Source organism: Lolium rigidum, chromosome 7 (assembly GCF_022539505.1).
Source record: "Lolium rigidum isolate FL_2022 chromosome 7, APGP_CSIRO_Lrig_0.1, whole genome shotgun sequence".
Classification (NCBI taxonomy): Eukaryota; Viridiplantae; Streptophyta; class Magnoliopsida; order Poales; family Poaceae; genus Lolium; species Lolium rigidum.
The window spans coordinates 16,741,797-16,813,885 of record NC_061514.1 but is presented as its reverse complement, the minus strand read 5'-3'; positions in this window follow the sequence as shown (position 1 = coordinate 16,813,885).

The following is a 72,089-nucleotide window of genomic DNA, read 5'->3' as shown; positions in this document are numbered from 1 at the left end:
GGTCGTAGAATTCATGACCATCGATTTTGGTCATACTCCTCTACGACCAATCAAAACAAAAGGTCGTTGTGATCCGTTAGTGACGCTCAACTGTCGACCAACTGTTATTGGTCACAACAAGGTCATTAATGGTGGACAATGACCATCTATTGACCAATATGGAGGGTCGCAAGTTAGCATATTTCTTGTAGTGTGTCCCCCTCGGCAGCCCCTCTCCTGGCCTTTATATAGGGGGCCAGGTCTCAAGAGGTCTAACCGAGTACGACTAGATTTACAGTAGTTCTAAATCTAAATAATCCTTGTTCGGCTCCTTCCTTGTCTTACCCGCCAAGGCATCTTCTGGTGCGCCATCCAAGTGGCCCGCCTTGCCTTCAAGTGCCTTCATGGGCCTCCAACTAGATTATACAGGGTAGGGCAATGTCGGTTACCCGAAGGGTAATGCCCACGTCAGTAGCCCCCGAGTGTCTAGCCAAAAATAATTCGGGTAGAGACTAAAGCATGCCTCCTTTTAATGTCTTCTCTTCGATTGTTCTTGTCCATCTTGAATCAGCATCATCTTCTTCTGTCGGGTGCGCGTCCAGCGCTCCCGATGGGAGTAGCCCCCGAGTCTAGGTACGGATGCTTGCAATCCGTGCGTAGACTCAAATTGTACCACTCGAACGTTTTGCTCTGCCGAAGTTTTTCTGCGAGTCTTCATAGATCATACGATATATTTTCCGCATGCAAGGGATAATGAGTAATGTGCCTAGCTTTTGCTGGTTAACTACCGATGGCAAAACAACGTTACCCTACACAGAATCAAGTCCCCGCGCATGATCCTTGAGTGCAAAAAAAAATTCTGTCGGGTGCGCGTCCAGCGCTCCCGATGGGAGTAGCCCCCGAGTCTGGGCATGGGTGCTTGCAACCGGGTGCAGAAGCAATCATCTTTTTCTTCAATCCTTTTTCTTCGAGTCTTCAGTTTGTCGGGTGCGCGTCCAGCGCTCCCGATGGGAGTAGCCCCCGAGTCTAAGTGCGGATGCTCGCAATCCATGCATAGACTCAAGTTCACCATCCGATACCTTTTTTATTCCTTCGAATGCTTCGAGCATTCCTCACGACGTCATTGATGATGTTTACTGACATCTTGATTTTGACCGATAAGACGCGACCCGCTGGGCCCATTCTTTCTCTGTCTAGCCCTATTTTTAAGCAATATTCGCCCTTCTCGTATAGTTACCAAGACGCCTCCTCGATTTCCGCAATCATCAATGGAAAAAGGTTCCCTTAATGAACTGGCAGCAACGACACGTGCCCACGCAGTGCTCAAGTTCTTCCTCTCTTAAAATCTCCAAAGGACGAAAATCTTTAATCTTCTCCCATATTTGCCGTAGCATCTTCTTGTCCTTCTTCTTCCTCTTTCCTTCGCAACCGCTGCGCCGCCACCACCGCTTTTCTGATCTTCCCCAGATCTCGCAATGGTGAAGAAGAAGAACCTTGCTGCCGCCGCCAGTTCCATGAGAGGTGGCGCCGCCGCCAAAGCCTCCTCGAATCCTCCGAAGAGGAGCGCTCCAGATGCTCCTCCCCCAGCTCCGGCGCCGCCAGCACCGCCAAGCTCGATAGCCAAACCTGGAGATTGGCTAACGTCCTCCATCACGAAGCGTGATGAGAAGAAGGCCCGAAGCCTCGGGTTAATCTCCTCCGACGAGGGGAATGTGATTCTTCCAGGTGCGATTTCTCGGCCCAATCCCCGTGCTGGTTTTACCGTGGTGTTCCTGTCATTCTTGTATCGGGGTGATACGTCTCCGACGTATCGATAATTTCTTATATTCCATGCTACTTTTATGATGATACACACATGTTTTATACACACTTTATGTCATTATTATGCATTTTCCGGAACTAACCTATTGACGAGATGCCGCAGTGCCAGTTCCTGTTTTCTGCTGTTTTTGGTTTCAGAAATCCTAGTAAGGAAATATTCTCGGAATTGGACGAAATCAACGCCCAACATCTTAGAATTCCACGAAGCTTCCAGAACACCCGAGAGCCACCAGAGGAGAGCCCCGGGGGGCCCACACATGAGGCTGGCGCGGCCCAGGCCCTGGCCACGCCGCCCTATTGTGTGGCGGCTCCGTACCCCCTCCGACTCCGCCTCTCCGCCTATTTAAGCCTCCTCGACCTAAAACTTCGATACGAAAAAGCCACGGTACGAGAAACCTTCCAGAGCCGCCACCATCGCGAAGCCAAGATCTGGGGGACAGGAGTCTCTGTTCCGGCACGCCGCCGGGACGGGGAAGTGCCCCCGAAAGGCATCTCCATCGACACCACCGCCATCTTCATCACCGTCTGTTGTCTCCCATGAGGAGGGAGTAGTTCTCCATCGAGGCTAAGGGCTGTACCGGTAGCTATGTGGTTAATCTCTCTCCTATGTACTTCAATACAATGATCTCATGAGCTGCCTTACATGATTGAGATTCATATGAGTTTTGTATCACTATTCATCTATGTGCTACTCTAGTGATGTTATTAAAGTACTCTATTCCTCCTCCATGATGTAATGGTGACGAGTGTGTGCATCATGTAGTACTTGGCGTAGTTTATGATTATGATCTCTTGTAGATTATGAAGTTAACTATTACTATGATGGTATTGATGTGATCTATTCCTCCTTTCATAGTATGAAGGTGACAGTGTGCATGCTATGTTAGTACTTGGTATAATTGCAATGATCTATCATACACTCTAAGGTTATTTAAATATGAATATCGAATATTGTGGAGCTTGTTAACTTCGGCATTGAGGTGCTCTTGTAGCCCTACACAATTAGTGGTGTTCATCATCCAACAAGAGAGTGTAGAGTGGTTTTATTATGTGATCAATGTTGAGAGTGTCCACTAGTGAAAGTACGATCCCTAGGCCTTGTTTCCAAATACTGCAATCATCGCTTATTTACTGTTCTGCTGCATCTTTACTTACTACACGCCAGCAAGCACTTTTCTGGCGCCGTTACTACTGCTCATATTCATTCATACCACCTGTATTTCACTATCTCTTCGCCGAACTAGTGCACATATACATCTGACAAGTGTATTGGGTGTGTTGGGGGCACAAGAGACTTCTTGTATTATGGTTGCAGGGTTGCTTCAGAGGGATATCTTTGACCTCTTCCTCCCTGAGTTCGATAAACCTTGGGTGATCCACTTAAGGGAAACTTGCTGCTGTTCTACAAACCTCTGCTCTTGGAGGCCTAGCACTGCCTACAAGAATAGAAGCGAGCGTAGACATCAAGCTATTTTCTGGCGCCGTTGCCGGGGAGGAAAGGTAAAAGGTACTCACACTCCGGATCTCGGCTACTAAGCTATTTTCCGGCGCCGTTGTAAGTGCTCGAAGCTATTTCCTTTAGATCCTGCAATTGCATCTTTTTGTTTCTTGTTTTACACTAGTTAGGCTTAATGGAAAACAACAAAAAAATTAGAGATCTTTATGAAATTTATCTTGAGTTAGGACATGAGGTGTTTGAAGAGAGAATTAAAAAACCCATGGAACTTTGTTTGCAAAATAGCAATGTTATTAGTATGAATGCTTGGAACACCATTGTTGCTAATGCTATGGAAAATTCTAAGCTTGGGGAAGCTGGTTTTGATGAGCATGATCTTTTTAGTCCCCCAAGCATTGACGAGAAAATTTACTTTGATGATACTTTGCCTCCTATTTATGATGATTATAATGATAGTTAGGGGTGGGCATAAAAAACTGAGCACCGAACACCAAACCGAACTAACCAAAACCGAAACCGAATACACCGAAACCGAAATGACCGAAAACAATTTCGGTGCTTAAATATGAAAATCCGAATTTATGTTCAAAATTTCGGTTTGATCATCTACTAACCGAAATAACCTTAAAAACCGAGATATCGTTAAATGATAGCATGAGCGTCTGTCAATCATTTCAACTAATTTCTCTGCCCAACAAGCAAACTACAAGAAAGCCGAAGTCTCAGACTCCGCGTACGACATCACATGTCTCCTTGCAGGCCCATGCACATCCCTAAAAAAATTAAATGAAACCTCATGCACGTAGTATGTATATACAAGTTCCTCCAAAAAATAGTACGTGTACTCAAGCATCTGTCTAGTTTCATTTTGCTTCATCTAGCTATGTACGAGTAATTTACTACTACATGGCCGTATGGTTCCTGGAGTTAGTAGCACTAGTAGTGTATACGGGCTCAACAGTCCTTGTCGTATATGGCCCTAGCTTTCTAGTCATGGAAACTTGGCAACTGCCAAGCTACTGCATGCCATCATACGTACTTAATTTTTTTATTTCTTGTCACAATTAGGTTAAATCGGTTAAAGACCGAACACCGAACCGAATTATCGAGTAACCGAATTACACATTAATTAGGAAACCGATATAATTTCGGTTCTCATTTCTTATTACCCGAATTATCAATAAAACCGAAAAACCGAACCGAATTTTCGGTTAAAACCGAATGCCCAGGCCTAATGATAGTAGTCTTTTGGTGCCACCTACTATGGAGGATAAATTTGATTATGATTACAATATGCCTCCTATATTTTATGATAGCTACTTTGTTGAATTTGCTCCCACTACAATTAATAAAATTGATTATGCTTATGTGGAGAGTAATAATTTTATGCATGAGACTCATGATAAGAATGCTTTATGCGATAGTTATATTGTTGAGTTTGCTCATGATGCTACTGAAAGTTATTATGAGAGAGGAAAATATGGTTGTAGAAATTTTCATGTTACTAAAACACCTCTCTATATGCTGAAAATCTTGAAGTTGCACTTGTCTAGTTTTCCTATGCTTATTGCATTATGCCTACATAACTTGTTTATTTACAAGATTCCTTTTCATAGGAAGTGGGTTAGGCTTAAATGTGTTTCGAATTTGCTTCTTGATGCTCTCATTTGCTTCAACTCTTATTTCCTGGGAGTGCATCATTGAAACTGCTGAGCCCATCTTAATGGCTATAAAGAAAGCACTTCTTGGAAGATAACACATGTGTTTATTTTGCTACAGTACTTTTGTTTTATATTTGTGTCTTGGAAGTTGTTACTACTGTAGCAACCTCTCCTTATCTTTATTTTATTGCATTGTTGTGCCAAGTAAAGTCTTTGATAGTAGAGTTGATACTAGATTTGGATTACTGCGCAGAAACAGTTTTCTTGCTGTCACGAAATTGAGTTGCTACGTCTGTAGGTAACTCAGAAAATTCTGCCAGTTTACGTGAGTGATCCTCAGATATGTACGCTACTTTCATTCAATTTGAGCATTTTCATCTGAGCAAGTCTGGTGCCTCTAAAAAAATTCGTCTTTACGGACTGTTCTGTTTTGACAGATTCTGCCTTTTATTTCGCATTGCCTCTTTTGCTGTGTTGGATGGATTTCTTTGTTACATTAACCTCCAGTAGCTTTGAGCAATGTCCAGAAGTGTTAAGAATGATTGTGTCACCTCTGAACATGTGAATTTTTAATTATGCACTAACCCTCTAATGAGTTTGTTTTGAGTTTGGTGTGGAGGAAGTTTTCAAGGGTCAAGAGAGGAGGATGATATATGATTAAGAAGAGTGAAAAGTCTAAGCTTGGGGATGCCCCGGTGGTTCATCCCTGCATATTTCAAGAAGACTCAAGCATCTAAGCTTGGGGATGCCCAAGGCATCCCCTTCTTCATCGATTATCAGGTCACTTCTCTTGAAACAATATTTTTATTCGGTCACATCTTATGTACTTTACTTGGAGCGTCTGTTTGTTTTTATTTTTGTTTTGTTTGAATAAATTCATGCTTGTGTGGGAGAGAGACACGCTCCGCTGGTTCATATGAACACATGTGTTCTTAGCTTTATTCTTAGTGTTCATGGCGAAGGTTGAAACTGCTTCGTTAATTGTTATATGGTTGGAAACAGAAAATGCTACATGTGGTAATTGGTATAATGTCTTGAATAATTTGATACTTGGCAATTGTTGTGCTCATGTTTAAGTTCTTGCATCATGTACTTTGCACCTATTAGTGAAGAAATACATAGAGCTTGTTAAAATTTGGTTTGCATGATTGGTCTCTCTAAGGTCTTGATATTTTCTGGTAAAGGTGTTTGAACAACAAGGAAGACAGTGTAGAGTCTTATAATGCTTGCAATATGTCTTTTATGTGAGTTTTGCTGTACCGGTTCATACTTGTGTTTGCTTTAAATAACCTTGCTAGCCTAAACCTTGTATCGAGAGGGAATACTTCTCATGCATCCAAAATCCTTGAGCCAAACACTATGCCACTTGTGTCCACCATACCTACCTACTACATGGTATTTCTCCGCCATTCCAAAGTAAATTTCTTGAGTGCTACCTTTAAAATTTCCATTCTTTATCTTTGCAATATATAGCTCATGGGACAAATAGCTTAAAAACTATCGTGGTATTGAATATGTACTTATGCATCTTATCTCTTATAAGTTGCTTGTTGAGCGATAACCATGTTCCTGGGGACGCCATCAACTACTTCACTTTGTTGAATATCATGTGAGTTGCTATGCATGTTCGTCTTGTCTGAAGTAAGGGTGATTTATCATGATCAAATGGTTTGAGTATGCATATTGTTAGAGAAGAACATTGGGCCGCTAACTAAAGCCATGATCCATGGTGGAAGTTTCAGTTTTGGACAACAAACCTCAATCTCTTATGAGAATATTATCTGTTGTTGAATGCTTATGCATTAAAGAGGGGTCCATTATCTGTTGCCTATGTTGTCCCGGTATGGATGTCTAAGTTGAGAATAATCAAAAGCGAGAAATCCAATGCGAGCTTTCTCCTTAGACCTTTGTACATGCGGCATAGAGGTACCCTTTTGTGATACTTGGTTAAAACATATGCTATGCAATGATAATCCATGTAAATCCAAGCTAATTAGGACAAGGTGCGGGCACTATTGGTAATCTATGCATGAGGCTTGCAACTTGTAGGATATATTATACATAACACATATGCTTTATTACTACCGTTGACAAAATTGTTTCTTGTTTTCAAAATAAAAGCTCTAGCACAAATATAGAAATCCATGCTTCCCTCTGCGAAGGGCCATTCTTCTACTTTTATGTTGAGTCAGTTTACCTATTTCTTTCCATCTTAGAAGCAAACACTTGTGTTAACTGTGCATTGATTCTTACATACTTGCATATTTGCATTCATCATATTACTTTATGTTGACAATTATCCATGAGATATGCATGTTGAAAGTTGAAAGCAACCGCTGAAACTTAATCTTCCTTTGTGTTGCTTCAATGCCTTTATTTAGAATCTATTGCTTTATGAGTTAACTCTTATGCAAGACTTATTGATGCTTGTCTTGAAAGTACTATTCATGAAAAGTCTTTGCTATATGATTCAGTTGTTTACTCATTGTCTTTACCATTGCTTTGAATCACTTCATTCATCTCATATGCTTACAATAGTATGATCGAGATTATGATAGCATGTCACTTAAGAAATTATCTTTGTTATCGTCTCCCTACTCGGGACGAGTAGGAACTAAGCTTGGGGATGCTGATACGTCTCCGACGTATCGATAATTTCTTATGTTCCATGCTACTTTTATGATGATACACACATGTTTTATACGCACTTTATGTCATTATTATGCATTTTCCGGAACTAACCTATTGACGAGATGCCGCAGTGCCAGTTCCTGTTTTCTGCTGTTTTTGGTTTCAGAAATCCTAGTAAGTAAATATTCTCGGAATTGGACGAAATCAACGCCCAACATCTTAGAATTCCACGAAGCTTCCAGAACACCCGAGAGCCACCAGAGGAGAGCCCTGGGGGGCCCACACATGAGGCTGGCGCGACGCAGGCCCTGGCCGCGCCGCCCTATTGTGTGGCGGCTCCGTACCCCCTCCGACTCCGCCTCTTCGCCTATTTAAGCCTCCTCAACCTAAAACTTCGATACGAAAAAGCCACGGTACGAGAAACCTTCCAGAGCCGCCGCCATCGCGAAGCCAAGATGCGGGGGCAGGAGTCTCGTTCCGGCATGCCGCCGGGACGGGGAAGTGCCCCGGAAGGCATCTCCATCGACACCACCGCCATCTTCATCACCGCTGCTGTCTCCCATGAGGAGGGGGTAGTTCTCCATCGAGGCTAAGGGCTGTACCGGTAGCTATGTGGTTAATCTCTCTCCTATGTACTTCAATACAATGATCTCATGAGCTGCCTTACATGATTGAGATTCATATGAGTTTTGTATCACTATTCATCTATGTGCTACTCTAGTGATGTTATTAAAGTACTCTATTCCTCCTCCATGATGTAATGGTGACGAGTGTGTGCATCATGTAGTACTTGGCGTAGTTTATGATTATGATCTCTTGTAGATTATGAAGTTAACTATTACTATGATGGTATTGATGTGATCTATTCCTCCTTTCATAGTATGAAGGTGACGAGTGTGCATGCTATGTTAGTACTTGGTATAATTGCAATGATCTATCATACACTCTAAGGTTATTTAAATATGAATATCGAATATTGTGGAGCTTGTTAACTCCGGCATTGAGGTGCTCTTGTAGCCCTACACAATTAGTGGTGTTCATCATCCAACAAGAGAGTGTAGAGTGGTTTTATTATGTGATCAATGTTGAGAGTGTCCACTAGTGAAAGTACGATCCCTAGGCCTTGTTTCCAAATACTGCAATCATCGCTTATTTACTGTTCTGCTGCATCTTTACTTACTACACGCCAGCAAGCACTTTTCTGGCGCCGTTACTACTGCTCATATTCATTCATACCACCTGTATTTCACTATCTCTTCGCTGAACTAGTGCACCTATACATCTGACAAGTGTATTGGGTGTGTTGGGGACACAGGAGACTTCTTGTATTATGGTTGCAGGGTTGCTTGAGAGGGATATCTTTGACCACTTCCTCCCTGAGTTCGATAAACCTTGGGTGATCCACTTAAGGGAAACTTGCTGCTGTTCTACAAACCTCTGCTCTTGGAGGCCCAACACTGTCTACAAGAATAGAGGCGAGCGTAGACATCACGGGGTCTCTCGCTTCCTGCCCACGAATTCCTTCATTGTCTTCTGCGGACTTACGAAATCCAATTGTGGCAACTCACCCCTAACTCAATCATTCACGTTGCTGTGTTCATCACCCTCTGCGAGGCGTTCTTGGGCATTGACATAGGCATCCCCAATGGGTCTGCCGAAGATAGTACCCGGGGTTTACTGAAAGCCCATGACTCGAAGAATATGAAGTCCGGAAGCCCAAGATAGAGTTAAGGAAAGTTAGAGTTGTATTAGGAAACATAGATTTGTAATCTTGCGGGACGGGTTAGAAACCCTCCCGGACTCTGTAACTTGTGTATCACGAATCCCTCGGCTCCGCCTCCTATATAAGGGGGAGTCGAGGGACAAAGAAAGGATCGAATCATTGTCTCACGCAACCCTAGTTTTCATATTCATCGAGTACTTTTCGGCTGAAACCTTCGAGATCTACTTGCCCTCTACTTCCAGCAAAACCCTAGTCTACAACTTGTAGGCATTGATAAGTTAATCCCTTGTCAATTGGCGACGTCTGTGGGAACTAGAGGTGTCAAGGAGCTGATCTCGATGGCACGTTCAAGATCGTCGACTTCATCAACTGCAAGCAAAGCGATGGACAGAGGTAAACAGATCGAAACTGGTCTAGTCGATTTTGTTCCTCACCCGCCCTCCCGTTTTGATGCATATGCGTATCTGGAGGAGCCCATGGAGATGACATTCGGAAGGTTCCACTTTCGCGTCGAAAAGGAAGGAGCGTATCGTCTCGAAATTCCGATCTCGTCGGGATTATCAGCGGTCGATCCCGATTTTTCGAGCTCGACATCATCAGTCGAGTCAGGCGACGAAGAAATCTCCTCGCCACGCTTCATCAGCACCAGGGCAAGTGAAAAACTCGCCAAGATCATCAGCGACATGTCTTTCGAGTCGTCTGCGGACTCCAATATAAGCAGCGATTCTGACAGTGTCGACAGTCTCGACTATATCGACAAATCCATCACTATGGGAAAGGTCTTCGCCAGTCTACGCGACGGTGTCACCAATCTTGACAAAATAGAAAAAATAAAGTATCATCAGATCTACGCGATCGGAGGACCAAGCCGACCTCAAGAATAGACATCAGAGAACTTCGACGAGGCGGGAAATCTGTTCGTTCATCCTGCGGATCTCACGCGAGGCCTAGGGACAAAATACATCGGCACGATGACGCGAGAGATGGTGCGATTTCCGCAGGCAGTATGGGATCGAGTGGAAAGAGCTATCAATGGCACAAAACCGATGACCGTAACAGCGACACCATAGGAGCTACAAGCATATCAATATAGGCTCGCGCGTACTAGGCGAGAACTCGAAAAACAGAAGATCGCGCTAGACAGGAGGCAAGAAGCAGCATCAGCGTCAAGCAGGCGAAGAGCGGAACAGAGTCGACAATCAGGAACTTCGGGAAGCAGTCACAGAGGGGCTCGCAACAGGGCAAGGTCTCGATTAAACAACATACCCGAAGCTGAGAGGGAGAATCTGGTCCAAAACCTCGACATGTCCTTTATGTCGATAGACACGAGGGGGAACATTATTCCTAAGACACCAGAAGCGGGGTACATGGCGACGCAAGCTTTTATCCTCGCGTCCAAACCACCTGCCGGAGATCCAAGAGAGGCCCTGTACAATATGGCCATGGCAGGAGTTGGAGCCATGGGAGCGGCGTTCGTAAATTCACCTCCCGAAGGATCAGCAAGGAAAAAATAGTCCACGACCTGCTGTCGCGACACCAGTTCCCGAGAGAACAAGCGGAGCAAGAGACACAAAAATTCAAGCAAGAGTAGACATGGCATGACAAAATAGAAGGGAACATCGACATTCTCCAGACATAGCTGAAGAGGATATGTGTGGGCTACCATGTTTTACGAGGAGGGTCTGAAAAACTCGGGTGCCTTCAGGGTTTAAGTTACCCGATAATTTCAAGAAATTCGATGGCTGCAAGACCCCGAGGATTGGCTGGTTGATTATCTCGAGACGGTGAAGCTGATAGGCGGAACAAGGGCAACGGCCATGCAGAGCATTTAAGTGCACCTAAGTGGAGCTGCAAGGTCTTGGATAAAGAAGCTTCCTCCGGGATCCATCGACAGTTGGGATGATTTCGAGGACATATTCGTCAAGAACTTCAGATCCACCTGCAAAAAGCCTGCATCACTAGAGGAGCTAAGGTCGTGTCGACAAAAGCATGATGAATCTATGAGAAAGTACATCCAGAGGTGGAACATCATTAAAAACTCGGCAGAGAACATATCTGACGAGAGGGCAATAGATGCGTTTGTGGCAGGAATCCGGCGAGGCGATTTCGTCGAGGACTTGGGAAGAACCAACCCAAAGACAGTATCAGCGCTGATGGAGATAGCAAACAAGTGGGCAGATGGAGAAGATGTTGTTCACAATAAGCGACATAGGTCACCATAGGAGGACCGTGGTCAAAATTTTCAAAATAGACGACGTTCTTTTCGGCAGTTCTCGAGTTATGATGCTCCTGGCCAAATATCGGCTGGTTTTCGAGCAAGCAGTGGAGGAAGCAATAGAGATAACTACCAAAGAAGCAACGAGCAGCAAGGCGACAATAGAGATGACTCCCGAAACAACATGCAAAATAGTGGACCAAGGTTCCAGAGACCGTATGTGTCTTCCGAGGATAGGATGAACGGCCCGTGTCAGATGCACTTCTATGTCGACAATAACGGGAAAAGGCAGTCAGGACATTTGCAGAAGGATTGTCGAAACTTTCAAGCAATGTTGAGGTTCGCCGGGCAAGCCAATGCTCAGGCAGCGAGTCGAAATCCTCAAGGACCTAGGAGTGAGATCCACCTCCATATGTCGACCCCAATTCCAATGGTGCGGTGTCGATGATTCAGAAGGCTAGGCCATCTAACAGGGCTCAGAAAGTAATTTCGCGACAGGTGTTCATGGCAGAGAAGATGCCTCCACCAACGATTGAATACCTAAATTGGTCAGGACAGGACATTGGCTTTACAATTGCGGATCACCCGCAACAAGTTCCTCGACCAGGGCAGTCAGCACTTATCTTACCAGCAGTAATCGCAGGATTTGACGTATCTCGAGTGTTCATAGATGGAGGCAGCAGTTTAAACCTTATGTACGCGGATACACTAAGTAAGATGAACATATCCCTGGCAAACCTTAAACCTACAAACACACGTTTCCATGGTATCACGCCAGAGAAGCCGAGTTATCCCCTGGGGAAGATCAATCTCGACGTTCAGTTTGGCACTCGAGAAAATTACAGAATAGAAAGGCTGGAGTTTGAAGTTGTTGATTTCCCGTCGCAATACCACGCTTTGTTGGGACGACCAGCATATGCCAGGTTTATGGCGGTACCACATTACACGTACCTGCTATGGAGGCTACCTGGGCCTAAGGGACCAATTACAGTCAAAGGCAGCTTTGCGTTACCTGATAAGTGCGACAAGGATTTCCATAGGCTGTCAGAAACTTTCGGGATGCAGGCAGAATACATGGCGTCAAGGATCACAACTGATTATGATGTGTTACCAGATGTAGGAAGGCCTCTCAGGGAGCCAACCTTCAACACTACGAAAGATTCCAAGGAAGTGCAGATTTACCCGACGGATCCGAAGAAGATGACGTCCATCGCAACAGACATGGACCTCGCATAGGAAAACGCGCTCGTCGAGTTCCTCCGTGAGCACTGGAAAATCTTCGCATGGTGTCCAGCTGACATGCCAGGAGTACCCAGGGAACTTGCCGACCACCACTTAAATTTGGATCCAATAGCGAGACCAATCAAACAACCTTTGCGGCGTTTTTCGGAACCAAACCGTAAAGCTATGCTGTCGGAAATTGATAGACTCAGAGAAGCTGGTTTCATTAAGGAATTACATACAGAAGCCACGTGGGTAGCTAACCCAGTGTTGGTGCCGAAGAAAAACACGAAAGTCCTTCGCATGTGCGTCGACTTCACGTGTCTCAATAAACATTGTCCAAAGGATCACTTTCCCCTCCCAAGGATCGATCAAATTGTCGACTCCACGGCAGGTTGCGAACATCTTTCCTTCCTGGACGCATATTATGGTTATAACCAGATCAGATTAAAAGAAGAAGATGAAGTCAAGACAGCGTTCATAACGCCTTATGGCGTGTTTTGCTATAAAACAATGCCTTTTGGTCTAAAAAACGTGGGAGCAACATATCAGCGGATGATGCAGAAATGCCTGTCAACACAGATTGGGAAAAACGTACAAGTATACATCGACGATGTCGTCATAACAACAAAGAAAGGGTCCACGCTGATCGAGGACCTAAAGGAAACTTTCGACAACCTAGACAAGTTCTGCCTCAAGCTGAACCCGACAAAGTGCTCTTTCGGCGTCCCTGCGGGAGAACTTCTCGGGTTCCTAGTTTCAGCAAGAGGGATTGAAGCTAATCCAGAAAAAAATACAAGCTATAGTAACAATGAGGAAGCCAACAAAGTTAAAAGAAATACATCAACTAACTGGGCGAGTCGCAGCTTTGAGCAGATTCGTCGCTAGATTAGGAGAAAAGGTGTTGCCGTTCTACGCCTTGATCAAGCAGGGAGAGAAGTTCCAATGGAACGAAGAGTCGGATAGAGCTTTCGAGGATCTCAAGCGCACAATTTCGACACCACCAATCTTGGTGGCTCCTAAGGAGAAAGAACCTTTGTTGTTATACATTGCGGCCACACCTCAGGTGGTAAGCACAGCACTTGTTGTTGAAAGAGAGGAAGAAGGAAAACTCCATGGAGTACAGAGGCCAGTATACTTCATCAGCGAAGTTTTGTCACCTTCAAAACAGCGGTCCTCAGTACCAAAAGCTAGCATATGGATTGTTTACAACCGCAAGAAAATTGCGGCACTATTTTTCGGCACACCCGATAATAGTGGTCAATGAGGCGCCCTTGTCCAATATACTAAACAACCCAGAAGCTACGGGTCGTGTCTCCCTTTGGGGAATAGAGCTTTCCCCTCGGGACATCACGTATGAAAAAAGAAAAGCAATAAAGTCGCAAATTCTACCAGACTTCATCGCAGAGTGGATGGAGTTACAAAATATAGGACCACCGGATTTATCGAGAACTTGGACTATGAACTTCGACGGGTCCAAGAGATTGGTAGGAGCTGGAGCTGGCGTGATACTAATATCACCTGAGGGCGACAAGCCGAAGTATGTCTTGAGGATGACGTTCCCAAACGCATCTAACAACGAGGCAGAATACGAAGCCCTCATACACGGGATGAAGATGGCGAAGGCTTGTGGCGCAACCCGACTGAAAATCTTCGGTGACTCGCAATTGGTGGCTCAGCAAGTCATGAATCAATGTGATGTAGTCAATGATAGTATGATATCATACAAGGAAGTATACAACGAGCTAGAGAGGCAGTTTGATGGATGCGAAGTAAATCACATCAGCAGGCTGAGCAATGATGAAGCCGATGTTCTCGCAAACACCGGGTCGCAATGTCTCGCAATTCCACCAGGAGTATTTTGGGAGGAGATAGCTGAGAGATCTACGACGTCAAAGAAACCAAAAAAGAAGGAGAAAGAAAAGAAACCCTCGGGGGCTGCAAAAGAGGCACCAGAAGAAGAAGAGGACCAGGACTTGGTTATGATGGTACAAATACCATGGATGCAGGTGTACATATCATACATCTTAAGGAAAGAGATACCTGACGATCCAGTTGAAGCAAGGCGAGTTATCAGACGATCTAAAGCCTTTACTGTGGTCAAAGGGGAGTTATACAAACGAAGTATTTCTGGAGTGCTACAAAGGTGCGTCACACCCGAAGAAGGAAGGATGATCTTAAAGGACGTACACGAAGGAATCTGTGGTCATCATGCAAGCAGTCGAGCTATAGCAGCCAAGGTTTTCAGAGCAGGGTTTTATTGGCTAACAGCAATCGAGGATGCGGAAGAAATCGTCCGTACTTGTGACACGTGCCAAAGATTTGCTGCAAAACCTCACTCTCCGGCAGCAGAGCTGATGCCAATACCGCTGTCTTGGCCCTTTGCTCAGTGGGGTCTCGACATGGTGGGAAAACTACATAAAGCTTCGCCAGGAGGATACGAGTATATGCTCGTCGCTGTCGACAAATTTACAAAATGGATAGAAGCAAACCCGATAAATTCGCCAGACGGAGCGTCTGCCATCAAGTTCGTGAAAAGTATCATCTTCAGATTTGGAGTGCCTCATAGCATCGTCACGGATAATGGTAGTAACTTCACATCCAAGGAATTCAAAGCATATTGTGCAGAGGTAGGTATCAAACTACACTTTGCGTCGGTGGCGCACCCGCAGACCAACGGCCAAGTCGAGAAAGCCAATGGTATTATCTGCAATGGTATTAAGAAGCGTCTATTGGCACCACTGGAAAAAGCTCGACACACTTGGCCAGAGGAGTTGCCCGGTGTGTTATGGAGTATACGAACAACACCAAATACAACGACACAAGAAACTCCGTTCTTCCTAGTCCATGGAGCCGAAGCAGTACTGCCAATCGAGATAGAGCACGATTCTCCACGAGTCACGGAATATGATGAAGAAACTTCGATAAAAGCATTGGAGGACGATGTCGACGCACTTGATGAAGCTCGAGATGAAGTGTTATCACGGGTTACCAAGTATCAACAAGACCTGAAGAACTACCACAGTCGACGATTGCGACCAAGATCCTTCCAGGTGGGAGACTTAGTTCTTCGGCTCACGCAAAAAAGTCATGAGAAACTCGAGTCGTCATGGCTTGGCCCTTACATCGTCACAGAAGTAATCGAAGGAGGATCATACAGGATAAAGGACAAGAAGACAGGGGTTGCTGAGCAAAACCCCTGGAACGTGTCGCAACTCAGGCGGTTCTACGCCTAGAGTCGAAATATAGATCCTCCTTTGAAAAAATAGAATGTACTGAAACGCCCGCGAGCTTTCAGACGCACTCTTTTCCTTTTCAGGGCACCGAGTGGGGCTGGAAAGGTTTTTAATGAGGCGGGCTCGCGGTGCTGCAATATAGTAAAGATATTGATGACATACATCTTCTTTTTCGACACGCTCAGGGGCTTGAACCCGTCAATTACAATATAGTTCTTCAAAATTACAAAAAAGATAGTTTTCCTTGGTATAACATACCTCGCAAAATCAATAAAGATAAAAAATAGTGATCAAAAAAGCTCGGGGGCTAGTACCCGCAAATACAATATAGAAAAATCTTCGCCTTGGTTTAACCTCGCGAGTACAATACAGAAAATCGTCACCGAAACATTCGGGGGCTAGGAAAAAATATATATGTCTTTGTTCTACAATATAGTTACAGTTCTTTTCGACAAAGAAAGCTATCTACTGAAGAAATATAATTAGTCATGCTTCAATGTATTGTCAAGCGTGATTTTGCCTTTGATGTCTACGCCCCCTCCTTTTCCTGTAGACAGTGTTGGGCCTCCAAGAGCAGAGGTTTGTAGAACAGCAGCAAGTTTCCCTTAAGTGGATCACCCAAGGTTTATCGAACTCAGGGAGGAAGAGGTCAAAGATATCCCTCTCAAGCAACCCTGCAACCACAAAGCAAGAAGTCTCTTGTGTCCCCAACACACCTAATAGGTGCACTAGTTCGGCGAAGAGATAGTGAAATACAAGTGGTATGAATGTATATGAGCAGTAGCAACGGCACCAGAAAAGTGCTTTGCTGTCCAGGACTGGCGTGTAGTAAGTAAAGATGCAGCAGAACAGTAAATAAGCGATGATTGCAGTATTTGGAAACAAGGCCTAGGGATCATACTTTCACTAGTGGGCACTCTCAACATTGATCACATAACAGAATAAATAGATAGATGCTAAACTCTACACCCTCTTGTTGGATGATGAACACCACTAACTGTGTAGGATTACACGAACCCTCAATGCCGGAGTTAACAAGCTCCACAATATTCGATGTTCATGTTTAAATAACCTTAGAGTGCACAACGAGATCAACATAACCAAACCAAGTACTAACATAGCATGCACACTCGTCACCTTCACACTACGAAAGGAGGCATAGATCACATCAATACCATCATAGCAATAGTTAACTTCATAATCTACAAGAGATCACAATCATAGCCTACGCCAAGTACTACACGATGCACACACCGTCACCATTACACCGTGCGGGAGGAATAAACTACTTTAATAACATCACTAGAGTAGCACTACAGATAAATTGTGATACAAAACACATTGCAATCATAAAGAGATATAAATAAGCACTTCACTATGCCATTCATAACAGTGAATAAGTATTCTGTGAAATATAGCCTAAGAGACCCACACGGTGCACACACTCGTCACCTTTACACACGTGGGACAAGGAGTCTCCGGAGATCACATAAGTAAAATCCACTTGACTAGCATAATGACATCTAGATTACAAGCATCATCATATGAATCTCAATCATGTAAGGCAGCTCATGAGATTATTGTATTGAAGTACATAGGGAGAGAGATGAACCACATAGCTACCGGTATAGCCCCGAGCCTCGATGGAGAACTACTCCCTCCTCATGGGAGACAAAGCAGCGTTGATGAAGATGGCGGTGGTGTTGATGGAGGAGCCTTCCGGGGGCACTTCCCCGTCCCGGCGGCGTGCCGGAACAGAGACTCCTGTCCCCCAGATCTTGGCTTCGCGATGGCGGCGGCTCTGGATGGTTTCTCATACAGTGGCTTTTCTGTATCGAAGTTTTAGGTCAGGGACCTTTAAATAGGCGAAGAGGCAGAGTCGGAAGGGCGACGAGGCGGTGACACACTAGGGGGGCGCGGCCAAGGCCTGGGCCACGCCACCCTGGCGTCTGGTGGCCCAGTGGCCCCCCTCTGGCCTCTCTCGGGTGTTCTGGAAGCTTCGTCCAATCCTAAGATGATGGGCGTTGATTTCGTCTGATTCCGAGAATATTTCCTTACTAGGATTTCTGAAACCAAAAACAGCAGAAAACAACAACTGGCCCTTCGGCATCTCGTCAATAGGTTAGTTCCGGAAAATGCATAATAATGACATAAAGTATGCATAAAACATGTAGATATCATCAATAATGTGGCATGGAACATAAGAAATTATCGACACGTCGGAGACGTATCGGCATCCCCAAGCTTAGTTTACGCTCGTCCCGAGCGAGTAAACGATAACAAAGATAATTTACGAAGTGACATGCCATCATAACCTTGATCATACTATTGTAAGAATATGTAATGAATGCAGCGATCAAAACAATGGTAATGACATGAGTAAACAAATGAATCATATAGCAAAGACTTTTCATGAATAGTACTTTCAAGACAAGCATCAATAAGTCTTGCATAAGAGTTAACTCATAAAGCAATAATTCAAAGTAAAGGTATTGAAGCAATACAAAGGAAGATTAAGTTTCAGCGGTTGCTTTCAACTTGTAACATGTATATCTCATGGATAGTTGTCAATGCAAAGTAATATAACAAGTGTAATATGCAAGTATGTAGGAATCAATGCACAGTTCACACAAGTGTTTGCTTCTTGAGATGGAGAGAAATAGGTGAACTGACTCAACATAAAAGTAAAAGAAAGGCCCTTCGTAGAGGGAAGCATTGATTGCTATATTTGTGCTAGAGCTTTGGTTTTGAAAACAAGAAACAATTTTGTCAACGGTAGTAATAAAGCATATGCGTTATGTAAATTATATCTTACAAGTTGCAAGCCTCATGCATAGTATACTAATAGTGCCCGCACCTTGTCCTAATTAGCTTGGATTTACATGGATTATCATAGCATAGCACATGTTTCAACCAAGTGTCACAAAGGGGTACCTCTATGCCGCCTGTACAAAGGTCTAAGGAGAAAGTTCGCATTGGATTTCACGCTTTTGATTATTCTCAACTTAGACATCCATACCGGGACAACATAGACAACAGATAATGGACTCCTCTTTAATGCATAAGCATTCAACAACAGATAATATTCTCATAAGAGATTGAGGTTTGTTGTCCAAACTGAAACTTCCACCATGGATCATGGCTTTAGTTAGCGGCCCAATGTTCTTCTCTAACAATATGCATACTCAAACCATTTGATCATGATAAATCACCCTTACTTCGGACAAGACGAACATGCATAGCAACTCACATGATATTCAACAAAGAAATAGTTGATGGCGTCCCCAGGAACATGGTCATCGCTCAACAAGCAACTTATAAGAGATAAGACGCATAAGTACATATTCAATACCACAATAGTTTTTAGGCTATTTGTCCCATGAGCTATATATTGCAAAGGTAGAGAATAGAAATTTAAAGGTAGCACTCAAGCAATTTACTTTGGAATGGCGGAGAAATACCATGTAGTAGGTAGGTATGGTGGACACAAATGGCATAGTGGTTGGCTCAAGGATTTTGGATGCATGAGAAGTATTCCCTCTCGATACAAGGCTTAGGCTAGCAAGGTTTATTTGAAACAAACACAAGGATGAAGCGGTGCAGCAAAACTCACATAAAAGACATATTATAAATATTATAAGACTCTACACCGTCTTCCTTGTTGTTCAAACTCTTTACTAGAAATTATCTAGACCTTAGAGAGATCAATTATGCAAACCAAATTTTAGCACGCTCTATGTATTTCTTCATTAATAAGTGCAAAGTATACGATGCAAGAGCTTAAACATGAGCACAACAATTGCCAAGTATCACATTATCCAAGACATTTTACCAATTACTACATGTATCATTTCCCGTTTCCAACCATATAACAATTAACGAAGCAGTTTCAACCTTCGCCATGAAAATTAAAAGCTAAGAACACATGTGTTCATATGAACCAGCGGAGCGTGTCTCTCTCCCACACAAGCATTTATTCAAACCAAACAAAAATGAAAACAAAAGCACACAGACGCTCCAAGTAAAGTACATAAGATGTGACCGAATAAAAATATAGTTTCAAGAGAAGGAACCTGATAATTTGTCGATGAAGAAGGGGATGCCTTGGGCATCCCCAAGCTTAGATGCTTGAGTCTTCTTGAAATATGCAGGGATGAACCACCGGGGCATCCCCAAGCTTAGAGCTTTCACTCTTCTTGATCGTAGTATATCATCCTCCTCTCTTGACCCTTGAAAACTTCCTCCACACCAAACTCGAAACAAACTCATTAGAGGGTTAGTGCATAATTAAAAATTCACATGTCCAGAGGTGACACAATCATTCTTAACACTTCTGGACATTGCACAAAGCTACTGAAAGTTAATGGAACAAAGAAATCCATCTAACATAGCAAAATAGGCAATGTGAAATAAAAGGCAGAATCTGTCAAAACAGAACAGTACGTAAAGACATATTTTTAAGAGGCACCAGACTTGCTGAAATGAGAAAACTCAAAACTAATGAAAGTTGCGTACATATCTGAGGATCACGCACGTAAATTGGCATAATTTTCTGAGTTACATACAGATAATTTTACCCAGATTCGTGACAGCAAGAAAATCTGTTTCTGCGCAGTAATCCAAATCTAGTATCATCCTTCGATTAGAGACTTTACTTGGCACAACAATGCAATAAAACTAAGATAAGGAGAGGTTGCTACAGTAGTAACAACTTCCAAGACACAAATATAAAACAAAGTACTGTAGTAAAATAAACACATGGGTTATCTCCCAAGAAGTTCTTTCTTTATAGCCATTAAGATGGGCTCAGCAGTTTTAATGATGTACTCGCAAGAAATAGTATTTGAAACAAAAGAGAGCATCAAGAGGCAAATTCAAAACAAATTTAAGCCTAACATGCTTCCTATGAAAAGGAATCTTGTAAATAAACAAGTTCATGAAGAGCAAAGTGACAAGCATAGGAAGATAAAACAAGTGCAGCTTCAAGATTTTCAGCATATAGAGAGGTGTTTTAGTAACATGAAAATTTCTACAACCATATTTTCCTCTCTCATAATAACTTTCAGTAGTGTCATGAGCAAACTCAACAATATAACTATCACATACAGCATTCTTATCATGAGTCTCATGCATAAAATAATTACTACTCCCAACATAAGCATAGTCATTCTTATTAATTGTAGTGGGAGCAAATTCAACAAAGTAGCTATCATCAAATATAGGAGGCATATTGTAATCATAATCAAATTTATCCTCCATAGTAGGTGGCACCAAAAGGCTACTATCATTATAATCATCATAAATAGGAGGCAAAGTATCATCAAAGTAAATTTTCTCTTCAATGCTTGGGGGACTAAAAATATCATGCTCATCAAAGCCAGCTTCCCCAAGCTTAGATTCTTCCATATCATTAGCAACAATGGTGTTTAGAGCGTTCATACTAATATGTTCCATGGGTTTTTTAATTTCCGCATCAAACCATCCATGTCTTAAATCAGGAAATATAATAAGAAGCTCATTGTTGTCCATTATGCCTAACTAGTGTAAACAAGAAACAAAAAGATGCAATTGCAGGATCTAAAGGAAATAGCTTAGAGCAATCACAACGGTACCAGAAAAGTGTTTGGTTACCTGGGACCAGAGTGTGAATGCCTTTTACCTTACCTCCCCGGCAACGGCGCCAGAAAAGTGGCTTAGTTGCCGGGGTACCGGTGTGAGTGCTTTTTACCTTTCCTCCCCGGCAACGGCGCCGTAAAAAGTGCTTGATGTCTACGCCCCCTCCTTTTCCTGTAGACAGTGTTGGGCCTCCAAGAGCAGAGGTTTGTAGAATAGCAGCAAGTTTCCCTTAAGTGGATCACCCAAGGTTTATCGAACTCAGGGAGGAAGAGGTCAAAGATATCCCTCTCAAGCAAACCCTGCAACCACAAAGCAAGAAGTCTCTTGTGTCCCCAACACACCTAATAGGTGCACTAGTTCGGCGAAGAGATAGTGAAATACAAGTGGTATGAATGTATATGAGCAGTAGCAACGGCACCAGAAAAGTGCTTTGCTGTCCAGGACTGGCGTGTAGTAAGTAAAGATGCAGCAGAACAGTAAATAAGCGATGATTGCAGTATTTGGAAACAAGGCCTAGGGATCATACTTTCACTAGTGGACACTCTCAACATTGATCACATAACAGAATAAATAGATAGATGCTAAACTCTACACCCTCTTGTTGGATGATGAACACCACTAAGCGTGTAGGATTACACGAACCCTCAATGCCGGAGTTAACAAGCTCCACAATATTCGATGTTCATGTTTAAATAACCTTAGAGTGCACAACAGATCAACATAACCAAACCAAGTACTAACATAGCATGCACACTCGTCACCTTCACACTACGAAAGGAGGCATAGATCACATCAATACCATCATAGCAATAGTTAACTTCATAATCTACAAGAGATCACAATCATAGCCTACGCCAAGTACTACACGATGCACACACTCGTCACCATTACACCGTGCGGGAGAAATAAACTACTTTAATAACATCACTAGAGTAGCACACGGATAAATTGTGATACAAAACACATTGCAATCATAAAGAGATATAAATAAGCACTTCACTATGCCATTCATAACAGTGAATAAGTATTCGTGAAATATAGCCTAAGAGACCCACACGGTGCACACACTTGTCACCTTTACACACGTGGGACAAGGAGTCTCCGGAGATCACATAAGTAAAATCCACTTGACTAGCATAATGACATCTAGATTACAAGCATCATCATATGAATCTCAATCATGTAAGGCAGCTCATGAGATTATTGTATTGAAGTACATAGGGAGAGAGATGAACCACATAGCTACCGGTACAGCCCCGAGCCTCGATGGAGAACTACTCCCTCCTCATGGGAGACAACAGCGTTGATGAAGATGGCGGTGGTGTTGATGGAGGAGCCTTCCGGGGGCACTTCCCCGTCCCGGCGGCGTGCCGGAACAGAGACTCCTGTCCCCCAGATCTTGGCTTCGCGATGGCGGCGGCTCTGGATGATTTCTCGTACCGTGGCTTTTCCGTATCGAAGTTTTAGGTCAGGGACCTTTAAATAGGCGAAGAGGCGGAGTCGGAAGGGCGACGAGGCGGTGACACACTAGGGGGACGCGGCCAAGGCCTGGGCCGCACCACCCTGGTGTCTGGTGGCCCAGTGGCCCCCCTCTGGCCTCTCTCGGGTGTTCTGGAAGCTTCGTCCAATCCTAAGATGCTGGGCGTTGATTTCGTCCGATTCCGAGAATATTTCCTTACTAGGATTTCTGAAACCAAAAACGACAGAAAACAGAATCGGCCCTTCGGCATCTCGTCAATAGGTTAGTTCCGGAAAACGCATAATAATGACATAAAGTATGCATAAAACATGTAGATATCATCAATAATGTGGCATGGAACATAAGAAATTATCGATACGTCGAAGACGTATCAGCCTTCTTCGGGAGCGGCGCCCAGGAAATCGGCATAATGGCCGTCTGCAAAAAATTCGGCATCCATCCGAAGAAGGTCACCAATTATTTCCTCGGCCACAGGCGTAACTTTTGCATCAATTCTATCGACACCCGCCTTTCATCGCTTCAGCTTATCATGAACTTTCTCTACAACCTTGGTCATGTCAAGTTTCGAGTGGCATATCTGAAGCATGATAAGAGCAAACCTGGCGCCAGCTACTAGTTGAGCTCTCACAAAACCGTGGATTTTGTGTGAGTCCTCAAATTTTTCCATCAGCTCAGGAAGGGTCTTAGGCTGAACATTTCGAGGAAACATGGAGTTGTAAATCATGGACAAGGTCTTGGTACATAAGTCAAGGAATTCACGAACTTGGCAGGCTCGATCTTGAAATCTGACAATCTGTCGGGTGCGTTGAGGGGTAGCCCAAAAAAGGACGCCATGGTCAAGTGCAAGGTTAATGAGATAATTGGATCTTGTGTCAACCCGTTGATCTTCAGCATCGGCGTCTAAAAAGGGACCTACTTGGTGACAGCATACGAGTTAAAAATAGGAAACATGAAAAGGAAAAGGGGAAGGATAAGGTTGAGAGACATACCTGCTATATCTTGACTTGCCTCAATCATCAAATCAAGCATACAGTTTTCTCGAGAGGCAGCTTGCGCAGCCTCAGCAACTGCAGTTTCTTTCAATACCATGGCTTCTTGAGCTTGTTGAATAGCAAGTTTTTCCTTTTCAGAGGACTTTCGAGATTGCTCCATTATTATGAGAGTCTGTTTCTTCATCGACTGCAACTGTTGACGAAGTTCATTCAAATCTTTAGTATGTGCAGTACTCGAAGAACTTTTGATAAACTCGCCAGCAGAGGATTTTTTCGAGCAAGGTGCAGAAGGCAAGACAGTTGGCGGGGGCACCACGGTATAGTTGTCAAAAATTAACTGGAAAAGGAAAAAACTTCGGTATCAATAACATCGGCAAGATCAGCCGTTGCTGAGTTTCGATCTGGATCGGCAGCCCCCACCTTTGAGCTCTACCGGTGCCACCACTCCATTTTCTGTTGTTTCTTCTATTCAAGAATGTGTGGTTTCGTGAAATTGGTTTGCTTGATTGATTGCTATTTGACTTTCAAGCTATTTATTTAGATTTGCATTCAATGCTATTTTATGAAACGAATCACCTTCTAAGCTATTCATGCTGAGCTATGCGGTTCTATTCTTAATTAATTGAAATTGCTTGTAGTTGAACTAGGAATTCATAGGAGTTCTCAGTTTATGGTTTGGAAAATATTTGATCTATCTATACTTCTGTGAAAGAACATAACCTGAAGAACCTGCAGTAGCGTGCACTGAATGCAAGATAGTTTTTTTCATTGATAAGATTAGATATTTACAATAGCCGTTACAAGGAGAGTTCCTAGTGAAGAAGTGGTAAAGTTGTCGCCAAAACTATCATGGCGAGAACATCAAAAAAAGGATAGCAAAACAAAAAAGAAGTGGTCTACTTGACCTCCGGCTTCGACGAACTTGGAGCTGGAGTTGGCTTGAATCCAAGGAAGGTAAGGATTTTCTTCGAGTTCGGCTTGGCAGCCTTGATCAAAGATTGCCATGTCTTTGTCTCCATCTTCGGCACGTCGCCAACCTTGGCCCAGTCGACGTTTAGCTAGCTGCTAGCAACCAAGGCGATAGTGCCTTGAACACCAACCTTCAAGCCTTCTTGTCGAAGATTGTGTCCAAGATCTTCTTCAGCATTGAAGCACTTGGCCAGTTCAGCAAAAGTCTTGGGTTCTTCTTTCTTCGAGAAGAAATATGGAAAAATCTTTGCCAGGCCCGAGTCAGCATCATCAATGCCTTGGCGTGCTTCATCTCCATGAATCTCGAGGAGGGAAAGCGCGTCGAGAAGATGATCACCTTCAGGGAGTTCGAGTTCGTACTCTTGACGCGTCCTCCCTAACGATGGAAAAATACCTTTTCAAAAGAGGCACGTTAAGGAAAATATGGTACTCGAAGAACAAAGAAACAGTTGGAGCACTCACTGACAAAACGTTGACTTTGCGACTCTAGTTGAGAGATAATTGCTTTCTCTCGGGTGGTCTGCTGAGTAATGTTGTTACTCAGAGAGGTCTCTACGTCGTGAAGTCTTTTTCGAAGATCTTCAACAACGGCGGCGCTGGATTCAGCCTTCTTGCGAGCCTTTTTGCTTTGCTCCAATTTCAGAGCAAGAGCGTCAGCACGTTTGTTGGCTTCTGCAAGGTCAGCTGAAAAAACAATCGACAGTAGCAATTGTCATGACAAAAATTATAATGGAGAACATTCAAGAGAAAAATAGCAAGATAGTACCTTTCAGCTTGTTCGAAAGATCACGGTACCCGACGAATTGGGTACCGAGATGGAAAATTCCTTCATCAAAGGCTGGAGAGATCCAAAGAAAGAAAAATCAAATATAGTGTGGAAGAAGTTCGACGACAACAAGCAAAAAGAGGCAACACACAAAAGAACAAAGAGAAAACTTACATCATTCAATGAAGAAGTCGTGAAACCACCACTTAATTGGGTGGGTTCTTTGACTGGCTCAACCCTGGCTCTCTTCGGTGAAGGGGCTCGGGGGCTTACAGCTGGAGCAGTAAGCTCAACACCTTGTTGAGGAGTCGAGGTTTCTTCTCCATCAGGTCGAGCTTCCGAAAGAACCAAAGTACGAGACGTGCTTGTTCGAGTAGTCACGTCAATGGAGGGATTGTCCTCCTCTTCATCACTGCAAAAAATAGGTTACAGTATAAAGAGACAATATAGAAAAATTTTGAGAGCAAAACAGTAACAACAAAAACTTACGAGCTGATAAGGGCAGCCTCATAAGGGTTTAAAGTTGTCCTTTCTTCAGTAGGAGAAACTTCTTCGGCATGAGATGTGCCGGCTTTGGCCGTGCCAGTGTCGACAACTTCAAGCCTTTTTCTTTTGTTTCCTGGGGAAACAGCAGAAGGAAGGGATTGTATTGACTCGCTGGCGTCAGATTCAACTTCCTTTTCAGAGGAAGCCGCAGATTCGCGAGAACCTGCGACTTCACTCTCAGGGAGAGAAGTACCCTGGTTGTCGTCAGTGACAACAGCCTGTTCTTCAACTTCTCCATCTTCAGGAAGAGGAGGAAGAGAAGCTAGGATTGGATGATTCTACAAAAAATAGCGACAAGAGAAATTATGCAGAGGTGTCAGTAAAAAAAAGCAGTCGACAAACCAGTAAAAGTTCGGAAAGTCAAAAAAGTCGGGAGGACAAAATGTAAGACGAAGAAAATACCTGGGGGAGAGGATTGGTGGCGCTGTATGGCTCCACGCGGCAAGAGGATGGAATAGGATCCTTCTTGCTGAGCGATGAAATTCTTCGGATAAGTTTCTCCAAGTCCTTTACAGAAAGATCCTTGGAGAGCCTATTATCATCTTTTTCGCCAGCGTAAGTCCAAAGGGGATTTTTGCGAGCCTGCAGAGGCTGCACCCTAATCCTAAGGAAATATGCTGTGATCTGGATACCCGACAGTTCCTTGCCTCGGGTATTCTGAAGCTCACGAATACGGGACATGAGGGCCTCTGTCGCCGTTTTTTCTTCTTCGGTAGCTTCAGCATCCCAGGAACGGCGGCGAAGAATCTTGGCGCTTCCATCAAAAGGAGCTATGTTGTGCTCGACGGAGTTGGCACTTTCTTCGTGCACATAGAGCCATCTCTTGCGCCACCCTTGGACGGAGTCGGGGAATTTGACGTCAAAATACTCGACGTTAGAGCGGACGCATATAACAACGCCGCCTATGTTGTAAGCGGCGTTGTGGGAGCCATTGCGGCGGCGGCAGAAGATGCGCTTCCACAGAGCCCAGTTAGGAGGGACTCCGAGGAAGCACTCACAGAGGGTGATGAAAATGGCGACATGGAGGATGGAGTTGGGGGTCAGGTGGTGCAGCTGAACCCCATAGACAAAGAGGAGGCCGCGGAGGAAATCATGAATCGGGGTGGAGAGACCGCGGATGAGGTGGTCGACAAAACTAACCCGATACTCGATTGGAGGAGAGGGGTAGCTTTCTTCGCTGGGGAAGCGAATGGCGCCTTCCTTCTTCATCAGGCCCAGCTTCTTCATCAGATTGACGTCCTGGTTGGAGATTTTCGATCTCTCCCACTCCAGATCTTCAGCGGCCATCTTGGATTCGGGCGTGCTGTGGCGAGTAAGCCGCGCGCGTGGTGGCATCAACGGGGGTGAAAGAGCGAGGCTTGTGCGTGGATGAGCTCAGAAAGCAATGGGCGCAATGGAGGTCTTTGCAGAGGAGAGCAGAGATGCGGCGCGAGCGAAGGTGTGAACGGAGGAAGAAGAAGGACTTATATAGGGATTTCGCGGAGCAATGCATCGTCGGATGGAGAAATCGTGCGGTGGATAATGAACTCATAACGAGGGGGCAAAAAGGTATTTTTACTGTGAAGAAACAGAACAGGCGCTACAAGACGTGAGCCAGGAAAAGGGGAGAACGTGTGTCCCCCACTTGCACGACGTGTCAAGCTGACATAAAATTTGGACCCACAAGACAGAGAGAGAGCAGCACTCGCGTTTTCCGGATGCAACGCTCGTGGCTATCGTCAGTAATGAGGTCACTTTGACCAAAGGGAAAAACTCGACAGTAAAAAAAAAGAAGAAGATTGGCGGCAGGAAAAATTATTGATTATTTCGGGAGCCTTTGATCAAATACAAGTTTTTGCCCAAATGCTCGGGGGATACTTTGGAAAAAAGTAAAGTTCGAGTATGACAATATAGAATTGCGGGAGCCTATGATCAAACGCAAGCATTTGTTCATAGCCTCGGGGGCTACTCCCATCGGGAGCGCTGTTCGCGCACCCGATAAATATGAAAAGCTCGAGAAAGAATGACAATATAGCGGCATAAAATGTGGAGCCTACAACCAAGTACAAATCCTTGGTTGTAGCCTCGGGGGCTACTCCCATCGGGAACGCTGTTCGCGTGCCCGATGATATAATACAAGAAAAGAGTATATTTCGAGTCATGAGAATAACTCGACATATACTCCCATCGGGAAGTCAATATAAGTCATCCGTGACTCAATAGAATGTGCTATTCCAACAGCCGAAAAAGCACTCGACAATATATTCTCAGAGCGCTAAAAGTCGCGAATAATCTCTGAATGCCGCAAAACTTTGCGAAGGTAAGACCCCAGATCCGTTCTGAGCGGCGTGGCACCGTCTCTGACGACGGATTGCTACTTTTTTCCGTATCAACAGATACGAAGAAAAATCCTAACGGACGCGTTAGGTACCCGATAAAATCTGGCTCGGGACTCGACGAATGGTAAGACCTTAAGCGGCACCTGTCGAAGTTTACACCAGTATCCCGAAATCATGTCCAGGGACGTGATTTTGAAGTAGGTTTTTGCGGATTGCCACTAGAGCAGTTAACTAGTACCCGATCCATCAGATGAACTAGCCCCAACTACCAGTATCCCTGTACAATATATAATTGCGTATCTAAAGATATGTGATGAGCTTGGCGAAAATATAAAATTGGAGATTTTCCCTGACTCTTCGATTCAAGCAAAATCTCGGGGGCTACTGACATAGGCATCCCCAATGGGCCTGCCGAAGATAGTACCCGGGGTTTACTGAAAGCCCATGACTCGAAGAATATGAAGTCCGGAAGCCCAAGATAGAGTTAAGGAAAGTTAGAGTTGTATTAGGAAACATAGATTTGTAATCTTGCGGGACGGGTCAGAAACCCTCCCGGACTCTGTAACTTGTGTATCATGAATCCCTCGGCTCCGCCTCCTACATAAGGGGGAGTTGAGGGACAAAGAAAGGATCGAATCATTGTCTCACGCAACCCTAGTTTTCATATTCATCGAGTACTTTTCGGCTGAAACCTTCGAGATCTACTTGCCCTATACTTCCAGCAAAACCCTAGTCTACAACTTGTAGGCATTGATAAGTTAATCCCTTGTCAGGCATTGAGCCTCACTTTGGGTTGTGGAAAAAGATCTTCTTCGTAAAGAGATACAGCAGTAGTAATGGATCTTTTGTCATCGGAGGAGTGGGGTTTGTTGTCCGTTCAGAGGTTAACTATTTCAGTTTCCCAATGAGAGAATCCGTGCAAGGATGGAGACTGAAATGGTTTTATGTCAAGGATTCCTCAATAACCAAGTCTCAGCTTCCTCGCTTTACCGACGTCCTCGAAGCCAAGCCTAAGCATTCTTGGAAGAACATTCTCTCTCCCGACGAAAGGACAGCAGCCGACGAGTTATTTGCCAAATTCCTTCGGATCAAAGAGGCCGATGGTCAAACTATGATCGGCACAGAGGTGGCAGCGGTGTTCTTGAAACGTCGAGTCCAACCAGTCATGGCCAGAGTTCGTCTGATGTGGTTGTATTCGGGTCCAAAGGATGAAACCAGGATAAATATTGCTAAACTGTCGGAAAAGGAGCTGCTTGATGAAGTCCGTCGCCTTACTCTCTTTAGTCAGGAAGACTCGATCCCATTGATACCTTCTTATACCCCTCTTAATGCCGATCATCTACCGTCAGAGGTAATTTTCCTTCTCATACTCTTATTACTCTGCACCACTTAGTCGACATAATTACTATTGTTCTTATTCATTCTTTTCTTCGACAGATCCCCATAGTTTCTGGAAACTTGCATGATTCGCCAAACGATACTTCTGAGGGAAGAGGCCCCTCAGTCCCTGTTGATTTTCATACTGCCGAGTATACAGGCCCAGAGAGCGAACACGATGATCCGATAGATTCTGAAGCTGTCCACACCGATCTTCCTTCCTCAGCCAATGATGCTTGCGACACAGAGGGATCAGTGCGTGATGATGACGCTGATCGTGATGCCTTTGTTAATGCAGCTGTGGAGGAGACCAGAGCTTCATCCGTGAAGAGATCAATCGGTGGCTTTGCCGATGAAGACGATCTCTTCGATATGTAAACGCCTTCTTCCTTGAATTCATATTTTGTCTTTTACTGCTCGCATTTCTTTCATAATTCTTGTCAGCCATTTCCTTTCGTAGCGATGAAGGTTTCATTGAACCTCCATCTAAGAAAGCCAAATCTGGCGCTGCTTCGCTGGACGTCGCGGCTTCCGAAGCTTCGGCCCCTAAGGCAGCCCCCGCGGCTCAGGTATCGACTGCTTCCTCCCTCTCTAGGGGGAAAGATGTTCCTTCAGCTGCTGCCACCACGACCCCTCCTTCAGAAAAACCTGTAAGTCTTTTTCGACTACAACGTGAATTTCCTGGAGCGTGCCTTGTTTAATGATTCTTTGTCAAACATCTACTTTTCCTCTTTCCTTAAGGACATGCGGGCGTTATATCTTCTTTGGAGGCCTTCGCCTCCCAATTTACTTCCCTGGAGGCAGACAAGGTTCGGCTGCATAAGGAGGTTAAATCTTCTTCCTCAAAGTTGGACGGCGCAGTCAAAATAGCCGCCGCAGCTCGCCAAGAGGTCGACTCCCTGAAAGAGGAACTGGGCAAGCTGAAGGAGAAGCTGAAAGAAGAGGAAGCGTCTAGGCTGGCCGCCGAGGCTCGAGCAGCTGAAAAAGATGAACTCCTTTGCCAATCTTCCTTAGCTTTGCTTGGTAATCTTTTTATGCTTCTCTGTCGATTGTTGCACTTGAGAATTCGATTCTTTGTCAATAACTCTTTCTATTTCATTCTCTTGAAGAGGCCGCTGACATCCCTGCCAATGCCTTGGACAAGATTCCAAATAATTCTCCGGCAAATGGTGTGTCGATGACTCTCGCCTCCCACCAGCTTACACGGGAGCTCCTTGAAAAGGGGAAAGGTGCCATGGCGTGGATGCATTCGATGATCTTCCCCAAGATCAATCAAGACAAGACTCTGGGGCAGCTGATCGATGCCTTCGCAGTCAACACCAAGGAGGTTATCGAGGTATTCAAACGCACTTCGCGTACCTACGGTGCCCTCCTAGCCTTCCAACTTATGATGGGTCATGGCTTCAAGGCCGATATCGAAGAGATGTCTAAGGAGCTGCCGAAAGAGCAAGATGGGCAGTTCATTGATTTAAGCGTCTTCAAAACGTCAGCCCTTAAGTGTGCACGCCAGCTCCTTGAGCTGGTTTCATCAAGGAAGACATCGGCTGGCCCTAGTTTATCGACTCAGACCCAAGCTCTTTGATCTTTGTAACAAACTTCTCTTTGCGCTGATGTGACACAATGTTCTGTCGCAAAACTTATGTTTGTAATAAACTTCATGCTAGCAATGTTGCTAGTACACCTTTTTTATAATATTTTCATTTGCACTTCTCCCGATGGGAGTACCTTCTTGATGTTGATGCGAAGCGATCCGTCATGCTTTTGACGTTTTTCCTTGCAGGTGTTCCCAGTGCCTGCATTTGCTGATGATTCTTCGGGTGCTCTCTCTGAAGATGATCGAGTCCAACGTATGAAGGATCGAATCATGTAGTTGGAAAAGGATCTACGCAGCACTTATGCCTTGGTTGCCATTATCATGAAGAAGGGCGAGATTGCAGCCGACGTAGAGCGCTATGCTCTTACTGAACTGCATAAGGCTACTGAAAGTTTAAACTGTAAGTTCCCTGATCCTTGTGCTTATTGCTTTTTGTCAAAAACGTATTGCCTGATCTTCCGTTGATTCCTTTGCTAGTCATAGCTCTGAACCGTGCTGAGGAGAACAAGCGGATTCATGAATGTGTGAACGCATTGACCCAGCTATCATCAGCCGAAGAGATTTTCTGGCGGGAACACTCAAAGGCTTCGGCTGTCGCACAATTTTAGGATCGGGTCCAACAGGTCCACCATTTCTTCGACAAGTGCTACAAAGCCCTGAGGGTAATTTGGAGGACTATGTTCCCTTTGAACGCGGTCCCTCCTACTCTGCTGACTCTGATGTCTGAGTTTGGGAATACCAAGAAGATTCGAGACTTGGTGCGAGCTCAGGTTTTTGCAGGGGCCAGATTTACACTTGCCCTCTTCCTTGCACGTTATCCCTCATCAAATCTGCTGACTATTGCCAATGCGGTTGGTGATTTGGAGGCGATGTATCCGAAGGTATTGTTGGTCGCCAACATAATTGTCGACAGACTTGAAAAAGATTCAAAGGTACCTGAGGAAAGAGAGACTCCGCAAGGGTGATTCAGGGTTAAGTTTGTTTTGTAAATAGGTATTTTGACTACTTCATCCAAGTGTTTGGATTGTTTAGCCGAGACTTTTTGTTCGGTAGATACATGTATATGCACTTTTACCGTGTTAATGCCGTTGGCAAATTTTGAAGGAGCAAATCTTAATTGCCCGCTTAGACGTATGTGTATTCGTTGGTCAACAAATTATTTGAGTGATCAGCTCGTGTTGCAGGTTTTGCTAAACCCGTTGTATGCGCAACTTTGCTTTCAAACGATGTATGTTCTGACAGCAGCTCCCGAATATATCGGGTGCAATAACTTTGCCAATAAGCCCGTTGTTCTTTGATATTTCCATAAGTAAAATATCGAACGTGGGTTGTGTTTATATGTATTTCCGAACTCTTGCTATTTACGGCGCTCGTAGAGGCATCTATAGCAGAGGGAAGAGTTAGTGTCCTTGTTTATTTTGCATCCTGTAGCACTCGTAGAGGCTTTTTTCGGAGCACGATCTTTCACCGCGTACTATGTTGCACCGTCGTCCGCCAGGGGGCGTAAGCAAGGTTTACGATGATGCGGTTCGGGTGCTCCGATTTACTGCAATGCTTTTCAAGGAGTCAAAACTTAAGTTCTCATTAATAATAAAAACACGGGACTAAAGGGCGAAAGAGAAAGAGCCCTGCTTGAAAAGAAAGGGAAAACTAAACACTAGTAAATTGCTTAGGCAAGGAAGGGATTATTCTCGTCTTCTTTCTTGTCCACCACGTTAGTGGTTATCGAAGCATCGTTGATTGCATCAGGGGTTTGGACAGTGATTGTCAGTGTCTTGCTGTCTCCTATGTCTTCTGTGCCATCAGCTGCCGAAGCTTTTGCTGCCGAAGCTTTAGCTGCAGAAGTTTGTGCTGCCGAAGCTTTAGCTGCAGGAGTTTGTGCTACCGAAGCTTCAAGAGCAAGGTCGGCTGGCTTCTTCTTTGCTCCTCTGACGCGTTCTTCTTCCTTATTATCGCGTGATGATGTCTTGGAAGGAAGGTCAGTAATTTCCTGTTTCAGCCCAAACTTTGCAGCGATCCTCTGAAAGTCGCGATCACAATTGTCCGAGCGTGAGAAACTTCCATAGACTGTGATGTTTGTCCCGTTGCTCCCAGGCATTTTCAGCTTGAGGTATGCGTAATGCGGTACAGCCCTGAACTTGGCATAAGCTGGCCTCCCGAGTATGGCGTGATACTGCGACTCCCAGTTCACGACTTCAAACTCGATCTTTTCCTTCCTGAAGTTGTCGGGTTTGCCAAAGACGACGTTCAGGTAAACTTTGCCAAGAGAGTACGCCGGTGAAGTGGGGAGAATCCCATTAAAGCAGGTGTCCGTTTCTTCTAGCATTCTCATGGTGATCCCCATACTCTTGATTGTGTCGAGAAATATCAGGTTTAGTCCACTTCCACCATCCATGAAGACTTTGCTCATCTTGAACCCCCCGACCTGCGCCTCGACTACTAATGCAGCGTGTCCTGGTTTCGGTATGGTCATCGGGTGATCTGCTCGGCTGAACGTAATGTTCTGAGACGACCACTCGACATATTCAGGGATGTTTGCCATTATGCTTTCTGCCAGATTGATTTCTCGAGTGAGCTTTGATGCGCGTAGATGACGTATTGTCTTTCCGTTCAACACGCGTCCGTTGGGAACCCCAAGAGGAAGGTGTGATGCGTACAGCAGTAAGTTTCCCTCGCAAGAAACCAAGGTTTATCGAACCGAGTAGGAGTCAAGAAGCACGTTGAAGGTTGATGGCGGCGAGATGTAGTGCGGCGCAACACCAGGGATTCCGGCGCCAACGTGGAACCTCGCACAACACAACCAAAGTACTTTGCCCCAACGAAACAGTGAGGTTGTCAATCTCACCGGCTTGCTGTAACAAAGGATTAGATGTATAGTGTGGATGATGATTGTTTGTAGAAAACAGTAGAACAAGTATTGCAGTAGATTGTATTCGATTAAAAGAATGGACCGGGGTCCACAGTTCACTAGAGGTGTCTCTCCCATAAGATAAATAGCATGTTGGGTTACAGTTGGGCAATTGACAAATAGAGAGGGCATGACAATGCACATACATGACATGATGAGTATTGTGAGATTTAATTGGGCATTACGACAAAGTACATAGACCGCTATCTAGCATGCATCTATGCCTAAAAAGTCCACTTTCAGAGTTATCATCCGAACCCCTTCCAGTATTAAGTTGCAAACAACGGACAATTGCATTAAGTATGGTGCGTAATGTAATCAATAACTACATCCTCGGACATAGCATCAATGTTTTATCCCTAGTGGCAACAACACATCCACAACCTTAGAACTTTCTCGTCACCGTCCCGCATTTAATGGAGGCATGAACCCACTATCGAACATAAATACTCCCTCTTGGAGTTAAGAGTAAAAACTTGGCCGCAGCCTCTACTAATAACGGAGAGCATGCAAGATCATAAACAACACATAGGTAATAGATTGATAATCAACATAACATAGTATTCTCTATCCATCGGATCCCAACAAACACAACATATAGCATTACAGATAGATGATCTTGATCATGTTAGGCAGCTCACAAGATCCGACAATGAAGCACATAAGGAGAAGACAACCATCTAGCTACTGCTATGGACCCATAGTCCAGGGGTGAACTACTCACTCATCACTCCGGAGGCGACCATGGCGGTGAAGAGTCCTCCGGGAGATGATTCCCCTCTCCGGCAGGGTACCGGAGGAGATCTCATGAATCCCCCGAGATGGGATTGGCGGCAGCGGCGTCTCTGGAAGGTTTTCCGTATTGTGGCTCTCGGTACCTGGGGTTTCGCGACGAAGGCTTTAAGTAGGCGGAGGAGATAGGTCAGGGGCCACACGAGGGGCCCACACACTAGGCCGGCGCGGCCAGGGCTTGGGCCGCGCCGCCCTAGCGTCTGGCCGCCTCGTGGCCCCACTTCGTCTCTCCCTCGGTCTTCTGGAAGCTTCATGGAAAAATAGGCCCCTGGGCGTTGATTTCGTCCAATTCCGAGAATATTTCCTTACTAGGATTTCTGAAACCAAAAACAGCAGAAAACAGGAATCGGCTCTTCGGCATCTCGTTAATAGGTTAGTGCCGGAAAATGCATAAATATGACATAAAGTATGCATAAAACATGTAGATATCATCAATAATGTGGCATGGAACATAAGAAATTATCGATACGTCGGAGACGTATCAGCATCCCCAAGCTTAGTTCTCGCTCGTCCCGAGCAGGTAAACGATAACAAAGATAATTCTCGGAGTGACATGCCATCATAACCTTGATCATACTATTGTAAGCATATGTAATGAATGCAGCGATCAAAACAATGTAAATGACATGAGTAAACAATTGAATCATAAAGCAAAGACTTTTCATGAATAGTACTTCAAGACAAGCATCAATAAGTCTTGCATAAGAGTTAACTCATAAAGCAATAATTCAAAGTAAAGGTATTGAAGCAACAGAAAGGAAGATGAAGTGACTCAACATAAAAGTAAAAGAAAGGTCCTTCAAAGCAATAATCATAAAGTGGTTGCTTTCAACTTGTAACATGTATATCTCATGGATATTGTCAATGTAAAGTAATATAACAAGTGCAATATGCAAGTATGTAGGAATCAATGCACAGTTCACACAATTGTTTGCTTCTTGAGGTGGAGAGAGATAGGTGAACTGACTCAACATAAAAGTAAAAGAAAGGTCCTTCAAAGAGGAAAGCATCGATTGCTATATTTGTGCTAGAGCTTTGGTTTTGAAAACAAGAAACAATTTTATCAACGGTAGTAATAAAGCATATGAGTTATGTAAATTATATCCTACAAGTTGCAAGTCTCATGCATAGTATACCAATAGTGACCGCACCTTGTCCTAATTAGCTTGGATTTACATGGATTATCATTGCATAGCACATGTTTCAACCAAGTGTCACAAAGGGGTACCTCTATGCCGCCTGTACAAAGGTCTAAGGAGAAAGCTCGCATTGGATTTCTCGCTTTTGATTATTCTCAACTTAGATATCCATACCGGGACAACATAGACAACAGATAATGGACTCCTCTTTAATGCATAAGCATTCAACAACAGATAATATTCTCATAAGAGATTGAGGTTTGTTGTCCAAACTGAAACTTCCACCATGGATCATGGCTTTAGTTAGCGGCCCAATGTTCTTCTCTAACAATATGCATACTCAAACCATTTGATCATGATAAATCACCCTTACTTCAGACAAGACGAACATGCATAGCAACTCACATGATATTCAACAAAGAAATAGTTGATGGCGTCCCCAGAAACATGGTTATCACTCAACAAGCAACTTATAAGAGATAAGATGCATAAGTACATATTCAATACCACGATAGTTTTTAAGCTATTTGTCCCGTGAGCTATATATTGCAAAGATAAAGAATGGAAATTTTAAAGGTAGCACTCAAGCAATTTACTTTGGAATGGCGGAGAAATACCATGTAGTAGGTAGGTATGGTGGACACAAATGGCATAGTGGTTGGCTCAAGGATTTTGGATGCATGAGAAGTATTCCCTCTCGATATAAGGCTTAGGCTAGCAAGGTTTATTTGAAACAAACACAAGGATGAAGCGGTGTGATGCTGTCCAGGACTGGCGCGTGGTTGACGAGGGAGGAAATCCCTGTTGTGTAGCTTTCTGGTCCCCGGCAACGGCGCCAGAAAATAGCTTGATGTCTACGCCCCCCTCCTTTTCCTGTAGACAGTGTTGGGCCTCCAAGAGCAGAGGTTTGTAGAACAGCAGCAAGTTTTCCCTTAAGTGGATCACCCAAGGTTTATCGAACTCGGGGAGGAAGAGGTCAAAGATATCCCTCTCATGCAACCCTGCAACCACAAAGCAAGAAGTCTCTTGTGTCCCCAACACACCTAATAGGTGCACTAGTTCAGCGAAGAGATAGTGAAATACAGGTGGTATGAATATATATGAGCAGTGGCAACGGTGCCAGAAAATAGCTTGCTGGCGTGTAGTTGATGGTGGTAGTATTGCAGCAGTAGTAGCAGTATTTAGGAACAAGGCCTAGGGATTATACTTTCACTAGTGGACACTCTCAACATGGATCGCATAATAAATAACTCTTTCTCATATGTGCTACATACACTCTTTTGTTGGATGATGAACACATTGCGTAGGATTACACGAACCCTCAATGCCGGAGTTAACAAGCTCCACAATAATGTTCATATTTAAATAACCTTAGAGCATAATAGATCATTGCAAAATAAACCAAGAACTAACATAGTGCACACACTGTCCACATTACACTATGAAGGAGGAATAGATCACATCAATACTATCATAATGATAATTAACTCCACAATCTACAAGAGATCATGATCATAGCCTACGACAAGAACCACATGGTGCACACACTAGTCACCTTTACACCATGCAGGAGGAATAGACTACTTTAATAACATCACATGAGTAGCACACAACTAGTAGCGATACAAAGCTCATCATATGGATCTCAATCATGTAAAGCAGCTCATGAGATCATTGTATTGAAGTACATAGGAGAGAGATTAACAACATAGCTACCGGTACAGCCCCGAGCCTCGATGGAGAACTACTCCCTCCTCATGGGAGCAGCAGCGGTGATGAAGATGGCGGTGGAGATGGCAGCGGTGTCGATGGAGAAGCCTTTCGGGGCACTTCCCCGTCCCGGTGGCGTGCCGGAACGAGAGACTCCTGTCCCCCGGATCTTGGCCTCGCGATGGCGGCGGCTCCGGAAGGTTTCTGTGGGTTTCGTCGAACGTATCAGGGTTTTCGCGACGGAGGCTTTAAATAGGCGAAGAGGCGGCGCGGGAGGGCTTCTGGGGGGCCCACACTATAGGGGGGCGCGGCCCCCTCCGGCCGCGCCAGGGTGTGGTGTGGGGCCCCCGTGGCTTCCCTCCGGCGGCTCTCGGGTGTTCCGGATGGTTCCGGGAAAAATAGGAACCCGGGCGTTGATTTCGTCCGATTCCGAGAATATTTCGTTACTAGGATTTCTGAAACCAAAAACAGCGAAAACAGGAACCGGCACTTCGGCATCTTGTTAATAGGTTAGTTCCAGAAAATGCACGAATATGACATAAAGTGTGCATAAAACATGTAGAAATCATCAATAATGTGGCATGGAACATAAGAAATTATCGATACGTCGGAGACGTATCAGCATCCCCAAGCTTAGTTCTGCTCGTCCCGAGCGAGTAAAACGATAAAAAAGATAATTTCCGGAGTGACATGCCATCATAAACTTGATCATATTGTAAACATATGTAATGAATGCAGCGATCAAAACAATGTATATGACATGAGTAAACAAGTGAATCATATAGCAAAGACTTTTCATGAATAGTACTTCAAGACAAGCATCAATAAGTCTTGCATAAGAGTTAACTCATAAAGCAATAATTCAAAGTAGAGGCATTGAAGCAGCACAAAGGAAGATTAAGTTTCAGCGGTTGCTTTCAACTTGTAACAAGTATATCTCATGGATATTGTCAACATAGAGTAATATAATAAGTGCAATATGCAAATATGTAGGAATCAATGCACAGTTCACACAAGTGTTTGCTTCTTGAGGTGGAGAGAAATAGGTGAACTGACTCAACATTGAAAGTAAAAGAATGGTCCTCATAGAGGAAAAGCATCGATTGCTATATTTGTGCTAGAGCTTTGATTATGAAAACATGAAACAATTTTGTCAACGGTAGTAATAAAGCATATGTATCATGTAAATTATATCTTACAAGTTGCAAGCCTCATGCATAGTATACTAATAGTGTCCGCACCTTGTCCTAATTAGCTTGGACTACCGGATCATCACAATGCACATGTTTTACCCAAGTGTAACAAAAGGGTACCTCTATGCCGCCTGTACAAAGGTCTAAGGAGAAAGCTCGCATTGGATTTCTCTCTATTGATTATTCTCAACTTAGACATCCATACCGGGACAACATAGACAACAGATAATGGACTCCTCTTTTATGCATAAGCATGTAACAACAATTAATAATTTTCTCATATGAGATTGAGGATATTGTCCAAAACTGAAACTTCCACCATGGATCATGGCTTTAGTTAGCGGCCCAATGTTCTTCTCTAACAATATGCATGCTCCAACCATTAAGGTGGTAGATCTCTCTTACTTCAGACAAGACGAACATGCATAGCAACTCACATGATATTCAACAAAGAATAGTTGATGGCGTCCGCAGAAACATGGTTATCGCACAACAAGCAACTTAATAAGAGATAAAGTGCATAAGTACATATTCAATACCACAATAGTTTTTAGGCTATTTGTCCCATGAGCTATATATTGTAAAGGTGAAGAATGGAAATTTAAAGGTAGCACTCAAGCAATTTACTTTGGAATGGCGGAGAAATACCATGTAGTAGGTAGGTATGGTGGACACAAATGGCATAGTGGTTGGCTCAAGTATTTGGATGCATGAGAAGTATTCCCTCTCGATACAAGGCTTAGGCTAGCATGGCTTATTTGAAACAAACACAAGGATGAACCGGTGCAGCAAAACTCACATAAAAGACATATTGTAAACATTATAAGACTATACATCGTCTTCCTTGTTGTTCAAACTCCATACTAGAAATTATCTAGACTTTAGAGAGACCAAATATGCAAACCAAATTTTAACATGCTCTATGTATTTCTTCATTAATGGGTGCAAAGCATATGATGCAAGAGCTTAAACATGAGCACAACAATTGCCAAGTATCACATTATCCAAGACATTTATAGCAATTACTACATGTATCATTTTCCAATTCCAACCATATAACAATTTAACGAAGAAGAAACTTCGCCATGAATACTATGAGTAGAAACTAAGGACATACTTGTCCATATGCTACAGCGGAGCGTGTCTCTCTCCCACACAGTGAATGCTAGGATCCATTTTATTCAAACAAAACAAAAACAAAAACAAACCGACGCTCCAAGAAAAGCACATAAGATGTGATGGAATAAAAATATAGTTTCAGGGGAGGAACCTGATAATGTTGTCGATGAAGAAGGGGATGCCTTGGGCATCCCCAAGCTTAGATGCTTGAGTCCTCTTGAAATATGCAGGGATGAACCACCGGGGCATCCCCAAGCTTAGACTCTTCACTCTTCTTGATCATAGTATATCATCCTCCTCTCTTGACCCTTGAAAACATCCTCCACACCAAACTCGAAACAAACTCATTAGAGGGCTAGTGCATAATCAAAAACTCACATGTTCAGAGGTGACACAATCATTCTTAACACTTCTGGACATTGCTCAAAGCTACTGGAAGTCAATGGAACAAAGAAATCCATCCCACATAGCAAAAGAAACAATGCGAAATAAAAGGCAGAATCTGTCAAAACAGAACAGTCCGTAAAGATGAATTTTAAAAGGGCACCAGACTTGCTCAAATGAAAATGCTCAAATTGAATGAAAGTTGCGTACATATCTGAGGATCACTCACGTAACTTGGCATAATTTTCTGAGTTACCTACAGAGAATTTTGCCCAGATTCGTGACAGCAAAGAAATCTGTTTATGCGCAGTAATCCAAATCTAGTATGAACTTTTCTATCAACGACTTTACTTGGCACAACAAACCACAAAACTAAGATAAGGAGAGGTTGCTACAGTAGTAAACAACTTCCAAGACACAAATATAAAACAAAGTACTGTAGCAAAATAACACATGGGTTATCTCCCAAGAAGTTCTTTCTTTATAGCCATCAAGATGGGCTCAGCAGTTTTAATGATGCACTCGCAACAAATAATATTTGAAGCAAAAGAGAGCATCAAGAGGCAAATTCAAAACACATTTAAGTCTAACATGCTTCCTATGCATAGGAATCTTGTAAATAAACAAGTTCATGAAGAGCAAAGTAACAAGCATAGGAAGATAAAACAAGTATAGCTTCAAAAATTTCAGCACATAGAGAGGTGTTTTAGTAACATGAAAATTTCTACAACCATATTTTCCTCTCTCATAATAACTTTCAGTAGCATCATGAGCAAACTCAACAATATAACTATCAAATGAAACATTCTTATCATGAGTCTCATGCATAAAATTATTACTCTCCACATAAGCATAATCAATTTTATTAGTTGTAGTGGGTGCAAATTCAACAAAGTAGCTATCATTATTATTCTCATCATCAAATATGGGAGGCATATTGTATTCATAATCAAATTCATCCTCCATAACAAGTGGTAACAAAAGACTACTATCATTATAATCATCATAAATAGGAGGCAAAGTATCATCAAAGTAAATTTTCTCCTCAATGCTTGGGGGACTAAAAATATCATGCTCATCAAAGCCAGCTTCCCCAAGCTTAGAATTTTCCATATCATTAGCAACAATGGTGTTCAAAGCGTTCATACTAATATCATTGCTACTAGCATGCAAATAAGATTCCATAGGTTTTTTAATTTTCGCATTAAACCATTCATGTCTTGACTCGGGAAATAGAATAAAAAGCTCACAGATGTTTTCCATTATGCCTTACTAGTGTAAACAAGAAACAAAAAGTTGCAATTGCAGGATCTAAAGGAAATAGCTTCGAGTACTTACAACGGCGAAAATAGCTTAGTAGCCGAGATCCGGAGTGTGAGTACCTTTTACCTTTCCTCCCCGGCAACGGCGCCAGAAAATACTTGATGCTGTCCAGGACTGGCGCGTGGTTGACGAGGGAGGAAATCCCTGTTGTGTAGCTTTCTGGTCCCCGGCAACGGCGCCAGAAAATAGCTTGATGTCTACGCCCCCTCCTTTTCCTGTAGACAGTGTTGGGCCTCCAAGAGCAAGAGGTTTGTAGAACAGCAGCAAGTTTTCCCTTAAGTGGATCACCCAAGGTTTATCGAACTCGGGGAGGAAGAGGTCAAAGATATCCCTCTCATGCAACCCCGCAACCACAAAGCAAGAAGTCTCTTGTGTCCCCAACACACCTAATAGGTGCACTAGTTCGAGCGAAGAGATAGTGAAATACAGGTGGTATGAATATATATGAGCAGTGGCAACGGTGCCGAGAAAATAGCTTGTTGGCGTGTAGTTGATGGTGGTAGTATTGCAGCAGTAGTAACACAGTAAAACAGTAAACAAGCAGCGATAGCAGTATTTAGGAACAAGGCCTAGGGATTATACTTTCACTAGTGGACACTCTCAACATGGATCGCATAATAAATAACTCTTTCTCATATGTGCTACATACACTCTTTTGTTGGATGATGAACACATTGCGTAGGATTACACGAACCCTCAATGCCGGAGTTAACAAGCTCCACAATAATGTTCATATTTAAATAACCTTAGAGCATAATAGATCATTGCAAAATAAACCAAGAACTAACATAGTGCACACACTCGTCCACATTACACTATGAAGGAGGAATAGATCACATCAATACTATCATAATGATAATTAACTCCACAATCTACAAGAGATCATGATCATAGCCTACGACAAGAACCACATGGTGCACACACTAGTCACCTTTACACCATGCGGGAGGAATAGACTACTTTAATAACATCACATGAGTAGCACACAACTAGTAGCGATACAAAGCTCATCATATGGATCTCAATCATGTAAAGCAGCTCATGAGATCATTGTATTGAAGTACATAGGAGAGAGATTAACCACATAGCTACCGATACAGCCCCGAGCCTCGATGGAGAACTACTCCCTCCTCATGGGAGCAGCAGCGGTGATGAAGATGGCGGTGGAGATGGCAGCGGTGTCGATGGAGAAGCCTTCCGGGGCACTTCCCCGTCCGGCGGCGTGCCGGAACGAGACTCCTGTCCCCCAGATCTTGGCCTCGCGATGGCGGCGGCTCTGGAAGGTTTCTGTGGGTTTCGTCGAACGTATCAGGGTTTTCGCGACGGAGGCTTTAAATAGGCGAAGAGGCGGCGTAGGAGGGCTTCTGGGGGGCCCACACCATAGGGCGGCGCAGCCCCCCTCTGGCCGCGCCAGGGTGTGGTGTGGGGCCCCCAGGGCTTCCCTCTGGCGGCTCTCGGGTGTTCTGGATGGTTCCGGGAAAAATAGGAACCTGGGCGTTGATTTCGTCCGATTCCGAGAATATTTCGTTACTAGGATTTACGAAACCAAAAACAGCAGAAAACGAGAACCGGCACTTCGGCATCTTGTTAATAGGTTAGTTCCAGAAAATGCACGAATATGACATAAAGTGTGCATAAAACATGTAGAAATCATCAATAATGTGGCATGGAACATAAGAAATTATCGATACGTCGGAGACGTATCACGGTGCAGCAAAACTCACATAAAAGACATATTATAAACATTATAAGACTCTACACCGTCTTCCTTGTTGTTCAAACTCAATACTAGAAGTTATCTAGACTTTAGAGAGATCAATTATGCAAACCAAATTTTAGCATGCTCTATGTATTTCTTCATTAATAGGTGCAAAGTATATGATGCAAGAGCTTAAACATGAGCCCAACAATTGCCAAGTATCACATTATCCAAGACATTTTAGCAATTACTACATGTATCATTTTCCAATTCCAACCATAAAACAATTTAGGGATTTCTATTTTCGTGCCCCTGGTTCGTTAGTTGTACTCAGTTTTCCCCAGCCCCTTAGTTTTTCCTCAGTTTTCCCCTCCCTCTAGTTTGAAACCCGTCGCAGAGCAGCTCGGACGGGAGGGTTGCCGTCTGGTCAGAGGCCTTCACCGTTACCGGTGACGGCTAGGGAGCCGCGTTGGTGTTGAATTGACCGTTTCTTTCGAACTGTGTTGCCTGTTGACTGGAGGAGCTCACCCAAAGCTTTCCACTCCGCCCGATACTTGGAGGAGCTCACACACCGCCCTCCGCCGCCACGCCGTCCTGCCCTCCTACCTTATGGCGTCGTCCGCCGCCGAGCCGCCCCCGTCCCCACCACCACCACCGGGAGGCGGAGAGGGCTCCGCCTCCACCAGATCTGGATCTACCCCTTTCGTGGAGTTTGTATGTCCATCTGGTGTGCCAAATGTTCGCGTCAACCGCGGAGAAGATTGGGAATCGGAGGGATCTAACGCATGGATTCCATCTGGGTAAGCATCGTATGCCTATGTGAATTAACAGTAGGCAGTTTTTGAGCGCCAATCGTTGTTGCTCAACTAACTGCGTTGCTTTTCGAATAGGATTGATCCAGCGCTGGCTTTTCGGCTGGTGGCTAGGCTGGATTCTAGCTATACGCGTGATTCTAAACGCTATAAGAATGGGTTTTTCTTCCCTGCGGTGGTTGCAACCACCATCTCGTTGAGGGATTTGAAAGCTAACATCTGCGGTCAGTACAGCTGGAGCTCTTACGACGCAGTTCATTTCGAATATTTCAACACGGAGGGAAGATTTGTTCCACTAATTTCCGACGACGATCTGGGAATTCTTTTTGCTTTGAATGCTTCTTGCCGGTTCGGTAAAATTCGTATCCATGTGGACAGGGGCCGGGCATCATCTCTCTCGGTGCTGGGGCATCATCGGGTGGTCGGGCATCATGTCTCTCTACTGCTGCTGCCTCTTCTAACAGTGTGCGCCGCGGCGCTCCTTGTAGGTCCACAGCAGCACCATCTGTCCCCAGTGCTAGTGGTAGCCAGATCGTTCGTACGGTCATTGTGGAGGACGATGCAGACATTGAGGATCAGCCTCCTCAAGATGATGAGGATGAGTTGATGTTTCCTGAATTGGTAGATCGATGCAGTAAGCAGGCAATGGAGGATCAATACATGGAAGATATTGCTTTTGGTGCCAGATTTGATGACACTGATGATGAAGAGAAGAATGAGAATGATGACAGCCTCGTTTTAGCCGATTACGAAGGTGAAGACTTGCCTACAATTGAGTGGAACAGGGAGAATCCCCAGCTTGTAGAAGGCACCGTGTTTCAAACGATGATGGACTGCCGTAATGCAATTACTACATATCACATTCTCACTAAGAATAATTTTGAGGTTGTTAAAAGTGAGCCGGGTAGGTTCACAATTAAATGCCCATACCCAAGGTGTAGGTTTAGGCTGCATGCATCCACAATGCGCGAAGCGGCTTGGTTCGAGTACTACGCCAACCGAGTTGTGTATTTAGATCACGGTGTAAAATTTGTTATCTATTACGACATCCCTTATCATTATGTTTCGGGTAAAGAAGAATAAGGAGATCCATAGGTGTCCACCTCTAGGGGAGAGCCGAGCTGAAAACAAAGCTAGCGAAGACTAGGTGGTTGGCGAGATATAATCCTAGATTGGCTGAGAGAAGATCCTTCACTTGGTCCAACGAGCACTCGTAAAAAAGGTGGTTGAGAAGTATAAAATGGAAGTACCTTACATGAGGATGTTCTATGCAAAGGAAATGGCTCTTGACAAGATCAATGGTCCATGGAATGAAAGCTTTCGGTTGCTTTACACTTTCAAAGCTGAAGTGGAGATGGCTAGTCCGAGCGATGTTGTAGCGATAGACAAGCATACGGTTCCCTACAAATTGAAAAGCGGGAAGGTAATGCACAAGGAATGTTTCGAGAAGGGCTTTTGTTTGTTTCAAAGCTTGCTTGGAAAGGCTTTTTGGACGGTTGCGGGCCTTATTTGGCCGTGGATGCATCAGCTCTTCATGGCGGGTTTAAAGGACAGCTAGTTGCTGCTATCTGCGGTTGATGGACATAATTGGATGTTCCCTGTTGCTTATGGGGTTTTGGAGGTTGAGTCACGGGAAAGTTGGACTTGGTTTCTGCAGAATTTGCGCGATCTTATAGGTCATCCACCGGGACTTGTTATCCACACGGACGCTTGCAAAGGTTTGGAGAGCTGCGGTAGAAGCAGTATTCCCCGGAGTGGAGCATAGGGAATGTATGCGACACTTGGTACAGAATTTTACAAAGAAATTCAAGGGTAAAGTTTTTACCGACAACCTATGGCCAGCTTCATACACATGCAGCTCTAGGAAGCATCTGTTTCATTTGGATGTGTTGTATAAACAAAAACCTGGGGTGAAGGAGTACTTGGATGAACATCATGGTAGGGTGTGGTCAAGAAGCCAATTCAATGAAATTTGCAAGGTAGACTATGTAACAAGTAACCTTGCGGAGAGTTTCAATTCAAAGGTCAAGTCATTGAAAGGGCTTATGCTTGTGGCAAATATTTGATAAGATTAGGCGAGATGATCATGATAAAGATCGATCTACGTCAAAGAATTGCATCCACAAATTATGTTGGCCATCTCATGCTCCCATCTTTGATTAAGTCTTTGCATGAGAGGGCAAAACAATTGAGGATGCAATGCGTCGAAAAGGAATGGAGGCTGAGGTAACCTACAGCGACGGTCAAAACAGGCGGTGGAGGTATCCGATGAGTTTGGTTGATAGGACATGCCATTGTAGGGGATGGCAGATCCGTGGGATACCACGCATACACGCATTGTTTTTCATGAGTGTTATAGGGGGTGAAGATGGTGAAGTTGATCGGTATGTGTCGGAGTATTTCTCCGTTGCCAAATTTAGGGCTGCATATGCTATGAATGTTCCTACCTTGTTGGGAAAAGACCAATGGATGAAAGTCGATCCAGAGCTTCAAGCTGTACTCTCCGAGTATTGACTAGACCGGCGAGGTAGGCCGAGGAAGAATAGGATCGAGCTAGTGCGAGAGGGTGGTGCACCGATTCGAAAACGTAAGTGCAAACGTTGTGGAATCCCTGGACACATTGCTAGGATTTGTAAAAATGGAGTTGACCCAGCTTTTGGAATGGAAGATCGGGCGGGAGCAGAAAATGCGAGAGGAGAATGAAGCAGCAATTCAACTTGAGATTGAAGCAACAATTCAACATGAGGTGATTGAAGCGGCAAATGCGAGAGGAGATTGAAGCGAGCGAGTTCAACATGAGGAGATTGAAGCGAGCAAATGCGAGAGGAGATTGAAGCAGCAATTGAACATGAGGAGATTGAACCGATGGATCGAGAGCGAGAGGGAACAGATGGATGTAGAATGGCTTCAACCGATGAGTCTAGAGGAGAGGGAACAGTATAGTCGAGAATGCCTCGAAAGTTGTAAGGCCATGATAGATGCTAACTTCGAAGAGTACATGGCAGAAGAAAAAGCACAAGATTTGCAGAAGAAGAAGAAGAAGAACAAGAAAGAGGGCAAAAGGAAGGTAGACACCGGTAATATCCCTGGTAGGGTTACCCGGAGTAAGGTGGTGGCCCCGCGAGTCACACCGAGGAGCAAGAGAAAGATTTTATTCTGAACAACTAATTTGAATTTGTATGAACAATTTGTATTGTGGTTCCCTTTGTATTGGGGATCCCTTTGTGTTGAACAATTTGTATTGGGGATGCCTTTGTGTTGAACAATTTGTATTGGGGATGCCTTTGTGTTGAACAATTTGAATTTGTATGAACAATTTGTATTGTGGTTCCCTTTGTATTGGGGATCCCTTTGTGTTGAACAATTTGAATTTGTATGAACAATTTGTATGCCACATTTAAGCCACATTTATCATTTTAGGGTTTTAGGGTTTTAGGGTTTTAGGGTTTTAGGGTTCAATTCAAAATAATTCAAAACATGGTGGAACCTTCCCATGGAGCCTTGTTATGTTACCTACAACCTAGAGAAATAATAATGGAAAAGGAAATATAGAGATATGAAGTTTTTATGCCAAAAGCTTCAAAACCACTTCCTAGTCCATGAGCTACTAGATATGAAGATGCGGGGCTTTTCGCTCAATACACCTCCCAAATACCCACTATGCTTACAAACTTTGTCCAAATGAGTCCAAATTCGTCACACTTGTGTATCTTTGAGTTGCAAACAATATCTAGTCGGCCAAAATGTAATATATTGTTCAAATAACACAATTTTACAATTTTTATGCCAAAAGCTTCAATTTCCCTTAGTCCGTTTATTATTTGGGTGCCCCTGTTTTACTTAGTATTACTCAGTTTTCCCCCTCCGGGCCCACTTGTTTTACTCGGTCATACTCAGTTTTGCCCTTCCGATAAACATTTCCTCACTTTTCCCCCTCTTAGTTCTACTCGGTTTTCCTAACTTGTACTCACTGGCTGATCTCTGATTGGTCGAGATGTATGTCACACGGATCTTGGTTAGTTGAAAGCTCAACGAACGCTTGCACCGTTCGATCATTTATGATCGGACGGCCTGTATCTCTCTCTCTACCACGATGGACGCATACGGAGACAAGAGCGAGCACATACCTACCAACCCTGGCAGTCGCATATTCCAGTCGCATCCTCCTCTCTCGTATTTCCTCTCTTACTACGGCGGTCGCGGCGGCGCGGATCTAACCGTGCGTGCGGCGGCGTGCGGCGGCGCAGATCTAACCGTGCGTGCGGCGGCGTGCGGCGGCGCGGATCTAACCGTGCGTGCGGCGGCGCGGATCTAACCGTGCGTGCGGCGGCGTGCGGCGGCGCGGATCTAACCGTGCGTGCGTCGGCGTGCGGCGGCGCGGATCTAACCGTGCGTGCGGCGGCGTGCATCTAACCGTGCGTGCGCCGTGGATCTAAGAGTGCCGGTGAGGATCTAACCGTCGAGAAATAGTTGAAATGTCTCTCTCTGTCTCACTTTCGATTCTATTCTCAGATCCGTTGAATGATGAAGAACACCAAGACGGCGGCCGTGCCGGCGGTGGTCATCGATGCCACGAACATTGAAGCCATCGCCTACAACATCGCTTCGACGGCGCGAGACCCGGCCTTCAATGTCGGAGCTCGTTGATGTCTCACTTCCGGTGCCGAGAGTGCGAATCGATGCCAAGACGATTGAAGCCATCGTCTACAACCGCGCTGCAAAGCCGCCGATCCAGCCCTCCGCGGATCCGTCGCCGATGAAGAACACCAAGACGGCGGCGGTTCCGACGATGGTCATCGATGCCACGAACATTGAAGCCATCGCCGATAACATCGCTTCAACGTTTGATGGCGCAGATGACCACCCCTCAGCCGCCCGTCGTCCCGGCCTTTCTTGCCCATCAGCTGCGCGACCGTGTTCGACGCCGCAAATTGGGATAAATTATTATAAATTCGAACTACTACCTCCGTCTCAAAAAAAGCTTCTTCACGTTCTTGATGTGTCCATGTACATCCGTATGTATGATTTGAATTCTATCCCAACTTGATTGGGAAGATATTGATATGTATTTGATCCGGAGGCTGGTACATGCTTTCACTTTTGGGATCCCTTGCTAAAATTATCGTGCACATTACTTAGCACAAGTAGGAAATTGTACACCGAAATACGGTGCTTAGAGCCACAACAAAATACGGTGGTTAGAGCCATCTACCGAATAACAATTCTATACTAAATCGTCTACCGGAACCACATAAGCGCTAGGACAGGGATGACACCTAATAAAACTGCACGAGATGAATCTACTTTTCTCCTCTCCCATCACTTTTAGTTCATGTTCTAGATTTTCTACCACTTGATCAAATACGGCAAGATCTGTCTCAACTCTCAACTTCTCCTTGCGAATAAGCTCTGAATTCTTCTTTTCTTCATCCACAATACGCTTCAACTCGAATATCATCAGGTTTTTACGGGCCAATTCATCACCTAAATTGGCCACCTTCTCCTCCAAATCCATCCTCTGGCTACACCACTGGGTTGATTCATCTTGGTATGCAATGTACCATGGATCATCGGCTTGCACAGCTAACCGTAACAATAATGGAAAAAGAACAAGCTGAAATCACCCCAACGAGGCCATGGCGGAACTTCAAATTCAACGGTAGTACGAGAGCTGAAGCTATATACCTGCACTTCCGACGAGGTAGGAGAAGTAGAACGTGGCCACGACATGATCGAATCCCCACCCTCGCCGGTGTACCCGCTACGACGAGACATTGAGGACTATTTCGTACCTGCAAACTCCAATAAATTACGGGAACCGAATCGATTAGGGGGCGGGGGAGGCAGAAGCGGAGGTCTACCAATTGGTGCGCGGAACAAATCCCGGTCGTCGTGGGCGGCGGATGCGCTTGCGGCGGACTTTCCTGCGGTGGGTACAATGCGTGCGGACGAAACAAGTGCTGGAGCCGTGGTTGACGTGCGGCGCCGCGAGTTCGTCCGACGCCGCCGGGGAGACGAGCCGGCGGCGCGACGAGGCGCCGGCGCGCCGCCGGCGATGGCTGCTCCGTCCGACGGTGGGGAACGAGCTGCCGGCGGTTCTCCGGTCTAGCTTAAGAATAATTAATTAGCGAACTTGTTGCTTCTCTCTATGATATTCTCTAAAGACATATATCGAACGGCAAGATATGATTTTTTCTCTCTAAATAAATAGACGACCCCACTTGGTCATTGGCTGCGGCAGCCCACGGAAGCGGCAATATATGAGTTTCTCTAAATAAATAGACGACCCCACTCGGTCATTGGCTGCGGCAGCCCACGGAGCGGCAATATATGTCTTTTCCTGAAAAATAGACTACCCCACTCGGTCATTGGTCTGCGGAGGCCCCACGGAGCGGCAATATATGAGTTTCTCTAAATAAATAGACGACCCCACTGGTCATTGGCTGCGGCAGCCCACGGAGCGGCAATATATGTCTTTTCCTGAAAAATAGACGACCCCACTGGTCATTGGCTGCGGAGGCCCCACGGAGCGGCAATATATGAGTTTCCCTAAATAAATAGACGACCCCACTCGGTCATTGGTTGCGGCAGCCTACGGAGCGGCAATATATGTCTTTTACTTGAAAAATATACGACCCCACTCGGTCATTGGCTGCGGCAGCCCTATAGAGCGGCCCCATTTGTCATTAGCGGCACCGCGTATAAAATCATGAAATAAAACGGCCCACACGTCGGCGATAGATGGATGGCTGCTCCGACGTGTCTCCCGACCCCTACCCGTCGGCACGAGACGGTCGGGGAGGAGCTGCCCCTGTGCGGCCCCACCCGGTCGGACTAACGGTCAAGGCCTCGACCTGACGGCTACCGGCCGTTCCAGCACTTGTGCGTGTTTCAAACTAGAGGAGGGGAAAACTGAGGAAAAACTAAGGGACTGGGGAAAACTGAGTACAACTAACGAACCAGGGGCACGAAACTAGAAATCCCAACAATTTAACGAAGAAGAAACTTTCGCCATGAATACTATGAGTAAAGCCTAAGGACATATTTGTCCATGTGCAACAGCGGAGCGTGTCTCTCTCCCACACAATGAATGCTAGGATCCATTTTATTCAAACAAAACAAAAACAAAAGCAAAAAGACGCTCCAAGCAAAGTACATAAGATGTGACGGAATAAAAATATAGTTTCAGGGGAGGAACCTGATAATGTTGTCGATGAAGAAGGGGATGCCTTGGGCATCCCCAAGCTTAGACGCTTGAGTCTTCTTGATATATGCAGGGGTGAACCACCGGGGCATCCCCAAGCTTAGAGCTTTCACTCTCCTTGATCATGTTGTATCATCCTCCTCTCTTGATCCTTGAAAACTTCCTCCACACCAAACTCGAAATAACTCATTAGAGGGTTAGTGCACAATTAAAATTTACATATTCAGAGGTGACACAATCATTATTTACACTTCTGGACATTGCACAAAGCTACTGAAAGTCAATGGAATCGAAAAATCCATCAAGCATGGCAAAACAGGCAATGCGAAATAAAAGGCAGAATCTATCAAAACAGAACAGTTCGTAAAGACGTATTTTTAAGAGGCACCGGACTTGCTCAGATGAGAAAACTTAAAACTAATGAAAGTTGCGTACATATCTGAGGATCACTCACGTAAATTGGCATAATTTTCTGAGTTACCTACAGAGAATTAGACCCAGATTCGTGACAGCAAAGAAATCTATTTCTGCGCAGTAATCCAAATCTAGTATCATCCTTCTATTAGAGACTTTACTTGGCACAACAATGCAATAAAACTAAGATAAGGAGAGGTTTCTACAGTAGTAACAACTTCCAAGACTCAAATATAAAACAAAGTACTGTAGTAAAATTGTTATCACCAGAATTTGACCGAGTCAGAGGTGGGCCGCGATCAAGATTGGGCTTGAAGAATATACACGGAAGAATATGCGAACCGGCCTTGTACACGAAGTTTGGGCTAGTTTGCCCGTGTATCTATAACATATTAGGATACGTGTCGGTTAGTTAGAGTTTGGCCAGTGCCTGGTGGGGATTATTCCCACGTTAGAAAGTCTACGGACTATAAATATGTATCTAGGGTTTACGAAATAAACAACAATCACGTTCACCACAAACCAATCTAGGCGCATCACCAACTCCCTTGTCTCGAGGGTTTCTTCCGGGTAAGCATCATGCTGCCTAGATCGCTTCTTGCGATCTAGGCAGTACACGTTTATTCGTCGTTCATGCGTTGCTCGTACTGAAGCCTTTTTGATGGCGAGCAACGTAGTTATCTTAGACGTGTTAGGGTTAGCATTGTTCATCGTATCATATGCCATCGTCGTGCAACCCTAGGATGTCTAGCCGCCCTTACATCTATCTTAGATGTAAGGGCGGCACCCCGCTTGATCTTTACTTAGTGGATCCGATCCGTTATGATTGCTCCTTGTTCTTCAAGGATTAGTTTAATATCTGCATAGTTAGGCCTTACAAACGGGTTGAAGGATCCAGTGGCGCGTAGGGTGTAGTTTGCTAGCCCTAGAAAGGATGTTCCGGGAATCGACCTCGTGTTGGTTTTTAGGCCTTGTCTAGGGTCGGCTTACGATCACCGTGCGTGGCCACGAGGCTCAATCACGAGTAGGATGTTCCGATTATGTGGTGAAAACCCTAAATCGTAGTAGGTCATTTTAGCTTCGTTTTGATCAAGCAGGACCACCATATATTCGTACACCTCGTACGGATCATGGGTGGATCGGCTCTCTGAGCCGATTCACAGGATGACCTGAGAGCCGATCGAGGCTCGTATTTTATGTTTACGTGTATGCCCTGCAGGAAACTAAGCGAGGCACATCCATCACCTTCCTGGCCAGGTATAGGTCAGGTGGCACGCCCTTGCACCAGCATCGGCGCGTGCGTACCAGAAGCCTTGCGGGCCGTCGCTCGGAGGGACCAGGGCCAGCCGCAGCCCTAGGTTGTTCCCGGCTCTACTGTGTTGCCCGTCGCTGCTCGCCGGTGGGTTTCTGACCGCAACACATTCTGGCACGCCCGGTGGGACATACAAACCTATGGGCAAACGTGGCGAGGCCGATCCTTGGGATTGGCCCCAAAGATCTATGGGGGGACATTACAAAACCTTCATTGAGCGATTCAATCAACGTGGAGGCCGATTCCAGCAATCGGCCAAAATTATCTTCACCACACGTTATGCCTGTGTTCAATGTCGATCTAATGAGCAGCGGTTTTACGTCGGCTGATGAGAGTCGACATTAGTCCTAACGGAGCCGACGTTCAAACACAGTGCCTTGGCTAACTACAGAGCCGATATCCGCAGTTACCTGACAGATTCGGCTCGGGGGGCACCTAATCAGATGAACATGTGCAGTGAAATATTTGGGGCCGATAGAAAAATCGGCCAGTAAAAAAAAATTCTCATGGTATATAGCCGATGCACAGCCATCGACTCTAGTACAATTACACAAGATCTACCAGCTGCGTGTTCAATATACGGATTTCGACCAAGTCGGTTTTCAGTTCAGCCTCAAGGCCAACCTCCAACCTTTTACTCATTAGGCCGTTGGTGTTTCGTCCGCAATATCGGCTTTCAAAGGAAGAAAAGGTGATCGGCTCCGGTGTATCTACCGTCGGCCTGGCTAAGTTGGCCACCTTCTCGGTTACGCTCGTAGGAATGGCTAGGACCTCCGCATGGTGGCTGTCTCAATTGCCCGAGTTCAAGGCCCTTGGACTGAAGCTGTGTGTCCTCGCCACTGTTCTCACCTTAACCGAGGCTCGGGCGGCGGCTGATTTGGTAGACACTCGTTTTTGGAAGCCGATTGGAGTGTCATCGGCTGACCCTGCATCATAACCTTCTTCGAAAGCGGCGAGTTGTTACAGAAGAAGACTACTAGAGCTGCGGAAAGGAGCCTGAAAGGGAAGCCGTCATCATCTATAGGATCTGGACCGTCCTGTTGCTGCAAGAAGATGAAGGAGACTGGATTCTCAAAACAGCCAATGAACAGCCATCGGCTATAGGATTGCAAAGTATTATGGTCAGATGTCAACATGGCAGGGTCTGTTTACCGCCATGGCAAAGACAAAGAAGAGAGCAGATCACTCCGGTGGCAAGGACAAAGAGGAGGCCGGTTCAAGCGATCGGTTTCGATATAATGATAAAAGGTACAACAATGAAGACGGTATAGAGTCTTATAATGCTTTCAATATGTCTTTTATGTGAGTTTTGTTGTACCGGTTCATACTTGTGTTTGCTTTAAACAACCTTGCTAGCCTAAACCTTGTATCGAGAGGGAATACTTCTCATGCATCCAAAATCCTTGAGCCAAACACTATGCCACTTGTGTCCACCATACCTACCTACTACATAGTATTTCTCCGCCATTCCAAAGTAAATTTCTTGAGTGCTACCTTTAAAATTTCTATTCTTTATCTTTGCAATATATAGCTCATGGGACAAATAGCCTAAAAACTATTGTGGTATTGAATATGTACTTATGCATCTTATCTCTTATAAGTTGCTTGTTGAGCGATAACCATGTTCCTGGGGACACCATCAACTATTTATTTGTTGAATATCATGTGAGTTGCTATGCATGTTCGTCTTGTCTGAAGTAAGGGTGATTTATCATGATCAAATGGTTTGAGTATACATATTGTTAGAGAAGAACATTGGGCCGCTAACTAAAGCCATGATCCATGGTGGAAGTTTCGGTTTGGACAACAAACCTCAATCTCTTATGAGAATATTATCCGTTGTTGAATGCTTATGCATTAAAGAGGAGTCCATTATCTGTTGTCTATGTTGTCCCGGTATGGATGTCTAAGTTGAGAATAATCAAAAGCGAGAAATCTAATGCGAGCTTTCTCCTTAGACCTTTGTACAGGCGGCATAGAGGTACCCCATTGTGACACTTGGTTAAAACATATGCTATGCAATGATAATCCATGTAAATCCAAGCTAATTAGGACAAGGTGCGAGCACTATTGGTAATCTATGCATGAGGCTTGCAACTTGTAGGATATAATTTACATAATACATATGCTTTATTACTACCGTTGACAAAATTGTTTCTTGCTTTCAAAATAAAAGCTCTAGCACAAATATAGCAATCCATGCTTCCCTCTGCGAAGGGCCTTTCTTCTACTTTTATTGTTGAGTCAGTTTACCCATTTCCTTCTATCTAAAAAAGCAAACACTTGTGTTAACTGTGCATTGATTCCTACATACTTGCATATTGCACTTGTTATATTACTTTATGTTGACAATATCCGGAAGATATACACAAGACTGCATTCGAGTACCGAGTTCATCGGGCTTGTTTGAATATGTAGTCATGACATTTGGATCGAAGAACGCCGGTGCAACGTACCAAAGAGCCATGAACTACATATTTCATGATCCGATCGGCAAACTGGTTGAGATCTACATTGACGACGTGGTGGTCAAGTCTCGTCTCCGTAGAGGGACACTTGGAGGATTTACGACGCATCCGGGACCGAACTAGGAAATTCGGACTAAGGATGAATCCAAAGAAGTGTGCATTTGGAGTGACGGCCGGTCAATTCTTGGGCTTCTTGGTTCATGAACGCGGAATTGAGATCGGCCTAAAAAGTCAGGAGGCAGTGCGCACAATGAAGCCGCCTACCACGAAAAAGGAACTACGGTGTCAAATCGTGCAGAGAAGTTGAGAAGGCAAGGCATCATGATGAAGGATACTGCGACGGTTCTGCCACGACATGACCCGACGAAGAAAAAGCAGAGTGATTTTGGAATTATCAATTCCAAAACCAGGGGAGCATGTGTTATCACCAGAATTTGACCGAGTCAGAGGTGGGCCGCGATCAAGATTGGGCTTGAAGAATATACATGGAAGAATATGCGAACCGGCCTTGTACACGAAGTTTGGGCTAGTTTGCCCGTGTATCTGTAACATATTAGGATACGTGTCGGTTAGTTAGAGTTTGGCCAGTGCCCGGTGGGGATTATTCCCACGTTAGAAAGTCTACGGACTATAAATATGTATCTAGGGTTTACGAAATAAACAACAATCACGTTCACCACAAACCAATCTAGGCGCATCGCCAACTCCCTTGTCTCGAGGGTTTCTTCCGGGTAAGCATCATGCTGCCTAGATCGCTTCTTGCGATCTAGGCAGTACACGTTTATTCGTCGTTCATGCGTTGCTCGTACTGAAGCCTTTTTGATGGCGAGCAATGTAGTTATCTTAGACGTGTTAGGGTTAGCATTGTTCATCGTATCATATGCCATCGTCGTGCAACCCTAGGACGTCTAGCCGCCCTTACATCTATCTTAGATGTAAGGGCGGCACCCCGCTTGATCTTTACTTAGTGGATCCGATCCGTTATGATTGCTCCTTGTTCTTCAGGGATTAGTTTAATATCTGCATAGTTAGGCCTTACAAACGGGTTGAAGGATCCAGTGGCGCGTAGGGTGTAGTTTGCTAGCCCTAGACAGGATGTTCCGGGAATCGACCTCGTGTTGGTTTTTAGGCCTTGTCTAGGGTCGGCTTACGATCACCGTGCGTGGCCGCGAGGCTCAATCACGAGTAGGATGTTCCGATTATGTGGTGAAAACCCTAAATCGTAGTAGGTCGTTTTAGCTTCGTTTTGATCAAGCAGGACCACCATATATTCGTACACCTCGTACGGATCATGGGTGGATCGGCTCTCTGAGCCGATTCACAGGATGACCTGAGAGCCGATCGAGGCTCATATTTTATGTTTACGTGTATGCCCCTGCAGAAACTAAGCGAGGCACATCCATCACCTTCCCGGCCAGGTATAGGTCGGGTGGCACGCCCTTGCACCAGCATCGGCGCGTGCGTACCAGAAGCCTTGCGGGCCGTCGCTCGGAGGGACCAGGGCCAGCCGCAGCCCTAGGTTGTTCCCGGCTCTACTGTGTTGCCCGTCGCTGCTCGCCGGTGGGTTTCTGACCGCAACAAAAATAAACACATGGGTTATCTCCCAAGAAGTTCTTTCTTTATAGCCATTAAGGTGGGCTCAGCAGTTTTAATGATGCACTCGCAAGAAATAGTATTTGAAGCAAAAGAGAGCATCAAGAGGCAAATTCAAAACAAATTTAAGCCTAACATGCTTCCTATGAAAAGGAATCTTGTAAATAAACAAGTTCAGGAAGCATAATGCAACAAGCATAGAAACATAAAACAAGTGTAACTTCAAAAATTTCAGCATATAGAGAGGAAACTTAATATTATTAAGATGCATATAACCATATTTCCCTCTCTCATAATAACTTTCAGTAGTATCATGAGCAAACTCAACAATATAACTATCAAATGAAACATTCTTATCATGAGTCTCATGCATAAAATTATTACTCTCCACATAAGCATAGTCATTCTTATTAATTGTAGTGGGAGCAAATTCAACAAAGTAGCTATCATTATTATTCTCATCACCATAATCATCAAATATAGGAGGCATAGTATCATCAAAGAAAATTTTCTCCTCCATGTTTGGGGACTAAAAATATCATACTCATCAAAACCGGCTTCCCCAAGCTTAGAATTTTCCATAGCATTAGCAACAATAGTGTTCAAAGCGTTCATATTAATAACATTGCCATTAGCATGCATATAAAGTTCCATAGGTTTTTTAATTCTCTCTTCAAACACATCATGTCCTAATTCAATATAAAGTTCATAAAGATCTCTAATTTTGTTGTTGTTTTCCATTAAGCCTAATTAGTGAAATAAAAACAAGAAACAAAAAGATGCAATTGCAGGATTGCTCATTTTAGCAGTAGTAAATAAAGCAAACTAAATAAAGTAAATGCAACTAACTAATTTTTTTGTGTTTTGATATAAGAAAGCAAACAAAGCAGTAAATAAAATAAAGTAAAGCAAGACAAAAACAAAGTAAAGAGATTGGAGGTGGAGACTCCCCTTGCAGCGTGTCTTGGTCTCCCCGGCAACGGCGCCAGAAATTCTGCTTGATGCGCGTAGATGATATATTGTCTTTCCGTTCAACACACGTCCGTTGGGAACCCCAAGAGGAAGGTGTGATGCGTACAGCAGTAAGTTTCCCTCAGTAAGAAACCAAGGTTTATCGAACCAGTAGGAGTCAAGAAGCACGTTGAAGGTTGATGGCGGCGAGATGTAGTGCGGCGCAACACCAGGGATTCCGGCGCCAACGTGGAACCTGCACAACACAACCAAAGTACTTTGCCCCAACGAAACAGTGAGGTTGTCAATCTCACCGGCTTGCTGTAACAAAGGATTAGATGTATAGTGTGGATGATGATTGTTTGCAGAAAACAGTTGTTGCGGTCAGAAACCCACCGGCGAGCAGCGACGGGCAACACAGTAGAGCCGGGAACAACCTAGGGCTGCGGCTGGCCCGGTCCCTCCGAGCGACGGCCCGCAAGGCTTCTGGTACGCACGCGCCGATGCTGGTGCAAGGGCGTGCCACCTGACCTATACCTGGCCAGGAAGGTGATGGATGTGCCTCGCTTAGTTTCCTGCAGGGCATACACGTAAACATTAAATACTAGCCTCGATCGGCTCTCAGGTCATCCTGTGAATCGGCTCAGAGAGCCGATCCACCCATGATCCGTACGAGGTGTACGAATATATGGTGGTCCTGCTTGATCAAAACAAAGCTAAAACGACCTACTACGATTTAGGGTTTTCACCACATAATCGGAACATCCTACTCGTGATTGAGCCTCGCGGCCACGCACGGTGATCGTAAGCCGACCCTAGACAAGGCCTAAAAAACAACACGAGGTCGATTCCCGGAACATCCTGTCTAGGGCCAGCAAACTACACCCTACGCGCCACTGGATCCTTCAACCCGTTTGTAAGGCCTAACTATGCAGATATTAAACTAATCCTTGAAGAACAAGGAGCAATCATAACGGATCGGATCTACTAAGTAAAGATCAAGCAGGGTGCAGCCCTTACATCTAAGATAGATGTAAGGGCGGCTAGACGTCCTAGGGTTGCACGACGATGGCATATGATACGATGAACAATGCTAACCCTAACACGTCTAAGATAACTACGTTGCTCGCCATCAAAAAGGCTTCAGTACGAGCAACGCATGAACGACGAATAAACGTGTATCGCCTAGATCGCAAGAAGCGATCTAGGCAGCATGATGCTTACCCGGAAGAAACCCTCGAGACAAGGGAGTTGGCGATGCACCTAGATTGGTTTGTGGTGAACGTGATTGTTGTTTATTTCGTAAACCTTAGATACATATTTATAGTCCGTAGACTTTCTAACGTGGGAATAATCCCCACCGGGCACGGGCCAAACTCTAACTAACCGACACGTATCCTAATATGTTACAGATACACGGGTAAACTAGCCCAAACTTTACATATAAGGCCGATTCACGTATTTCTTCATGTATATTCTTCAAGCCCATCTTGATCGCGGCCCACCTCTGACTCGGTTAAATTCTGGTGATAACAACAGTAGAACAAGTATTGCAGTAGATTGTATTCGATTAAAAGAATGGACCGGGGTCCACAGTTCACTAGAGGTGTCTCTCCCATAAGATAAATAGCATGTTGGGTGAACAAATTACAGTTGGGCAATTGACAAATAGAGAGGGCATGAAAATGCACATACATGACATGATGAGTATTGTGAGATTTAATTGGGCATTACGACAAAGTACATAGACCGCTATCCAGCATGCATCTATGCCTAAAAAGTCCACTTTCAGGTTATCATCCGAACCCCTTCCAGTATTAAGTTGCAAACAACGAGACAATTGCATTAAGTATGGTGCGTAATGTAATCAATAACTACATCCTCGGACATAGCATCAATGTTTTATCCCTAGTGGCAACAGCACATCCACAACCTTAGAACTTTCTGTCACTCGTCCCGATTTAATGGAGGCATGAACCCACTATCGAGCATAAATACTCCCTCTTGGAGTTAAGAGTAAAAACTTGGCCGAGCCTCTACTAATAATGGAGAGCATGCAATATCATAAACAACACATAGGTAATAGATTGATAATCAACATAACATAGTATTCTCTATCCATCGGATCCCAACAAACACAACATATAGCATTACAGATAGATGATCTTGATCATGTTAGGCAGCTCACAAGATCCGACAATGAAGCACATAAGGAGAAGACAACCATCTACCTACTGCTATGGACCCATAGTCTAGGGGTGAACTACTCACTCATCACTCTGGAGGCGACCATGGCGGTGAAGAGTCCTCCGGGAGATGATTCCCCTCTCCGGCAGGGTGCCGGAGGCGATCTCCTGAATCCCCCGAGATGGGATTGGCGGCGGCGGCGTCTCTGGAAGGTTTTCCGTATCGTGACTCTCGGTACTGGGGGTTTCGCGACGAAGGCTTTAAGTAGGCGGAGGAGATAGGTCAGGGGGCCACACGAGGGGCCCACACACTAGGCCGGCGCGGCCAGGGCTTGGGCCGCGCCGCCCTAGCTTCTGGCCGCCTCGTGGCCCCACTTCGTCTCTCCCTCGGTCTTCTGGAAGCTTCGTGGAAAAATAGGCCCCTGGGCGTTGATTTCGTCCAATTCCGAGAATATTTCCTTGCTAGGATTTCTGAAACCAAAAACAACAGAAAACAGCAACTGGCTCTTCGGCATCTCGTTAATAGGTTAGTGCCGGAAAATGCATAAATATGACATAAAGTATGCATAAAACATGTAGATATCATCAATAATGTGGCATGGAACATAAGAAATTATCGATACGTCGGAGACGTATCAAGCTTCTTCATTTCTCTTCTTGAAACACCTGTCCTATGGATCATGCTCATCTGCCCACGTGGTGGTGGAAATGCCTCGTTGGGTTGGTGAGGTTGAGCCTGCTGGACCTGATGCTGCGGTGGAGGTGGTGGTGGTGGTTGCTGCTGCTGGATGAGTTTCTGCATGTCAATGAACTGCCTACAGTCTCTGAGCAAGTGGCTTGACTTCGTTTTGCCGTCCTTAGAATCAGTGTACGAGTGCAAGTAACAGGGAGCGTTGATCTGCTCAGCGTAGGGTAGTTCGGGAGTCCTCTGTTGTCGTGGTTTGTAATTGCCACGGTTTCCAGAGTTGTTCCGATTACCGTCCTGCCGATCGTCTCGTCTGTCGTCATATCGATCATCCTGCCGATCAGAGTACCCTGCGGCTACCAGGTTACTGTCGTCATAGCTGCGGTTCTTCCTTTTCTTGTGGCGATCCCTTCGTCCGCCCGAGTCGTGCTTCGGCTGGTCGTCGTCTTCGACGTCGCTGCGCTGTCGCGGCTTTCGTACGTTGTCCTCGCCATCAGCCCAGCTGTTGGCGATTTCCATTAACTTGGTTATGGTTTTTGGCTTTTTGCGCCCGAGTTCTTCTATGTAACTTTCACGTCGGATGCCATCGCTGAAGGCGTCAATTGCTCTGTCGACAGATACATCTTCGGCAGCGTTTAGGAGCTTGGTGAATCTCCCGATGTATGCGCGCATCGATTCCTTCTGCTTTTGCTGGCAATGCCGTAACTCCTCAATCCCGACGGGCCTTTTGTATGTTGCTTGGAAATTGGCAACGAACGCATCTACTAGGTCGTCCCATGATTTGATGGAACCCTTCGGCAGACCTCTTAACCAGGCTCGCGCTGAATCCTTTAGGTAAAGCTGCAAGCATTGCATTGCTGCTATCTGATTCCCCTTGTGCAAAATCACAGTCTGCAAATAGTCGTCTATCTAGGACCTTGGCTCCTGCTGCCCATCGTATTTGGCAGCGTCAGTAGGGGTGGGTTTGAACTTTCTAGGTGGCATCGCCTCTCGGATTTTATATCTTAAACAATCGGCTCCCCTTAGCTCGCCGTCGTTCTCCTGACTCTCATTTGAAGAGTCACTGTCATATTCCTCCCTGGCGGCGCGTCGTTGCCTTGCTTTGTCGATTCTGCTCTGGGTGATTTCATCTCGAGCGTCTCTCGCATGACGCTTTGAGGCATTAGCCTGTAACGTGGTCCCTTCCTTCCGCGGGACCAGACTGTCTCCCAATATTGTGAGACTTTCTAGAGCACCTCGGTGGGCTTGAGCCATGGAACCTTCAGGGCGCTGATTGATGAGGTATGCAGCGAGGTTGTCGGTCGCTCCCGCGATGGTTTTTGGCCGTGGCATGCCCGCGGTATCCGTGGTCATAAAGGACTTGGTCAGATTCGACGTTATTTCTCTAGCGTCGTCTTCCGAGAGCCTGGATAGCCTTGATCGGTGCTTGCCTGCCCCTTGAGTGCTTCGAGAGGCGCTTCCTCGCGAGCCTCTCCGTCGTTCACTGGATTGGTCCGCAGCAGATAGGCGTCTCTCGAGGGTGGCTTGTTCTTTTGATAGGTGCTCCCGATTTTTCTCCAGTATGGAGCGATAAGCGTTGAGGGTTCCAACCGTGGTTCCTGCGGGGAGCAGTGTGTTGTTAAGCACGGCTGCCCTGGCTGCTGCCCACTCCTCCTCTGCGACGGTGTAATCTCTGTTGTTGTTACTGGCGCTGTTTTCAGAACTTGCTCGCCTGCTGGAGCGGGGGTGCGATCTCCGTCCCCCCTGTTCCTTGCGTTTCCCGTATTATTGGCAACATAAACCTGGTGGTGCGCCGTTGTTCAGGTGGCACCTTGGACCATGCTATCGACACTGTCCTCTCCCGATGAGTACTGGGCATTGCAGATGAACGATGTGTCGCTTGATCCTAGCCCGTGCCTGGTGTCGTAGTTCAAGCAGTAGTACGAAGTCATCTCCGAAGATGTGGGATTGTCGGATCCAACCGACATGGAAGACGTCGAACGAGGAGTCGATGGCACGGGCGAGCTCGTTGAGCCTGTCACACCAGCCGAAAGGTCGGCTGATGACGACGTGCTTGGATCCGTCGATCTGGAGGCGAGTGGTTCCAGCAGCCGAAGGACTCCTTCCGAGTTGACGTTGTAGTGCACACTGCCGAAGGTCATCTCCATGTTTCCTTGTAGATCGAAAAAGGTCGAGCAAGACGAGTCGCTGTGCGGTGTGAATTCGTAGGAGCCGAAGCGAGTCGGGCTTCCCAGACTTGGCGATGACGGTGTCGATGAAGCTGCTGATGACATGACTGGTTCTGCCGATGACCGATCTTGTGCCGACAGGGTTCCCACAGACGGCGCCAATTGTCGAGGGTACTCCTCGGCAATGCCCTCCGATTGGGGCTTAGGGTTGATGGAATCCTGTAAGCTGACACGAGACATCGGTTCACAGACAAGCGGGGAGAACGATTTACCCAGGTTCGGGGCCCTCGATGAGGAAAAACCCTTACGTCCTGCCTGTCTGATCTTGATTATGAGAATATTGGGTTACAATGGGGTGCCGAATGGTTCGGCTGAGATCTCGTCGAGAGACTAAGTGTTGCGGCGACCTAGCTCTAGACTTTTGGTGGCTAAGATTGCTAAGATTGATCGTGTCCCCCTCGGCATCCCCTCTCCTGGCCTTTATATAGGGGGCCAGGTCTCAAGAGGTCTAACCGAGTACGACTAGATTTACAGTAGTTCTAAATCTAAATATTCCTTGTTCGGCTCCTTCCTTGTCTTACCCGCCAAGGCATCTTCTGGTGCGCCATCCAAGTGGCCTGTTGATGTCTACGTTCCCCCTCCTTTCCTGTAGACAGTGTTGGGCCTCCAAGAGCAGAGGTTTGTAGAACAGCAGCAAGTTTCCCTTAAGTGGATCACCCAAGGTTTATCGAACTCAGGGAGGAAGAGGTCAAAGATATCCCTCTCATGCAACCCTGCAACCACAAAGCAAGAAGTCTCTTGTGTCCCCAACACACCTAATAGGTGCACTAGTTCGGCGAAGAGATAGTGAAATACAGGAGGTATGAATATATATGAGCAGTAGCAACGGTGCCAGAAAATAGCTTGCTGGCATGTAGTTGATGGTGGTAGTATTGCAGCAGTAGTAACACAGTGAAACAGTAAACAAGCAGTAGTAACGCGGCAGTATTTAGGAACAAGGCCTAGGGATTACACTTTCACTAGTGGACACTCTCAACATTGATCACATAACAGAATAGATAAATGCATACTCTACACTTTTGTTGGATGATGAACACATTGCGTAGGATTACACGAACCCTCAATGCCGGAGTTAACAAGCTCCACAATAATGCTCATATTTAAGTAACCTTATAGTGTAAGATAGATCAACGAGACTAAACCAAGTACTAACATAGCATGCACACTGTCACCTTCATGCATATGTAGGAGGAATAGATCACATCAATATTATCATAGCAATAGTTAACTTCGCAATCTACAAGAGATCATGATCATAGCATAAACCAAGTACTAACACGGTGCACACACTGTCACCTTTACACACGTGCGGGAGGAATAGAACTACTTTAATAACTTTGCTAGAGTAGCACATAGATAAATTGTGATACAAACTCATATGAATCTCAATCATGTAAAGCAGCTCATGAGATTATTGTATTGAGGTACATGGGAGAGAGATGAACCACATAGCTACAGCGGAGCCCTCAGCCTCGGAGGTGGATTACTCCCTCCTCATCATGGAGGCAGCGATGGCGGTGAAGATGGCGGTGAAGACGGCGGTGGAGATGGCTCCGGGGGCAATTCCCCGTCCGGCAGGGTGCCGGAACAGAGAGTTCTGTCCCCCGAATTGGAGTTTCACGACGGTGGCGGCGCCCCTGGAGTCTTTCTGGAGTTTCGTCAATTGGTATCAGGGTTTTCGATCCAGGGGCTTTAAATAGGCGAAGAGGCGGCGCAGGAGGGTCGAAGGGGCGACGACACCATAGGGCGGCGCGGCCAGGGCCTGGGCCGCGCCGGCCTATGGTCTGGGGCCCGATGCCCCCTCCGGTCCTTCCCGGGTGTTCTGGATGCTTCCGGTGAAAATAGGAACTTGGGCGTTGATTTCGTCCGATTCCGAGAATATTTCGTTACTAGGATTTCGAAACCAAAAATAGCGAGAAAACGAGAACCGGCACTTCGGCATCTTGTTAATAGGTTAGTTCCGGAAAATGCACGAATATGACATAAAGTGTGCATAAAACATGTAGATAACATCAATAATGTGGCATGGAACATAAGAAATTATCGATACGTCGGAGACGTATCAGCATCCCCAAGCTTAGTTCTGCTCGTCCCGAGCAGGTAAAACGATAACACAGATAATTTCTGGAGTGACATGCCATCATAACATTGATCATACTATTTGTAAAGCATATGTAGTGAATGCAGCAATCCAAGACAATGGTAATGACATGAGTAAACAACTGAATCATAAAGCAAAGACTTTTCATGAATAGTACTTTCAAGACAAGCATCAATAAGTCTTGCATAAGGGTTAACTCATAAAGCAATAATTCAAAGTAAAAGCATTGAAGCAACACAAAAGAAGATTAAGTTTCAGCGGTTGCTTTCAACTTATAACATGTATATCTCATGGATATTGTCAACATAGAGTAATATAATAAGTGCAATAAGCAAATATGTAGGAATCAATGCACAGTTAACACAAATGTTTGCTTCTTGAGGTGGAGAGAAATAGGTGAACTGACTCAACATTGAAAGTAAAAGAATGGTCCTCCATAGAGGAAAGCATCGATTGCTATATTTGTGCTAGAGCTTTGATTTTGAAAACATGAAACAATTTTGTCAACGGTAGTAATAAAGCATATGTATCATGTAAATTATATCTTACAAGTTGCAAGCCTCATGCATAGTATACTAATAGTGCCCGCACCTTGTCCTAATTAGCTTGGACTACCGGATCATCACAATGCACATGTTTTTACCAAGTGTCACAAAGGGGTACCTCTATGCCGCCTGTACAAAGGTCTAAGGAGAAAGCTCGCATTGGATTTCTCGCTATTGATTATTCTTCAACTTAGACATCCATACCGGGACAACATAGACAACAGATAATGGACTCCTCTTTTATGCATGAGCATGTAACAACAATTAATAATTTTCTCATTTGAGATTGAGGATATATGTCCAAAACTGAAACTTCCACCATGGATCATGGCTTTAGTTAGCGGCCCAATGTTCTTCTCTAACAATATGCATGCTTAACCATAAGGTGGTAGATCTCTCTTACTTCGAGACAAGACGGACATGCATAGCAACTCACATGAAATTCAACAAAGAGTAGTTGATGGCGTCCCCAGTGAACATGGTTATTGCACAACAAGCAACTTAATAAGAGATAAAGTGCATAATTACATATTCAATACCACAATAGTTTTTAAGCTATTTGTCCCATGAGCTATATATTGCAAAGGTGAATGATGGAATTTTTAAAGGTAGCACTCAAGCAATTTACTTTGGAATGGCGGAAAATACCATGTAGTAGGTAGGTATGGTGGACACAAATGGCATAGTGGTTGGCTCAAGTATTTTGGATGCATGAGAAGTATTCCCTCTCGATACAAGGTTTAGGCTAGCAAGGCTTATTTGAAACAAACACAAGGATGAACCGGTGCAGCAAAACTCACATAAAAGACATATTGAAAACATTATAAGACTCTACACCGTCTTCCTTGTTGTTCAAACTCAATACTAGAAATTATCTAGACCTTAGAGAAACCAAATATGCAAACCAAATTTTAGCATGCTCTATGTATTTCTTCATTAATTGGTGCAAAGTATATGATGCAAGAGCTTAAACATGAGCACAACAATTGCCAAGTATCACATTACCCAAGTCATTTATAGCAATTACTACATGTATTATTTTCCAATTCCAACCATATAACAATTTAACGAAGAGGAAACTTCGCCATGAATATTATGAGCTAAGAACACATGTGTTCATACGAACCAGCGGAGCGTGTCTCTCTCCCACACAAGCATGATGTAATCCAATTTATTCAAACATAAACAAAAACAAAAACAAACCGACGCTCCAAGAAAAGCACATAAGATGTGATGGAATAAAAATATAGTTTCAGGGGAGGAACCTGATAATGTTGTCGATGAAGAAGGGGATGCCTTGGGCATCCCCAAGCTTAGACGCTTGAGTCTTCTTAGAATATGCAGGGGTGAACCACCGGGGCATCCCCAAGCTTAGAGCTTTCACTCTTCTTGATCATAGTATATCATCCTCCTCTCTTGACCCTTGAAAACTTCCTCCACACCAAACTCGAAACAACTCATTAGAGGGTTAGTGCACAATAAAAATTAACATATTCAGAGGTGACACAATCATTCTTAACACTTCTGGACATTGCATAAAGCTACTGGACATTAATGGATAAAAGAAATTCATCCAACATAGCAAAAGAGGCAATGCGAAATAAAAGGCAGAATCTGTCAAAACAGAACAGTTTGTATTGACGAATTTTAAAATGGCACCAGACTTGCTCAAATGAAAATGCTCAAATTGAATGAAAGTTGCATACATATCTGAGGATCATGCACGTAAATTGGCTTAATTTTCTGAGCTACCTACAGGGAGGTGGACCCAGATTCGTGACAGCAAAGAAATCTGGAACTGTGCAGTAATCCAAATCTAGTACTTACTTTTCTATCAACGGCTTAACTTGGCACAATAAAACACTAAACTAAGATAAGGAGAGGTTGCTACAGTAGTAAAAAACTTCCAAGACACAAATATAAAACAAGGTACTGTAGCAAAATAACACATGGGTTATCTCCCAAGAAGTTCTTTTCTTTATAGCCATTAAGATGGGCTCAGCAGTTTTAATGATGCACTCGCAAGAAATAGTACTTGAAGCAAAAGAGAGCATCAAGAGGCAAATTCAAAACACATTTAAGTCTAACATGCTTCCTATGAAAAGGAATCTTGTAAATAAACAAGTTCAAGAAGCATAATGCAACAAGCATAGAAAGATTAAACAAGTGTAGTTTCAAAAATTTCAGCACATAGAGAGGTATTTTAGTAACATGAAAATTTCTACAACCATATTTTCCTCTCTCATAATAACTTTCAGTAGCAACATGAGCAAACTCAACAATATAACTATCACATAAAGCATTCTTATCATGAGTCTCATGCATAAAATTATTACTCTCCACATAGGCACAATCAATTTTATTAGTAGTAGCGGGAGCAAATTCAACAAAGTAGCTATCAAATATAGGAGGCATATTGTAATCATAATCAAATTCATCCTCCATAACAGGTGGTACCAAAAGACTACTATCATTATAATCATCATAAATAGGAGGCAAAGTATCATCAAAGAAAATTTTCTCCTCAATTCTTGGTGGACTAAAAAGATCATGCTCATCAAAACCAGCTTCCCCAAGCTTAGAATTTTCCATATCATTAGCAACAATGGTGTTCAAAGTATTCATGCTAACATGTTCCATGGGTTTTTTAATTTTCGCATTAAACCATTCATGTCTTGACTCAGGAAATAGTACAAAGAGCTCACAGATGTTTTCCATTATGCCTAACTAGTGTAAACAAGAAACAAAAAGTTGCAATTGCAGGATCTGAAGGAAATAGCTTCGAGCACAAACACAATGGCGACAGAAAATTTCTTTACCTGGAACCGAAGTATGAGTGCCTTTTACCTTTCCTCCCCGGCAACGGCGCCAGAAAAGTGCTTGATGTCTACGTTCCCCCTCCTTTCCTGTAGACAGTGTTGGGCCTCCAAGAGCAGAGGTTTGTAGAACAGTAGCAAGTTTCCCTTAAGTGGATCACCCAAGGTTTATCGAACTCAGGGAGGAAGAGGTCAAAGATATCCCTCTCATGCAACCCTGCAACCACAAAGCAAGAAGTCTCTTGTGTCCCCAACACACCTAATAGGTGCACTAGTTCGGCGAAGAGATAGTGAAATACAGGTGGTATGAATATATATGAGCAGGTAGCAACGGTGCCAGAAAATAGCTTGCTGGCGTGTAGTTGATGGTGGTAGTATTGCAGCAGTAGTAACACAGTGAAACAGTAAACAAGCAGTAGTAACGCGGCAGTATTTAGGAACAAGGCCTAGGGATTACACTTTCACTAGTGGACACTCTCAACATTGATCACATAACAGAATAGATAAATGCATACTCTACACTTTTGTTGGATGATGAACACATTGCGTAGGATTACACGAACCCTCAATGCCGGAGTTAACAAGCTCCACAATAATGCTCATATTTAAGTAACCTTATAGTGTAAGATAGATCAACAGACTAAACCAAGTACTAACATAGCATGCACACTGTCACCTTCATGCATATGTTGGAGGAATAGATCACACCAATATTATCATAGCAATAGTTAACTTCGCAATCTACAAGAGATCATGATCATAGCATAAACCAAGTACTAACACGGTGCACACACTGTCACCTTTACACACGTGCGGGAGGAATAAAACTACTTTAATAACATTGCTAGAGTAGCACATAGATAAATTGTGATACAAACTCATATGAATCTCAATCATGTAAAGCAGCTCATGAGATTATTGTATTGAGGTACATGGAAGAGAGATGAACCACATAGCTACAGCGGAGCCCTCAGCCTCGGGGGTGGATTACTCCCTCCTCATCATGGAGGCAGCGATGGCGGTGAAGATGGCGGTGAAGACGGCGGTGGAGATGGCTCCGGGGCAATTCCCCGTCCGGCAGGGTGCCGGAACAGAGAGTTCGTCCCCCGAATTGGAGTTTCACGACGGTGGCGGCGCCCCGGAGTCTTTCCGGAGTTTCGTCAATTGGTATCGTGGTTTTCGATCCAGGGGCTTTAAATAGGCGAAGAGGCGGCGCAGGAGGGTCGAAGGGCGACGACACCATAGGGCGGCGCGGCCGGGGCCTGGGCCGCGCCGGCCTATGGTCCGGGGGCCCGGTGCCCCCCTCCGGTCCTTCCCGGGTGTTCCGGATGCTTCCGGTGAAAATAGGAACTTGGGCGTTGATTTCGTCCGATTCCGAGAATATTTCGTTACTAGGATTTCGAAACCAAAAACAGCGTAAAACAGGAACTGGCACTTCGGCATCTTGTTAATAGGTTAGTTCTAGAAAATGCACGAATATGACATAAAGTGTGCATAAAACATGTAGATAACATCAATAATGTGGCATGGAACATAAGAAATTATCGATACGTCGGAGACGTATCACCTGTCTTGTCTTCAAGTGCCTTCATGGGCCTCCAACTAGATTATACAGGGTAGGGAAATGTCGGTTACCCAAAGGGTAATGCCCACGTCAGCGGTGCCCGGGCGTGTGCGGTGTATCCGGACCACACGATCTGCGCTTGGTGTCTCCACCGGCAACCTTGGCCAGCCTAGGATGGTTGCCGGCGTGGGGGCCCGACCTGAATAAAGGCGACAGTCCTTGGGTCTCTCTTGGGTGAAGATGAATACTTACCTGTGGTTTGCCTTTCTCGATCTGGCAGGAGTGTTGAGTTCCGGAAGGCGCCACCGGTGAATGTAACTGTGCTTTTTTTCCCGGAGTTTGCTGGATCGGTGGTATTCGATCGTGCGCACCTATGCTTTTATTCTGGCCGATTTTGGTTTTGGAGGGAGCGGCACGAAGCTCTGTTATGTGTCGGCATCAAGAGACATTTGGTCCATGAGTCAGAAGAAAGGAATAACATGAAGGCCGGAGTGGAGGAGTAGCTAAGGGAGGTGCAAGTCTCCGTGTTGTTGAGGGACTTGCTTGGTGTTCCGGGCTCCAAAGCAGTGGTATGGAAGTGGGGGCGGCAGCACAGGTGCAGTTCAGAGTCCTACCTTTCAGGGTGAAAACCCAAGGTCTGGCCTTAACTGGTTGTGTCTGGCAATGAACTTGTTGGAGGCATTGTTTTGAGAGCGGGGACTATCTTCAGGGTGAAAACCTAAGATCTTTGGTCAGGCGACGACGGCGCTGGTGCACCGTTCCCTTCTTGGAGGCGTTGTTTTTGGAGATTCTGTATTTCAGGTGTTGTCTTGGTGGTTGTTGTATTGTTGTTGCTAGGCCTAGGATGCTATAGCGGGACTTTTGTTTCTTAGTTTTATTTTCTATTTTTTAGTTGTGTGGATCGGTACTACCGATAGGGTGTTGCATTGTTGCAGAGGCTGGGTGTAATTGGTATCTTTTGATATTAATATTTTCCTTTTATCGAAAAAGCTAGACAATGAGCTTCTTTATTAGATCTTCTCCTCTCATGTTTGAAAACCAGGTCTTGAAAATCTCTTCTAGACTCAGCAATCTCCCGAACAATGTGAGAGTAAACTCCTAGCGTTCCCTTCTCCAGGTTCTGGATTACCATCCGACAATCACTGGCCAGACATACCGACCTTGCATTTATATCGAAAGCTAGGAAAATGACTTCGCGACATGCCAAGGCCTCCAATGTTTCTGCGTCAGTTGTGCCCAGGAAAACTACTGTCGAAGCACCCATGAACACCCCCGGTGTCTGACCGTGCTATCATCGCCACTGAGCCGCAGCCAGTATTCTTTCCTACTGCAGCATCAACGT